At 42.0% G+C, this 71,797-nt stretch overlaps 1 protein-coding gene, 1 long non-coding RNA gene and 1 pseudogene across 4 annotated transcripts; 2 read left to right on the top strand and 1 right to left on the bottom strand.

Moving 5' to 3' along the window:
* The first annotated feature begins 22,929 nt into the window (after positions 1 to 22,929).
* WFDC1 (WAP four-disulfide core domain 1) lies at positions 22,930 to 71,485 on the top strand. Of its 2 annotated transcripts, none has more exons than XM_020989262.2 (6): positions 22,930 to 23,385; positions 45,213 to 45,408; positions 53,974 to 54,057; positions 58,728 to 58,865; positions 68,000 to 68,041; positions 71,129 to 71,485. In XM_020989262.2, exons 1-6 carry the CDS (start codon positions 23,230 to 23,232, stop codon positions 71,185 to 71,187), a joined length of 675 nt encoding a protein of 224 aa, XP_020844921.1. In that variant the 5' UTR covers positions 22,930 to 23,229; the 3' UTR covers positions 71,188 to 71,485. The 2 variants fall into 2 exon arrangements, with proteins under 2 accessions (XP_020844921.1, XP_020844920.1); XM_020989261.2 differs by having other exon boundaries at positions 22,931 to 23,385; positions 58,725 to 58,865.
* On the top strand, positions 35,432 to 35,799 carry LOC110210361 (large ribosomal subunit protein eL30 pseudogene; annotated as a pseudogene).
* Positions 46,594 to 60,872, bottom strand: LOC110210362 (uncharacterized). 2 transcript variants are annotated; one of them, XR_002325087.2, is made up of 4 exons: positions 60,705 to 60,872; positions 57,343 to 57,432; positions 54,546 to 54,713; positions 46,594 to 46,746 (listed from the first exon to the last, which is right to left on the bottom strand). It is a non-coding gene; the product is annotated as an uncharacterized LOC110210362 (long non-coding RNA). The 2 variants fall into 2 exon arrangements; XR_002325086.2 differs by lacking the exon at positions 46,594 to 46,746 and adding an exon at positions 54,051 to 54,140.
* Positions 71,486 to 71,797: the final 312 nt, after the last annotated feature.

Below are 71,797 nucleotides of genomic sequence, written 5' to 3'. Positions count from 1 at the left end.
GAGTTCTAGAGTCAGAGATGTGGATTCAAATCCTGGCTCTGATATTTACTACTCAAGTTTTCCTGACCTTAGTTTCCTTATTTGAAAAATGAGGGAATTGGCTAAAGGAGCTCTGAGGTCCTGTTCATCTATAAATCCTAAATTCTTTCAGGGTCCAACTCAAATACTGTTTCCTCAGTGAAGCCTTCCCAGATCCCCCCACCAGAAGTCATTTCTCCTGTCTCTTTGTCTCTGTGACAGTATCTCTTATGACATTTACAACATTCTACATGACTTGATCGTTATTTGAGAGGATGCATGGTGCAGTGGAGAGGGTATTTGTTCTCTCAGAGCAGGTTAAACATTCCCCTTGTAATCTTGATTTAATTTTAAATTCTCTGAGTAAATTTTTTTTTGGTAGCTATTCCAAAGGTTAAACAACTCTGTTCTTGTGAAAATATCACAAAATCCAAGTTAGTGAGCTTTGGAAATAAGTTCTTGAAAGTAGTTTTTTTTTTCCCCATTCATTTTTGTATTTTGTTTTTGCTGAATTGTAGAATGATTCTAATCTTTCATTTTGCATGATGGCTATCTTCTTTGCTCAGGCTGCATGGCTGCAGCCCAGCAGAGGAGGCTGAAGGCTGATCCTACCTTAGTCTTCTAGTTAGGGTTCATGGTTTACCTTGACAGCATCAATAGGAGCCTTGATACTTTCAGCAGAATGCTCGCATTGTCCCCATGGTATGCCCATGTCCACGCTGGTCCTGCCTCTATTGTACCCCAGGTTCTGATCTGTGTTTTTCAGTTGTGCTAGGGTTGAGGAGTAGGGTGAGGCCAACAGGGTTGTGGTGGCCCCATGTGTAGGACATAGGATTTAAAGTTTGAAGGAGCCTCAGAGAGCATCTCCTCCCTCTTCCATTGATGGATGAGGAAATGGAGGCCAAGACAGGTCATGTGAGTTGCCCAAAGTTCCACAAGTAATGAGCAGCAGAGCTAGATTGGGAATTCAGATCCTGAGCCTAAAAATGACTTCCCCTGGACTAACAGTATTTAGGAAGGAGTGGATAAATAGCTCGCATCCCCTCTCTGAAGAGAGCAGAGCAGCCGGTCTTGTGACTCCCAACTCTTGCTTCCTATCTGGCAGGAATCAAGGCCTCCCCTGGAGAAAGGGTGGCCCAAGATGATGCCAGAGGCCATCTATTCATGTCTCCCTGTGACCCTTCTCTAGGCAGAGCCATACAGGCACATGTAACTACATAGGTGTGCGCACACACACACACACACACACACACACACATACACACATATACACATTCATCTTACATCAGCACGATGCTGAAAATCAGTTCCGTGTCAGAGTAGGGAGGCAGTTCCCCAGTGTGTAAGATGAGCCATAATATTGCCCATCAAATAAGTATAGCTCACCTATTTTGTGAGCACTTCAAGAGGAATAGAACTCATTTACATGTGTAAATCTCAGTGTATTTCTTTAAAAAAAAATCACATTGCTTCATAAATAGTAGATCCCTCCCCCCCATCTACTCTGGCCAGACAACGCCCCAGGGGATACTGAATCTGCACCTTAGTCACTTCCTGGGAAATAGGAATGCTCAAGAGCTTGACATTTGGGGTTGATGCAACAAACCCTGAGTAATGCTTTGCTTCCCGCACTCCCTAACCGCTGAAAGGGTGGGAAGGGTAGAGAGGACTGTGTTAAACTAAGAGAATTGTCCACTAAACCAGGAAGAGTGACCCATTCAGTGGACTTTAAAGGAAATGACTCTGCCCTCTGTTTCTCTTTTCCTCTCTGAAGAACATGTCAACACTCTTTGATCCTCTTCCTGGTGGGGAAGAAAAGGGACTAGCCTTCTCCCAACTTGGCAGGATGGCAGCTGAGAATGTGTGTTGGCTTAGGTGGTCTGAGACTACATCTCAAAGCTCTCATTGCCTCTTCTGCTTTGGGTTTTTTCCTTTAGTGTAGTAGCAATCCTTAGGTGGATGTTTCTAGTCTTGACGCCAACCTTGTGAGTTTAAAAGCTCCTGGGTCCTCAGATGATGCTGGCTGCTTCCATTTGGACAAAACAGCTCTACATGAAGATGAACCTAATTGCTTTCCTGGCTCGCCAGGAAATTTGGACTTGGAGGGATTTGTTTGGACAGCATAGAGCTACGTAAAGCTGAAATGCTGATTCAGCAGTTCCACAAAATGTTTCATGTTCTGGTGTTTTAAATACCAACTCCCAGAAAGAGTATAACAGTGTAACACCCAATGGAAACCAAATGAGGTGGGTACCAGCTTCTCCTGGGTGTCCATGGCTCGGTGACTCCAGTCTGCCATTCAAAAGTCCATACCTCAACTCTCTGTCTCTCTGTCTCTGTCTCTGTCTCTCTGTTTCTGTCTCTCTGTCTCTCTATCTCTCTATTTATCCATCTCTCTCAAGATCCTGTCCTCAGTTTGTAAACTGAAGTAAGCCTCTTCTCCACTTATACCTTATCTGGGTTCAGCATTCTCTCAGCCAATCAGGAGTCACATCCCCTTTTCAGTCTAGTGAAATCTATGAACCTCTTCTCAGAAAATTGTTTTTTAAAAATACATAAAGTAAAATACATAGGATTACAGAGCAAACTAATCATATTGAAATTAAGATATAATTTTTTCCCCCCTTCCATATATGCAAGTCAGGAAAAACTGCCCACCTCTCTTGAGTGGGAATGGATGTTACAACAGGAGAGGCAGAGAGACAGACAGGCAGACAAACAGAGAAAGAGGCAGAAAGATCCAGAGAGAGATAGAGAGACAAAGATGAGATAGAGATAGGTAGATAGACATATAAGTAGCTAGATAGAATGAACATAAACATTCATTATATGCTCAGAATGTGCCAGGCACTGTCCTATGCACTAAGGATACTACTACTACTGCTACTACTGCTCCTATTACCACCACTACTACTACTATGCAACATTAATATAGCACTTACTACTTGCCAGGCACTTTGCTAAGCACTTTGCAATTATTATCTCATTTAATTCTTATAACAACCCTGGGAGGTAGGTCCTAGTATGAGCCCCAGGCTCAGGAGTGGGAGTACGAAGAACCAGAGAGTATGAAGGAAAAAAAGGTCCTAGCCCTCTCTTTAGATGCCAGGCTAGCGAGGACTGAAGCAGGTTTACAGATGCTTGGCGCTAGAGCTGAAAGGACCCCCTCAGTGGCGAGGGAGATGATCAGCAACCTAGCTTCCCTGGGGCGAGAAGCAGCTTTTATGGTTACAATAATCATATCTTGTATAGGAGAAAGTGGCGAGAAAGAGGACACAATCATGAGGCCACATGGCATGAAGTCATGAGAGCTGGGTTCTATTTCTGGATCTGCCACTAACTGGATAACCTTGAACACTTCTTCTAGGGTCTCAGTTTCCCCTTCTATAAAATGCCAGGGTCTCCAGAGTCCCTTGTAGCTCTGATATTATATGCCTTCAGTTTTTTAGGTGGTGGATACTCTAGAACTGTCCATGGGAAGCATCCTCACCCCCCCAACCCCATTTTGGTTTTATTGTTTTGACCAGTTAATGAATTGGTTTCTCCAAACAGGAATGTGGTATGTAAATAAAATATATTTAGTTTCATTCTTAGAATGGAAACAAATGTAATTCAGCTGCCTGTGGTTCTGAGGGTGCTTGCCAGATGTTGACTGGATCCTTCCCTTTCATTCTGATCACTATTCATTCAATGTCTACGTACTGAATGTCTTATTAGGTACAAGTCATTGTTGGGGCTGCAGTTAAGTTGTGCAGTGAAATAGAGTGCTAGGCCTGCTCATCTTCCTGAGGCCAAATCTGGCCTCAGACACTTACTTGCTGTGTGACCCTGGGCAAGTCACTTCACCTGTTTGCCTCAGTTTCCTCATCTGCCAAATGAATTGGAGAAGGGAATGGCAAACCACTCCAGCATCTTTGCCATGAAAACCCCAAATGGGGTCAAGGAGAGTCAGATAGGACTGAAAAACAGCTTCCAAGAAGTCATTGTGCTGTCTGCTTTGGGAGGGAGATGTGTGAGGCATCTTCCCTGTCCTCAAGCAGCTCCAACTCTCATGGGAGTGATAGGATCTATAGATTCAATGGAGAAATCTCTGGGAATCAATTTCCTCATCAGTCAACAGCCCTTGCTGTGTGGAGAATAACAGAGGTTGCCTAGGTTACCTCTAAAATTCCTTTAACTTTAAATCCTAGGATTTCAATTCAATTAAATAAACATTTATTAAGCACCTACTGCATGTCAGACACTATGCTAAGCACTGGATATATGAAACAAGGCTAAAGACAGAGCCTGGAAGGAGTTCACTTTCTCCTGGGGGAGAACATAAAAACCAGCCATGTACAGGAAAAATGGGAAATAATTAACAGAGGGAAGACCCTGGAATTAAGAAGGGTTGGGGAAGACTTCCTATAGGAGGTTGGATTTTAATTGGAACTAGAAGCTGGAGAGGTCAGAGTGCTGGAGAGTGGGATACGGGGGACAGCCAGAGAAAACACTCAGAGCCAAGAGCTGGAGTGTCCTGTTCATGGACTAGCCAGGAGGCCAGTGTCCCTGGATTGAAGAGTACATGTTGGGGAGAAAAGATCCAAGTGTATGCAACAAGGCAGAATGTTCTAAATAACCAGAAGAGGAAAAAAAATTTAAAAAATTTAAAAAAAAAATAGCCAGAAGAGAGTCAATGTGGTGGACACAACCCTCAAATTGGTGTCACAAGGCTTAGGTTCAAATACTGGATCAGGTCAAGGGAAAATCTCCCTGAAATCTCCCTAAGCCTCAGTTTCCTCATCCATAAAATGAACACGACGAGCCCTTCACTGTCCACCTCATGGGGTTGTTATGAAGAAAGTATCTTGCAGACCTTAAGATATAACAGAAATATGCACCTCCATTTTTATGATTTCTAATCATAATAAGGGTGGCTGGAAGACATTCTTAGACCAGTTCAACTTCTTGTGTTTTTCCAAGGAAGCTAAATCCCAGAGAGCTGGGCCAAGCCCCTCTGGGTTAGCCGAAGTGTGTTTTGGCCCTTATAAGGCAGATGAGTTCTTGCCTGCTGAGTTTTCCAGCAATGAGCTCCTTACATTGTGCACTGCTCCAGGCCCTTGCTTTTATCTTCCTTGGAAGGGGAGAATAAGGGGGAGGGGCCTCTTGGGATTTGGGCTGGGAGTTCTAGGAAGCCTTGGGCCTTTGCCAAACAGATGGCTCGACCTGTGAGGGGGAGTGACCTCGGGGAATGACTAGAACTGTCAGGGAAACTCATCTCACTTGGAGCCAATGTGTTTAGGCAGCTGGACCTGTTGGTGAGGTGTCAAGAGACCCAGACAGAGTTTTCATCCTGACTCCGCAATTAGCTACATGTGTGTCCTAGGGCAAGTTGCTGTCTCTTTCTGGGCTATAGTTTCTTTATTTATAAATGGAGATACTTTGGACTAGAGCCATTGATTCTTAACCTTTTCTGTGCCATGAACCCCTTTAACAGTCTGGTGAAACCCATGAACCCCTCAGAATAATGGTTTTAAATGCCTAAAACAAAATACATAGGATTACAAAGGGAACCAATTTTATAGGAATAAAGATGTAATTTTTTCCCCATCCAATTTCACTGACCCCCTGAAATAGGACCCCTAAGGTGTCCGTGGACCCCCAGGTTAATAAGCCCTGGAGCAGGGGTTTTTAAAGCCCCTCCTGGCCTCCACCAAGTATTAATTCTCTAGATGTCAATATTCCAAAAAACTTTTTAATCTCACTTTTGTTTTTCTCTTCCTCTGTTTGTCCCTGCTTCAAGTCCCAGTCTCTCACTCTGCCATGACCAAGTAAGTACATATGTTTTTTCCATCATGGGAAATGCAACCCAAGATAAATCCCAAGGGAGAGGAGAAGGTGGGGGCCACATGATAGATCCAGGGATTTCTGGGAAGAAATATTTGTAAAACTAAAAAAAAAAAGCCCTGTAGAAATGTGAGAGAAAGTGAAATGAAAATGATAATTCATGTTTCTATGGTGCCTCACAATTTACAATGTGCTTTCATCAATACAATCTGAGGAAACAGCTATGTACAGTATAAAGATCCTTGGATTAGGAATCATCTGAATGATTCAAGCTGGAATCTGTTCCCACCTCTGTGACCTAAGACAAATCACTTCCTTTCTCTGGACCTCATTTTCCTTGTCTTAAAATAAAGATGTCTGAGTAGATAATTTTTCAGGTTATATCTATTTCAATATTCTAAAGTGAACTTTGTGAGGGGTTGTTGTTTCTTTCTTTCTTTCTTTCTTTCTTTCTTTCTTTCTTTCTTTCTTTCTTTCTTTCTTTCTTGCTTGCTTGCTTGCTTGTTTGCTCTTTTTGGCCAGACCTATAGTGTCATCACTGATGGACATTTAAAAAAAATTGTAAAGTATTTTTAAAAAAGTTTTCTTAATGTTATTGAAAATCTTTTTTTAAAAATCATTTTCATTTCTTAATATTTCCCTACCCTGACACCCAGCCAATGAGCTATGTCTTGTGTAACAGGGATGATCTCTAGATTTGGAGGTATGCATTGGCCCCTTACCCTGGGGAGTGAGCCCTGACCCCTCACCAAAGAACATGTGCATTGATCTCCTTCTGTGTGGCCATGAGCTACATCTTGAGATGACTCAGAAACTCCTTATTTGTCCCTATGAAGGAGGAAAGGAAGGAAACAGGCATTTGCACATCAATCCTAGGAGGTGGGTGATATGTTACTTCCATTTTACAAATGAGGAAACTGAGACAGGTTAACTGACTTGCCCAGAGTCACATCTAGGAAATATAGGCCACATTTGAAATCAGGTCTTCCTAACTCTAGGCCCAGAGTACGATTGGTGACATAGGCATTTGCTCTGAGTTATAAGAGCTATAGAAAGGCTTTACCCCTCTTTCTCTTTTTAGCTAAGCAGCACAGAGGATACAGCCAGCATCAGACTGGAGTCAGGAATTCGTCTTGCATATTTACCGGCTGTGTGATCTCAGACAAGATATTTAACCTCTCTGAGGCTCAGTTTTCCTCATCTGTAAAATGAGTGGGGTGGACTTAATGACCTATAAGTCCTTCCAGATATAAATCCTTATTCCTTTGACCTTTCCTAATCTCCATTAGTACTAGCAGAAAGGAGAGGGGCTGCCTTTCCTTTTTCATCCCCAGTAACCATGGTGGCTATCAGCCCATGACCATGAGAATATGGGCTTTCCCAGTTAAGCCTGAGTCTGTACCTCAAGTCTCTGACTGCCTCTTTTTGCTTTGCATTTCCTTCCCTAAGCACAGGTCATCAGACATTGGTCCTGCAAAATGGATGTTTTCAGCCCTAGTAGTGACCTTGGAGTTAGAGAAATCAAAAGTTTCTGAGTCGAGCACTGGTTGCCAAGCATTAGGTGATTTTCACCACAGCTTCTAGGAGACTTGGGTAAGTCTAGAAGAGAGAGCGAGGCTGAAGACTTTGTGCAACTCTGCCTCACTTAAATCCAATTCATGCACAGGTCAAGACATCACCTTGTGATGTCATGGATCCTCTTAGAAAATGAAGGTCGGACAACAGGGAGGAAGAGAACACAGAGCCAGGAGCCTTCTTCAGCTCAGCAGCTAAAGCCAAAACCACATCTGGAGATTTGGGCATTCTGAGTTCCTAAGGGAGTACGAATCCATGGTGAACGTGCAATATCTGTTCAGAAGTCTCACAAAATCTTGTTTACATCCTAGGATTATTTAATATGTATGATGGATCATTGTTTATTTTTAAAGTATTTCTTAATGTCTTAAGTTAAGAAGGCTTTTGAGTCTTTTATGTTCTGAGTATTTCTTTTATATAGTGGAAGAAAGAAATAGCTGTGCCACGCCCAAAATCTCTTTTGTACATTTTCTAGAAATAATCTTTTAGTGGAGACCCTAGAAATGAGCCATACTTGGTCTTTGTTTTAGAGATGTTCCCCTGTACCTCTAGTCTACAGTAAGAGTGTAACAAGTCAGAAGACCCAAGAATAGTCTGATTCTCTGATTTGTTGTAAGGTTGCCCCTAGGATGAATCTAGGCTGAGTGTCAGTCCAGAGTAGAAGCCACTTTCGTGGGAGGGTCTCCTTCTGGATAACACTATTAACAAAGCTTCAGAAAGAAAAAAAAGAAAAGAGAAATTCAGCAAAAAGAAACCAATGCATCAACCATAATTGACAGTATATGCAGTATTCCACGCCCATAGTCCCCCTACCTCCATTTTAAATATAATTAACCGGTCATTTGACAGATGAGGAAACCGAGGTTGTGACTTGCCCCGGTTCCAGTGAGTTAGCAGCAGAAGTAAGACTCCAGATTCCCAAGACCTAGTTATCTTGCTACAATGGTCCTTTCCAGTGTCCAAACCACAGCATGGGAGATTTGTGGAAGGTTTCTCCAACCAGCTATTTCTCTAGTGCAGGGGACAGATGCCTGTGTGGATCTCAGAAAAGGCCAAGGAAAACATGATGGGGAGAAGGAAATAAAAGAGGAGGAAAAAGGGAGATAAAGCAGTTGAATAAGATGGGAAGGGGGAAAGAAAAATAGGGAAAAAGAGAGGAATGATGTGACTCTGGGCAAGTCAGTTAACCTGTCTCAGTTTCCTCATTTGTAAAATGGAAGTAACATATCACCCACCTCCTAGGATTGATGTGCAAATGCCTGTTTGCTTCCTTTCCTCCTTCATAGGGACAAATAAGGAGTTTCTGAGTCATCGCAAGATGTAGCTCGTGGCCACACAGAAGGAGATCAATGTGCATGTCCTTTGGTGAGGGGTCAGGGCTCACTCCCCAGGGTAAGGGGCCAATGCATACCTCCAACTGTAGAGATCATCCCTGGGGGCAGGGAGGGATGGAAGAATATAGTGTCACCCTTCTATGATGGAGAGACATTCAATAGACACTCGGCCAGTGGTGGAGTTCATCATTTTCTGAATTTAGATACATGTCACATAATGATTTATTACAGGGCAACGTTTTTGCCAAGTGATGCATTTCTTTCTTAGGTGTTGAATAATAAGGGTCAAGGAGATGAAAAAACAAAGCCCTGATGCCAAATTAAAGTGCTGGTCCAGATCCGTTGCTTGGGAAGGCTGTGCTGCTGTAAGTCCTGAATGTCCTCTGGCTGATGCTCTCTTCCAAATGGCCTCAGCCTTTGACACTGAGGTAGGGAGAAGAAAGAAATTCTGTTCAATGCACTCAGTGCGGGGGCTCCATATACTAGCTCCCCTAATCTCCAACCCCACAGGCCGGGCAGGCTTGGATAACAGTCAGCACTAAGTCCCTCTGTCAGCTTTCTTTCAGATGAAGAATGCTTTTGTTTTCAGAAAGCCTCTACAAACCCTGGAAGTGGAGTCCATGGGGCAGCGCCATTTTCCTATTCACCAGGCTGGAAACTTTGAAGTTAACCTTGACTCCTCTTCCCCCCCCCCCCCCCGCCCTCACCAGCTAGTTGCCGATCCATTGACTGCTCTTTGAAATGCCTCTGGAATCCTTCCCTTTCCCTCTATTCTCACTACCAGCCCTCAAGCCCAGAGTCTCCTCACTCTAAGACTGGTTGATTGAAATAGCTTCCTTATTGGTCTCCTTTCCTCCAGCCTTTCCCCTCTCCAAGTTAAGCTATTTGAGGGAGTATAATGTAGAGGAAAGATCCCAAATCCCTGCTTTGCCGATGACTGGCTAAGAGACCTTAGACAAGTCATCTAACCACCCAGTGCCTCATTCTCAAGGGATTGGATCAAATAACCTTCCAATTCTAAATCATAGGATCATAGATTTTAGATCCTACGACTTGGGTTCAAATCCCAGCTTTACCATTGATTGGCTGCGCAGCCTTGGGCACATCACCTAACCCATCAGTGTCTCGGTTTTCTTATCTGTAAAATGGGAATAATAGTATTTGCTGTAAGTACCTTTTAGATTCTTGTGCTACATGTAATAATACCAAAGTCTATAAAACTATAGGTTAATGGATAGTGGATAGCAGCTTGTTCACCAGCAGTCAGGGCAATGAAACTCGGGAAGCGCCTTCAAGCTTGAAAGAAGGAAGCTGAGGGATCCTAGCATCACAGAGCAGCAGGGTGATAAAGCTGAAGGGAAATGAGAAATATTATTTCCAATGCACACTGATGATGCCATGTTTCCCATCAGTCTTAGTATCTTCAGTGGCTCCAGGTTCAAGTCTAAATTTCAGAGGACTCTGTTGTTTTTCCCTACTTGCTCTGTCTGCCTTGCGTGAGTGAAGTGTAATCTCATTAAAGGTAGAGGTCTTTACTGAGTAAGAGTTACTTTCCTTCCCTGTATATATGCTTGCCCTCTGCAAAGAGAGGCTGTTGGGCTAGGATCAGGGTCGGGGACCCTGCAGCCTTGAGGCCACAAGCGCCTGACTGAATCCAAAACTCACAGAACTGGGAGGGCCAAAGAGCACAGGATGTTGGAGCTGGGAGGGCCCTTAGAGACCACCTACTCCAGTTCTGACAATCTGTGTTCTAAGGTCCTTTCTAGCTCTGACAATCTCAGCACTTTCGTTCCAATTTATCATCTTAGAGAGTTGTCTACAACACTGAGAGGTTAGTGACTTGCCCAGGATCACAGAGCCCTTATGTGTCAAAGGTAAAATTTGAACACTGATCTTTCTTGTTTCTAAACTGGCTCCCTAAAAAACTGGTTCTTCAGACACTCACTAGCTCTGTGACTCTGCCTGAGGCACTTTGAACTCTTCCTGCCTCAGTTTCCTTATCTGGGATCAGTTATTTCAGTTGTGTCTTACTCTTTGTGACCCCATTTGGGATTTTCTTGGCAAAGATACTGGAGTGGTTTGCTACTTCCTTCTCTAGATTGTTTTTAAAAATGAGAAAACTAGGCAAACAGGGTGAAGTGAATTGCCCAGGGTCACACAGCTAGGAAGTCTCTGAGGCCAGATTTGAACTCAGGTCCAGCGCTTTATCCATTGCACCACCTAGCTGTCCTTCTCATCTGTGAAATGGGGATAACCTACCTCACAGGGTTGTCATGAAGATCCAATGAGACAATATAAAGTAAATAATTATGAGCACTGCAAACTTTAGAGCATTTCATAAATGCACTATGTCACATGGCCCCTCCTCAAGAAAGATTTGGATGAATGAATGCACGATAGAGATCTAATGGTAGGAGAATATTAGGGAGGATTTGCATTCCAGAGCGAAACTACAGAATTTAATGTCAGGGAAGACAATCATTTCTTCCCACAAACTGTCCTCTATTATGAATCTGATGCAAGATGGAAGATCTTTCTGGCTTGTACCTTTGACCCCTAAAAAGTTGACTCACTGCCAGCTAGGTGTTATAGCAGATAAAATGTTGGGCCTGGAGTGAGGCAGACTCATCTTTCTGAGTTCGAATCCAGCCTCAGACACTTAAGAGCTGTGTGACCCTGGGCAAGTCATTTAACCCTGCTTGCCTCCCTTTCCTCATCTGTAAAATGACCTGGAGAAGGAAATAGCAAACCACTATAGTATAGTCCCAAGAAAACTCCAAATGAGGTCACAAAGAGTCAGACACAACTGAAATGCCTGAACAATAACCTATTTCTTTGAACAAAAGTATTTGGGTCCACAAGGTTCCTGTAAAATTTGATCCCACAAGGTGAGTACTGCCTCCTTTCTTCAGTATCTATGATTTTGTCGGCATGGGTACTCACTCCACAACCCCTCTGTGCCTCAGCAGATAGTTTCGTGAGTTGTAGCATCTCTAGCCTTCTGGGGATCAGCTTCTCCAAACCTAGTCCAGGTGGGCCATGCACAACAGGTGCACAATCCATCACAATCTGAGGCCTTTTCAACTAGACAGAGTTTGTGGCTTAGCCCAGGGTCATCTCAGGGCCATGATGAGGTATCAGAGGAGGCCTTCAGTCAGGGAAGAAGAAAGCCATGATTGAGAAAACACCTAGCTTGGAGCAATAGAGGCTTGCCTCAGGATGCCGGCATAAAGGATGGGGATGGAAGCAGGGGGCTTCCTCCCCAAGGTGTCCTCTGTCCCATGTGGAAGGTGGGCTTTACTTGGCTTTAACCTGTGGTCTTTTCACCACTGTTGGGACTGTACCCTGGCTGCCACCGCTAGGGTCCAGTTCTTATGCCATCCACCCCTCTCCCAGGGCAACCAGATCACACAAAGTAACCCTCCCACAAAGCTGCTTTTTCCCTGACTGACCCTTCTCCCTACCCACAATAGCACAGGTGGACTTTCTTGGGGGGGAGGGGAGTTGGATGCCATGTTTCTCTGCCCCTGTACCTGGAGTTCAGACTCTCCTCTACACTGCTGCCAGCTGAATTTGTCCCAGGTAGTTACTCCTAGCTACGGCTCTGGAGGATCAACAGAGCTAAGGTTAGCATTTGTCTTTAGTCTCTCTTTTTTCTGTCTTTACCCCCTTTTTTTTTGCCACATTCCCTCCTCCCCCTACATCATATGCTCAATGCCCTTCCTCTGTCCAAATCTGGGGACAAGATGAGATCTGATTATTCCTCAAGCCCAGTTCTAAGCATTTCTCATTCCCCTGGGAACCCTAGACCTTCAGGGGCTCTGGGCTTCCAGTCTAATTCAAGAACTACCTGATATTTTTTTTAGGCAATTGGGGTTAAGTGACATGCCCAGAGTCACACAGCTAGTGTTTGGTCTGAGGTCAGATTTGAACTCAGATCCTCCTGACGTCAGGGCCAGTGCTCTATCTACTGCGCCACCTAGCTGCCCCAAGCAAATTTTTTTTTTTTAGTAACTATCTGATTTTTATTATTCGTATTTTAGTGTGACTCTGTTTTCTCTCCCAGAGGTATTTGTAGCCTAAGCCCAAACTCTCCTTGTGAAAAGAATTTTATTTCCTCAGCCCCATGGTAATGGGATTTCAAATATTAGGGAGCAGGCAAGGGCTTTATTTGGGATAGGAGATAAGCCACCTAGCTGGAAGGGACCTGATTGGTTATCCAATCTGAATCATTCATTTTACATATGCAGAAACAGACCCAAGTGGAAGTGACTTGTCTAAGGTCTCACAGGTGTCAGAGGCAGGCTTAAACCTTAGAGCAGAAAGCATTAGCTTTGGAATCAGAGGACCTGGGTGCAAATTTTGCTTTTACCACTTTTTTGCATAACCTTGCCTTGATTTCCTCGTCTGTGGAAACTATCCCCCATCTAATGAGGCAGGGACAGGGGAAGGGGTTGGACCAGGTCACCTCCTTGATTCCTTCCAGTTTTCAATCTATGATACCATGTCTCTCTCCTCTGAACTACATACAGCTGCCTCTCCAAGACCCAGTAGGTGGGAAGGCCTTGGCTGGAGCAAGTCCCCAAAGTCTTCCTACCATTTATTAAGAAGGAAGCCCATTTCCTTCTCTTTGAACAAAGAGTCTTTGGCAGCTCCCAGCTGTCAGGAGCACAGCGGGCAGGCTTCACAATCAGGTACTCTCAGAGCAGAGGAGATGAAAGAGACCCACCATATTCCCCAGGGGTCTCTCGGTGGAATCCAAGCCTGGCTAATCTTTAGGAAATTGCACTAATGAGCTCAGTCAGAGGGGACCCTGCAGGAGGGCTCCGGCTCTCATCTTAGAAATCACATCGGAGTCCTCACAGCTCGAATGACCCTGAAAAAAAAAAAAGGCCCCATAGCCCCCTTGAAGAAGAAAGCTCTTAGCTTTAGAAGAACAGTGGGCTAAGCTGTACCTCTCAGTGCTGATCCCTTAATTTCCCGAGTCCTCAAAGATTACATGTAATTAAATTGGTTACTGAGCAGAGAATTATAATTTGCAAAGGATCAAAGGAAAATGGCTTGTATTTTTGTAACAAAGACTTTTTTCAAGGGGAGAAACGGAACTTTATTTCCATCAAAAAAAAAATGTAAACTGGCTGGATGTGGTTTGCCAATGTCTGCAGTCTCTGATTCTGGGGATAGTGAGCTTCCTGGATCATTGGCACTCTCCGATTATGGATAACAGAAGAGTTAAAGTCCAACAGGTGCCAGCATTTTGTACAGCATCAATATAGCGATCCCTTAGACCCAGTGGGGCAGGAATCCGACTAAGGAGGGCTGATCCAGCCTCAGTCAGAAATGGAGCTAACCAAAACTTCCAAGTCCATAAGTAGTGGGTCTGGGCCAAGAGTGGCCTCTGCTCCTTCATGGTGGGAAGGCTCAGTCTATACAAACAGCTATAATGATAATAAGAGCTAACATTTATGTCATGTTTTAGGATTTGCAAAGCACTTTACAGCTCCTGTCTTATTTTATGCTCATAACAGCCCCAGATGGAGGTGCTATTATTATCATCCCCATTTTACAGGTGAGAAAAATGAAGTTAAATGGAAGTTAAATGATTTCCCCAGGATCACACAGCTAGTAAGTGTCTGAGGCTGCATTTGAATTCAGGTCCTCAGGTCTTCCTGATTGTAGGACCAGAGCTCTATCTACTATTATTTTAAATATTTATATGGCCAATAGGGTGACTCAGTGGATAGATTGTCTGGCCTGAAGTAAAGAAGACTTAGTTCAAATCTGGCCTCAGACACTTCCTAGCTGTGTGACCCCGGGCAAGTCACTTAACCCTGTTTGCCTCAGTGTCTTATCTGCAAGATGAGCTGGAGAAGGAAATGGCAAACCCATGCCAGTATCTTTGCCAACAAAACCCCAAATTGGGTCACAAAGAGTCAGACACAGCTGAAATTACTGAACAACAATATATGTAAACATATATGCATTACACACATGTATACACATGTATGTATGTGTAGCATATATGTGCTATATAAGAAAATATAGCATATATACTATGTAACCTATATATATATCCATGTATGTATATACAAAATAGATACACACACACACACACACACACACACACACACACACACACACACACACATATATATATATATATACTCCAAAGTCCCACTTGACTTTTCCTGTTTAGGTCCCATCCCTTCTTCTAAATCCTTTGGGAATACTGAGCACTTAAGGGTTTCCTAGAGAGATTAACTACCAGAACCAGAGAGCAGAAGAATGCTCCTTGTTTTTTATTCCCCAAAGAAAACAGCCTGTAGGCATTCTTATGCTTGCGATACTCTCCACAGACCACTAGCCAACTTTCGTATTTGCTGATATTTAGGATGTTAAAAACTCAGGAGGATCAGAGAATTTGAGCTAGAGGGCTCCAGCCCAACCTCCTCATTTTTACAGATGAGGAAAATTAAACTAGGGTTAAGTGACTTGCCCAGGCCATATAGGTAGTAAACCAAGATCCCCTGATGAGATCTAGCGTGTTTCCCACCATGCCACATAGCTGGTCCAGGAAATGAGTTCAAGACTCCTAGAGGGATTTATTGAATGCCTACATCTGTGAAGTACACTATGTTAGGCTCAGGGGGTTACAAGCGTAAACCCACTGCCAAAGGCTCCACCTCCCCCACCCAACCCCTCTAAATTCACACAGGCTAGAACCAGTCCTGGAGTCCTGACCCTAAAGGGTTATTTTCTCTCACTGGTTCATTACCCTCACCTGCACTTATTCCAGGAAAATCTCCAAAATAAAGCTTTGGTTCAGTTCATGTCTAGCTCTCCTCAACTATGGGTAAAACAGGCTTCAGCCCTTCTACATACATTGAAGATAATGAGTGTATGTAATGCAAGAATAAAACAAAAATACAGACTAGAAAAAAACAGAAAATAAAGAAGATTCAAAGGAACCACAAAAGTTCACAAACAGATACAGAAACACATAAAGCATTCAAATAGTCTGTGAGCTCCTTCAGAAGGGAAATGAACTTGGGGTTTTTAAAAAGGCAAACACTGACATTTTATATAGTCTCCGCCTCCCCCCACCAGACTCCAGGAAGGTAAATCTACCTTTGGTGATGCAGAAGAAGCGATGTCCTTCCCATCAGACCTGCTCTGTCCAGAGAACTCACTGGAGTATCTAGGAATGATAGTGTCAGATTAATTAATATTTTATTGTGGTTTATATTAAAAATATAGAAATAATGCCCTTCTTTTCCCCCCTTGAAAAAGCCTTTGGTAGGAAACATGAGATATTTCCCTCTGATCCACAACAAATCATGATTCTTTCCTCAGAATCAAGTTTTCTTCTAAGTCTCGGGTCCCTTTCATTGACCCTTCAGCTTCGGGGATCATATAGGTGATCATCTTTTTTTTCACAGAACACTCTGGAGCAGAAAGTCTCCTTATTCTCAGGGTTCTTGACCTTGGTTGTGACTTGGACCCTGTTGATGGTCTGGTGAAGCCTATGGAAGTCTACTCATAATGATGGCAAAGTAGAACAATACATAAATACATAAAATAAAATGCATGGGAAAACAGTTGTATTGAAATATAGTTTCAATATAATTGAAATTTTAAAAAACTGGTTAATGAGCCCCAGGTGAAGAATCTTTGCAGATGGTTCAGTTCCCAAAATCTTACTTTTCCAATTTGGGATTGCCCTATGAGGCTCTCCCCAAGTCTGTCAATGCCCAGGAAATCTCCCTTCACTGGCTTGTGGGCTAGATTCCAGGCTCATGTTGCCTCAGAATTCAAAATCTCCCCTCCTCTGCACAGGAGACTGGCTTTGTGAGTGTCATTTATGAACCCACCTTGTGGGCCAAGTGAGCACACACATGCCTTCTCCTGCCATGGACATCTACAGGAAGTCTATCAGTGCCCCAGCAAATGCTGTCTCTTAGACCAGAAGTCACTTTAAAGAGCTCTGCTTGCAGGACATTTGCAAACACTTTTAACTCCTTTGTATTCCAACTTAACAAATTTTTGGTTCCTAGGAAGAAAGACCAGGAAGAAGTCCAAAAGAAGTCAAATGGCTTCTAAGTTTGCTTACAAGAACCTCCAACAAGAATCCATTCTCCTGAATCCCATTCAGCCAATCAGCTTGGAGGTAGCCCCAGTCACTGGGAACCACTCAATAATTCCCTATGTCCTCTCAGCAAGGCACCACCTATAAGAAGGGACCCCTCCAAACAAAGGGGTAGGACCTTTAATCAGTCAGCACTCAGTCAACAAGCATTTATGACACATTTACTATGCACCAGGGATCGTATTAAGTAGTGATGTTAGAAAGAAAGGCAAAAACATGGTTCTTGCTCTCCAGAAGTGCTCATTCTGGTGGAGGAAACAATATGCTAGTAGTTTTACATATAAAATATACACAATATAAATGGAAGGAAATTTCTGAGGGAAGGTACTAGTAGTGAAGGAGATGAGGAGAAAGAAGAAGGAGGTGAGAGAGGGACAGAGAAAGAAAGGTCCTTTGCAGAGGTGAGATTTGGGCTGAAACATGTTATCAAGATGATTGGAACCTCACTGAATTAAATCAAGCAAGCAATCTCCCTTTACGTAAGAAAAAGTATGGCCCCTGGCTTCATGGAGTTTATGTTCTAACAATAGTGATAAGATAGTGACATTGACTAAAATACAAAGGAGAGAATGGTAAATCAGTCAATAAACATTGATTAAGTGCCTACTGTGTGCCAGGTGGGCAAGTAGGTTGTACCATAGCAGATAGAGTACTGGGCTTGGAATCAGTAAGACTCCTCTTTGTGAATTCAAATCCAGCTTCAGACACTTACTAGCTGCATGACCCTGGGCAAGTCACTTAACCCTGTTTGCCTCAATTTCCATATCTGTAAAATGAACTGGAGAAGGAAATGGCGAAGCACCGTAGTATCTTTACCAAGAAAACCCCCCACATATGCGAGGCACTGTGCTAAGTGCTGAGGATACAAAGCAAGGTAAAGAACAGTCCCTGCCCTCTAGGAGCTCCCAAACTAATGGATGAGGCAACAGCAAGCCACTACGTATGAACAAACTTTGTACAGGATAAAATGGAAACACCCAACAGAAGGAAGGCCCCAGAAATAAGAGCGATCAGGGACTTACAAATAAGTTTTTTGTAGGTTTATGCTGAGCTAGAGATGCTAGTTACCTACTGCACTCCTCCCCTCTATCTTCTCTCTTTCATCTTGAAGAGAAAGGACTTTAATACTACAGGAAACAATGATTTCTTTGGTACCACTCCCAAGGTAGATGGCATTACCCCCATTTCTCCCCTGCCCTATGCCCTAGTAGACCATTTTCCAGCAAGTTACTAGGATCAAAATATTCATCACCTGTGGCCAACCCAGTGATAAGTGTTTCCACATTTAGCTCATCCTCAAATGGCAGGCCCGTGATCTGTGGCAGGGCTTGCCCGAGCTTACATTCCACTGAACAGACTTCAAGAACCCACAATCACCTCCATGCCATTATTAGGCTTCAGATGAGGATGTTAGTGGAGAAGGGAGCATTATCAGTCTTAGTGCCAATCTCCACCAAAGTCTTCCTTTGATGCTTTAGCCAAATCTTCAAAGGTTCTATGTACCAAAATGGAAATTATAAAGCTGGAAGAGATAGTCCCTGGGTTTATCCTCTTGATACTCAGCTAGGAGCAATTTTCCAGAATAACACTATCCGTCTGTCTATCTGTCTGTCTGTCTGTCTATCCATCTATCCACCTCTCTGTCTGTAATGTCTGTCTATATACTCTATCTTCTGTTTGTCTGTATATGTAATTATCTATCAATTATCTGTATCAACCTTTCTACCTACACACCTGTATCTATATGACTATATCCATATCTATATGGAGAGATATAGGTGTATACATTCATAAAATGTTTTCTGGTTTACAAAGCAATGTGTGAGGTGGGTAGAAAGTATGATTAGACCTGCCCCTCCATTTTATAGGTGAGAAAATAGAGGCCTTGAGAGGTAGAGTGACTTGTTTATGGTCACATAACGAACAGATGTTAAAGATAGGACTGGACACAGATCTTCTTCATCTCTGGGGTTGTTTCTTTATCTGCAAAATGGCATGATGGGATTAGATCAGGGTTCTTAAACTTTCTCATTTCATGGACCCCTTTGGAAAACTGGCAAAGCATATGGATCCTTTCTCAGGATGTTGAGAATTAAATTGAAGGAAATTCTAAATTTCAGTTAGAAGTTAGTGAAAATACAAGAGTGATGCTTTTTTTTTTTCTCATGAACTCCCCGAAATCTATTCCTGCCCCTTGGGGGTCCATGTACCAACAGGTTAGGAACCCATGGACTAGATGATTTCTAAGGTTCCTTTAACTTTGACATTTTATGTTCCAAACCTTCCAGCCCCCAATCCTGTGAATATCCTAGGCTAAAGGAGTGTCAGTGTCTTGCATTTTTTGCCTACGTTGTGCTTATCTCTTCCTATTCTCACTCTGAAAAGACACTTCTCTCTCTGCTTCCAAGCTCAGTTAAGCAACCTGACTCCTCCTGCATTCCAGATTTCCCAGGTTTAGTAACTTGATTCTAATCCCTTGTTTCCTTGCCACTTCCTGTTGGCCACAACGTCTTCACCCAGATCTTGATCTCTGTGTTTCTGACCCTGATCTGGTCAGAGTCAATGTCACTTGGCATTATTGACCATGGGTTAACCCTGCCCTTTCCTCCCTGTCCCCAGGTCCCACCATTTCCCAACTAGAGCAATGTGTCTCTCTGTGATTAAACTAAACAAACATTTAGAGTGGCTACCATGTTGCAATGTGTCTCTCCTGATAAATAGCTGTGATTGAATTAAACAAATATTGAGTGCCTACCATGTTGTAAGATTTTGTACTGGGCAATGCAAAGATCCCAAAAAGAGTTAAAAATGGGATCTTTTCCTTATACTTTATTAGGGAAGATAAATACATATAATCCTCAAAGTAATTGACATTTATGTAGGCTTTAAAGTCTATAAGGCACTTTGTATAAGTTATTTAATCAACATAATAATCTGAAAGAAATATCATAATTATTACCTCCATTCAATAGATAAGGAATAAACGATTTGTCCACGATTATATAGCTAATGAGTGTGAGAAATGAGATACAAACTCAGGTTTCTTTTGATTTCAACTCCAGTGTTCTTTCTACCATGACCCTATGGAATGCAGAAAATTCAATGAACATTTATTAAACATCTGTTGTGCACAGAGCACCTTGCTAGGAGCTAGAAAAGATAGGAACTTTATATAAGATACAGTACGTGCCCTCAAGGAGCTTACTATCTAGTAGAGGGGATAAAACAAAAAAAACCACTTAGCTATGATATACAATATCCCAAAGCTCTTCATTTAGCAGCTCTCTAAAGTGCTTACCATGTGATATTGTGTGTATGTGTATTGATAGACAAGCTTTATACAGACTCAGCTAATGGATTTGCATGTCATAATCCAGACAACAATCATTCTTCATCCATTTGTTTTTTCCTTTATGAATCCTTTATGGATCATTAGGTCAAACTCTTTTCAGAGCTCTTCCAGAAGGCTCTGCAATTCTAGGATTTGAAGGAATCAGCATAATGATATTTGCAAATAGGATCATCTTGAGGACTGAACCATTTATATGCAATACCTCTTCAAGCTGGATTCTGTGTTGGATTTCCTCCATGATAGTGGGGAATAATTTTGTTGAGCATGTCTCCCTGATTTTATGCCTTGACTGATATTAATAACTGGAGGGTCATCAAACAGTGATCTCTGTTACATTTTTCACTGAATCTTGAATAATTCTGTATGGGTGGGAGACACCTTGTTAGAGGAGGAACATGAAGGGGGCATCTGGCTCTATCAAATCGAATGATTTTTTAAAATAATCAACAAATGGTAAGTACAGTGGGATCAGTGGGAGATTGAATTCTCTACATCTTTCATCCAATTGTGTGATGATAAATATGTGCTGCCTTACTGTGTAATACTGATGGCAAACATTTTCCTGTTACTTCTTAATCCTCTCATTGAGGATGCCTTCATGCATGTGCAGATTATTCTCATAAATTTTTTAAAAAGATAAAAAATAAGCATATAGGTTGGTAGTTGTTGATAAATTTTCTTGGCTGTCTTTTTGGGGTATTGTTATATACCATGTAACAGACCTATAAATCTGATTCTAAACAAGTTACATAGCATACAGACTATATGAATATAGTATGAGAGATTCTCCAAACCTTTGGCATTTTCTATTCCTTCATCTACTTTATGAATAGATTCCTCAATGCCCTTAAAACTATGTCACCAGTTTCAGCATGGAACTCCTTGATGTAAATTGGTCTAATCCAGTTGGATTTCTGATCTTTGTTCTCTTTAGCGCCATTTCTGCTTCTTCAATCAGCGTGTCTGGGATTGTGATGCTGGAGTTCAAGTGTGGTGGCTGTGTTATACTTGATGGTGAGAAGAGTTTGCATTAAAAATCTTTGTGATAGTTTCCATTTTTCTTCTGTTTGTTGGGCGTGCTTCCATTTTCATCCTTAAATACCTTTGGGATGCCTGCTTAGTTAGGTCCCTCACTAAACTCTCTTTAAAGTGGTTTCACCCTCCATTGCTTCTTTTTACTTTATGAGATGATGCAGCTTACAATTTTCTGTCATTCTGAATATGGATCTACCCATTAGATTGTGAATTCTTCGAGGGCAGGGACCATCTTTTGTCTTTTTTTTTTTCATCCCTAGCACTTAGCACAATGCCTGGCATATGGTAGGTGCTTAATAAATGTTTATTGAGTGATTAATCATCTCTCTCCATAAGATTTTATGAATTTATATTTTAAACTAGTGTCATCTTTGGCTGCCATATCTTTCTGCTGCTTGATGAATAAGTTAAATATTTCTCGTGTGCTTTTAAAAATTCTTTTGACAATTTAATTATGGCAATTGATCTTTATCTGTTAAATTTGTTTTTGTAGGGATGCCAGCTAAACTTCTGTAATCTAAGTCAATATCCTTTCTTCTGTCCATATCCCATTTTAAAAAAAATCAATAACTTGTTTAAAGAGTTCAGGATAGAGTTGTTTTAATTGCACATCATATATTTTTCTCATTTTTATTCTTCCTTGTAGGTCTGACCTTTACTCTAACAAGTAGGTGGTCTACTATAGAAGAGAACTAATTCAGTTGTCCAGAATTATTAATTTAAATAAGAAGCCAATTCCTGGGGTCCTCACTCATCAGAGGTTTCCTGGTTTCCTGGGATCACTGTATACTGCCACCAACAACTGTTAAGCTGCTTGCCCTGAACTCTCTTTTCAATATTTGCCCTAGGTGCAAAAATTCCCAGTTACAGCTCTCTAGGGGGAGTGAGGGAGCAACTAGGAGGTGCAGTGGATAGAGCACTAGCCCTGGAGTCAGGAAGACTCATCTTTGTGAGGTGGAATCTGGCCTCAGATGCTTCCCTAGCTGTGTGACCATGGACAAGTCACTTAACCCTCTCTGCCTCAGTTTCCTCATCTGTAAAAGTTAGCTGGAGAAAGAAATGGTAAAACCACTCCAGTATCTCTGCTAAGAAAACTCCAAAATGGGATCAGGAAGAGCTGGACACGACTGATCAAGAACGGGGAGAGGGAACGGATGTTCCATGGAGGAGATTACATGTGACTTCGATTTTAGAGACAGGAAGGGACTTCAACAGATGGAAATGGGAGGAGAGATAATGTGAGCAAATGAATAATTATCATATAGATTGCGAGTGAAGCTCGTATAAAAAGTGTTTTGTAGACAGTGCTATAGAAATATGAGTTAATATCATCACGAATAAGGGTGGTTTCTTTCTCTTTTATTGCTTTTCCTTCATTTAAAGGAGTTTTCCAATTGTAAAAAACCAACTTGATTTTATTAGCAACAGCTAAGTTAATACATGTGTTTTTATATTTTGTGGAAATGAACGCTTATGGGTTCGGGACATTTCCCTTCCTTGTTCGAACCCACTGAACAGCACACCTCCCGGGAGGGGACGGAATGTCCATGGGAAGTGCTTATTATCTTGGAAAGCCTGGGAAGGCCGCTTATTAGAGGCTGCCCTGCCCACGTCTGTCTGCAAGCAAGACTTTCCCCCCACCCCCCTCCCCCCGCAGCTGTCGTCTGATCTGACGCTGGAGCTTTGAACGTAGCTCTCTTGCGTGCCAGATGTGGAGGAAGACTAAAAATAATCTCCCAGGCTATCACTGAGGGAGAAACACGTGCTCGGGGTGAGCTCAGGACCCAAGGACCCCAATCCAAGAGGAGCCAAGAAAGTCCCCAGCGTGTGGCCCCAAGCTGAGCCACCAGGCTGCACCCCGCCCACCCCAGTCCGGGGCCGCCTGCCTCCACTCTGAACCCTTCACGACTTGGGCTCTGCTTTTTGCATCGCCTGGAAAGAAAATGGTCCCCAGAAGTTACAGACAAGGAAGGCAACCCCGGGGCTGGGGGATCTTCTTTCCCCGGACTCTGTGCATCTTCTTGCTGCTATCAGAGACGGGATCTGCGAGAGGGTTATGGAAACGGGCGGTGCACCTGAAGTTGGCGGAGAAATCCCAGGTAAGTACCTACCTGGGTGAAGGTGGGCTGGTATCTGGGGGAACCGGCCGTGATATATGAATCCCCAAGCCGTGAAAAGGGAGGATAAGCAGCGGCTGGAGCCAGTTGTAGAGGCTCTGGAAAGTCGATTGTTAAATTTTCAGTGTGAACATTTTACACCTGAGAAATCCGCACGCGAGGAAAACCAGGGCTTGATTTTCCAGACTTAAGAAAGTGATGGAGAAAATGTTGAAAATGCAGATTAAATTGAAAAGTGTGTTTGCCGCCGGGTGTTAAACATTGACCAGCAAAACTCGTGGGGACAAGAACACAGACGGCTTTGCTATATCATATTACACAAAAGCACGTTAGAGAGAGACCAAAGAAAAGACTGTGAGATCCAGTCGGGATGGTTGTTAGCAAACAAACCATGAGTCTTCCTGGAGGAGGTAGCATTTGAGATGGGCTTTAGCGGCATTGCCTGGAGTCTGAAGAGCTGGATTCAAATCACAACCGCTACTTAGGCCTGTGTGTTTGAGTAATCTCTTTGAACCTCAGTTTTCTCCTCTATAAAATGAGGGAATTGGACTAAATGGCCTAAAAAATAATGGCTGGAACTTCAATAAGCAAAGGGAAGGAAGGGAATAGGGAATGATGTGAGCCAAAGCCTTTGTGGGGAAGGGTGGCTTCTGGGGGTAGGGAATAGTCCAGATTGGTGGGTGCAGAGATTTTATAGAAGGAAGTAATATTAGATGAAGCTGGAAGGGTAGGGTAGAAGCGACATTATGGAAACTCAGTGGAGGAGATGGAGATTGACTCAGTAAGCAATTGTCATTCAGTCATTTTCAGAAAATCCCATTTGGGGTTTTCTTGGCAGAGATACTCTAATGGTTTGCCATTTCCTTCTTCAACTCAGTTTTACAGATGAGGAAACTGAGGCAAAGAGGGTTAAGTGAATCACCCAGGGTCATACAGCTAGGAAGTGTCTGAGGCTAGATTTAAACTCAGGACCGTGAGTCTTCCTGAGTGCAGTACTATCCACTCTACCACCTAGCTGCCCCTGGAAAGCAACAGGGAGCCACTGAAGATTTTGTGAGCTGAAAGTTGATATAAACTGATATACGTATAGACATATGTATGTGTGTGTGTTATATATACACATGCACGCATATATATATGTCTGCATGTGTAATTTATACATATGTGTATATGTGTGTACATATATACATACTATATATACACACATACATATATATGTGTATGAAAGGTTTTGGCAGCAGTGTCATATGAAGGCTACCCATGGAAAAAGGAAGGAATTGAATATGTGAAAGGAAAAGTGTCTTTTTTATTTTATAACTACTAAAAAGTCCCAAAATACATAGGTTTATCAGGACTAAAGTGTATTGAAACTGAGTGTTTTGTCTTACCCCAAAAAATCAACTAACATTTCTGAGTTCTACAATGTGGAAAGCATTCTTCCAGGTGCTGTGGGGTTATAGAGATGCATCAGATGTCTCTAAATGCCCTAGAGGAGCTTCTAATTTTAGAAAGGAGATGAGCCCTAGACACAGAAAAAGACTACCAGTACAAGACAGTGGGCGTTCTGTGCCAAATGAGGGGGTTAGAAAGCAAATTAAGAGAAGAGAAAGACTATTGTGGTCAGGGAGTGGCACCTGCTTTGACCTTGAAGGATGGGCAGTGATTATGGGGAGAAGAGAGAGCATCCCTTGAAAATGGCAAGGTAAGAAGGAAGAACGTTGGGAAGGCAATGAGGAGGCCAGTCTGGGGGAGTGGACAGCCTGTTCTCCAATCTGAGTCTCCTCTGTGCCCTTTCCTCTTTCTCTCCTGACAAGAAGATTTATTTCTGCAATTTATATAAAGAATTCAAAGGCTTTTCTCAGATATCATCTGATCATATCCCCAATGGAACACATTTTATTATACCCATTGGAAGGAGATGGCAACATCCAAAAGAAAGGAGATAACATTCAGAAATGTTGACCAATGTAAAACTGGTGACCCAAATTAATTGAGAGATAAGCTAGAAAAACATGAAGTTGGGAGCTCAGAGACCTCAATTCTTGCTCCAGCTCTGCCATTGATGAGCTCGGCAACTTGGGGCTGGTCACTTCTCTCTTCTGGACCTCAGCTGCCTCATGTGCAAAATAGTTGATCTCTGAATTCCCTTCCAACTCGAAATCTTTGATCAAAAGTTACACGAGGTACCAATCTTTATAGGTAGAGAGAATTTCCAAAGCTATCATAGGCTGGTAGGTGGTACAGTGCAGAGCCTGGAGTCAGGAAGACTTCAGTTCAGATCTGACCTTAGATACTTCCTAGCTACATATAATAATAAAAATTGTTTGCTTGCTTCCAAAGTGGGAGATCCCTCCACTGATAGGTCAAGAATAATAATAATGCAGAGAGTAGAGCTGTGGGTAATGAATACTTTTTTTTCCCCTGGAGACCTTTGATTTCATCAGTTTAGGAAGCTCCTGGCACTTTCTCTGCAATATAGAGTTGTTGAGAATTTTCTGGGGCACTGACATTACAGGTCTTGTCCAGGGTCGTATAGCCAGTATGTGTCAGACATAGAGCTTGAACCCAGGTCTTTCTGACCCTGATGGCCAGATCTCTAGCGAATTCTATGCTAACTGACTGTAGATAATATGTCATAGGAACATGGATTTAGAACTGGAAGAGACCTTAGAGGTCAGCTATTTGGATTTTTCACTTACATGGATGAGGAGACTGAGGCCCAGGGGGTTAAGCGATTTACCCAAGGTCATACAGGTAGAATTTGAACCCAGGTTCTTTAGCCCCAAATCCAGCACTATTCCCATAACTAAGGGACTGACTCGTTAGCCTTTGCAAAGTAGTCATGTTCAGTGACACAGACCTGACCTACTTTACCCCATGCCAATCTTCTATCCCATTGGCTTAGCCTTACTATGCTTTGCCTGGGATCCATGCAGAGGGAGGAAGGAAGGAAGGAAGGAAGGAAGGAAGGAAGGAAGGAAGGAAGGAAGGAAGGAAGGAAGGAAGGAAGGAAGGAAGGAAGGAAGGAAGGAAGGAAGGAAGGAAGGAAGAAGGAAGGAAGGAAGGAAGGAAGAGGAAGGAAGGAAGGAAGGGAGAAAGAAAGAGAGGGAGAAAGGAAGGAAAGAAGAAAGAGAGGAAGAAAGGAAGGAAAGAAGAAAGAAAGAAAGAAAGAAAGAAAGAAAGAAAGAAAGAAAGAAAGGGAGAAAGGGAGAAAGAGAGGAAGAAAGGAAGGAAAGAAGAAAGAAAGAAAGGAAGAAAGAAAGAAAGAAAGAAAGAAAGAAAGAAAGAAAGAAAGAAAGAAAGGAAGGAAAGAAGAAAGAAAGGAAAGAAGGAAGGAAAGAAAGAAAAAGGAAGGAAGGAGAAAGGAAGAAAAGAAGAAGAAAGGAAGGAAAGGAGAAATAAAGAGGGAGAGAGGAAGACAAAGAAGGACAGAGGAAGGGAGGAAGAAAGAAAGAAAGAAAGAGAAGGGGAGAGAGAGGGAGGGAAAGAAAAGGGAGAGAGCCAGAGGGATTGTGCTCTGGATTCACCAGAGCAGCCTCCTAGGGGATGATGTAATCGCAGTTGCAGGATTCCTGAGAGTGACTGTTCCCTCCCTAGTCCTTGTGGCCTCGTGAGTTTGCGTTTCCTCTTCAAAGCTTCTGTGCGAACTTGGCAGCGGCCCCCAAAGTTCCACTGCCTTGTCGGGAGGCTGTGATGCCCAATAGGAAATCTTGCTAGGCTTTAGGGAATCTGGCAAGGCCATCTACATTCCAGTGCCAGTTAATTTCCTGAAAGTCTCTGAGTTTGTACTTTCATAATGCTCAGGTCCTGGCCCAGCCCAGGACCACAAAGCGGGACCCTACCAGGGGACAGGAAGAAAAGCTCTGGCTTTGTCCCTGCCCCCTCCATGAGCTCCAGAATGCTGGCATCTTCAGATTTGGCCTCTTCTGATTGCAATGTAAACCAAATACTTGAGGGTGTCTTGGAATAAAGCAGGAAGCTGTGTGTTTGTAAATGGTCGGATCACTTTCTGCAGGGAGGCAAATGCTTACTATTTCCAATGCATCCCAAGGCTTCTCATGGCTCTTCAGGTGGTGTGTGTCTCTGTCACGGAGGCATGGTTTTGAAGATGCTTCCATTTCTTCAGGTGCCTTCACTGGAGTGGAGTGGGTAGAGATTTCTAGGCCTAAGCTCAGTGTATCTTGCATAGTGTACTAGGTAACATCAGGCAAACCCTATATGAAAACTTAGGAGGGAAAGAGAAGCAGCGTGTAAAAAATTAGGAGTCCTGCTTCTGTCTCTGTGTCTCTGCCTCATTTTGATCTCTTTCCCTTTCTCTCCTTGAGCTCAGTTTCCTCATCTGTAAAATGAGAAGCTTCTCTCATATTTCAGTGGAACCAGAACTGGGAAGGACCTAAGAGATTGCCAAGACTGATAATGACCTAAGACTCTATAACTGTCTCTTGGTACCATCTTTGTTAGAACAAAGGGGAACATGGACAATCTAGGGGAATATGTTCAGTTTAAAGAAGTCTAGGTGGCACAGTGGATAAAGACCCGAGTTCAAATCCAGCTTCAGATACTGACTAGCTGTGTGACCTTGGGCAAGTCACTTAACCCTCTTCGCCTCAGTTTTCTCATGTGTAAAATGAGCTGCAGAAGAAAATGGCAAACCTCTCTAGTCTCTTTGCTAAGAAAACCTCCAACAGGGTCACAAAGAGTCAGGTATGACTGAAAAACAACAGCTACCTAATTTGATTATAAGCAGGGCCTAAATCAAAACTAAAATCCTGTCCCTTAATGTGATATGTTCACTCAGAACAATGAACATGGAATCACCGGATCTTATGAAAAGAACCACTGGAGCTGGAGTCTGAAGGTCTGGGTTCAAATCCCAGTTCTGGTACTTACCAGCTGGGCAAATCGCTTAACTCCAGGCTTCTGACATGTAAAATGAATGGCTTGGACCAGAATACCTCTAAGAAGCTTTCCAAAGGGTAGCTATGGGGGCAGCTAGGTGGCGCAGTGGATAGAGCACCAGCCCTGGATTCGGAAGGATCTGAGTTCAAATGTGGCCTCAGACACATAACACTTACTAGCTGTGTGACCCTGGGCAAGTCACTTAACCCCATTGCCTAGCCAAAAAACCAAAACCCACCCAAAACAAAGGGTAGCTATGTGGTGTAGTGGTTAAGACCTAGACCAGAAGCCTTGAGTTCAAATCCTTCTTGGATACTTACTAACTGTGTGATCATGGGCAAATCACTCAACGTCACTGACTGTTTCCTCATCTTAAAGCGGAGATAATAATAGCACCCTCCTCACAGGGTTATCGTGAACATCAAATGAATTCATGAATGTCCAATGTTTGGTAAACATTAAAGCCATATACAAATACTGGATATTATTGTCATAATAAAAATAATTATAATCTAATTAAATAGTATTATAAAAATTAAATAAATATGTTAAATAAAAATATTATATATGACCCCATGTTAGCTATTATTGTTATAATAACAATAATTATAGTATATTTTAAATAATATCATACATAAGCTCTTTATAAATACTGTTATTGTTGTAAGTAATAATTACAATATATTTTTTAAAATAAATAGGCCCTACATAAATATCAGCTATTGTTATAATAACAATAATTATAATATAAATAATATATGATATAATTATAAATACAAATGATAATATTGCTCTGTACCTATGATCCTACTCCACAGAGTTGCGAGGAATAGTTAAAATAACATATATAAAGCTCCTTGTTAAAGTAATTAATAGACAAAAGTCAAACGATTGGCAGCTCATTCCCTTAAAACATGGTATGGTAGAAGTCAACATGGCGCTGAATTCAAAGCACTGGGTTTTGGAGTCATGAGACCTGGGTTCAAATCCCAGTTCTGTTACTTAATAGTTCTGTGAATGGGTAAATCACTTAACTGCTCTGTGACACAGTCTCCGTATCTGTAAAATAAAGAACTTTGGGTTCGATGACCTCTAAGATCCCTTCCCATGCAGAATCCTGTTATCTGTGTAATGCATATGTTGAGTCTTACTACAATGCTGTCTCCTATGCTCATACCATTAAGTCAAGAATAAGTATTTATTAAGCACTTACTATTTGCCCAGGCACTGTGCTAAGTGCTGTAGAAAGATGCCGATATTAAAAGGAAGCTGAAAAGGGCGTTAAGAGAAAGTGTGAAGGGTCGGGAGTTCAGCCTGGATTAAAATGAAGACATGGCTGGCCTGGCCATCCTCCTTACCATGGAGGTTCTGGGAGGAACAGCCAATCAGAGAAAGGGGCTGCTGGGGCAAAAGGTACTTCTAGTGTGAAGAAGTTTCTGTAGGGGGAATCTGGAGAGTTGGGAGTGTAGCCCGACATGAATACTTGAGAATGAGAGCAGTCACACAATCATAGCCTAATAGAGCTACATGGGATCTTATGTCAGCTAGTTCAGCCTCTTCATTTTGCAAATAAGGAAACTGAGGGAGTCCCAGAGAAGGGAAATGATTTACCCAAGGTCACTTGGCTATTTAGGTGGGAAGCTGGGCTAGAACCCTGATTCCCAGTCTCTCCTGGTTTTTGGTTCACAGTAGTGAGTAAAGAATTTCTCCCTGTGTGGGCTCCAACCCAGAGCAGCCCCATGGTAAATCCTGGTCTTTGGAAAATAGCACAGTAGTGACTGTCTGTGAATTTGTCCTGACCCATGAGACTTTTGTTCTATGAAGAAGTGTATTCAGGCGTTTGACGCCTGAATTCCTGAGGAACAGTAAATAATGTTTGAAGGAAAACTGGCATGCTTTCTCAATCAAGAAAGATTGTTGTGGGCTGTGTTTTTATTAGATGGGTCATTAAGTCTGTCATAGTCTTCCAAAGAAGGTCAAAGGCCTCCAACGGGGGAGGTAAAGAGGGTGGGGAGGGCAGAGCGTCATTTCCTGTGGTTTCGTCCAAATATGCCCTCCTTATCAGCCTGAGAGTTAAGTAACTGAATTAGGCCTTCCCTGGCTGAACTCTTCCTCCTACAAAGAGCTCACTTTGGCCATCTCCTCCGAGTTTGAGATTGGTCCTTCCCCAAGCTCGGAGGCCTCCAACCAATGAAAAACATCCAGACGGTTACAAACCCTGATTGAAACTGAGTCCAGAGTTTAAGGCTAGGAAATCCAGGTCAAGGACAAGTAGTGCTTATATCAACAAGGCATTTTGAAAATAAACTTGCAAGGCAAATCCTTCTAGGGAATGTGAATTGAAGATTCAGAGGCGGTGTGAGCTGGCAATAGGAACCCTGGATTTGGAAGTCTGAGGACCTTGGCCCTATTAGATGTGTGATGTTGGACAAATCACTTCCTAATCTGTGCCACAGGCTCCTCCTTTGTAAGGATTGGATTAGATTAGGGATGCTTAATGCAAGAGTCCATGAGCTTTTTTTTTTCTTTTAAATATTTTGATAGCCATATTTCAATATAACTGATTTTCTTTGTAATCCTATGTATTTTTGGTTATGTATTTAAAAACACGATTCTGAGATTGGGTCTATAGACTTTACTGGGCTACCACAGGGCTCCAGGACAGGAAACAGTTAAGACCCCCTGGACTAAATGATCTCTAAGATCTCTTTGAGTTCTATTAGTCAATCACTAAGCATTTATTAAGCACTCACTGTATGCCAAGCACTCTGCTAGGTGCTGTCAATACAAAGAAAAAAGAAAAACAGTCCCTGCCTTCAGGGAGCTTACATTCTATCTGAGGGGATGACTTGCAGATGTCTAGTACTAATAACATCTGGTGTGTCCAAGATGCTGAGGCACCAGATCTATTCCCTTTAGTCCCCTCTCTGGTCTGGACCCACACACAGACCTTTTTGAAAGGTCCAGTGATTCATTGGCTCTTCCTGCTCAGAAGCCAATGAGAGGATGTTTCTGTATCTCAAATTCTTCTACACCTCAGGTTCAGCCTTTTGGGAGCCCAGACTCTAATGAGAAGGGTAGGCTCTGTCTTCTCACACTCTCATTATGCTCATCACACTTGGTGCCCTGGGGAGGACTAACTTAGAGCTTAGATTTGAGCTCCTGTCTGGAGTCTCCCCAAAAGGAGAGTAGAAAGACACTCACACATATAGTAAACGTATTTCCTATGCACTAAAGGAATGCTGAAAGATGCTAAAGACTTCATTATTACAAGGATAAGACTTGAACACAACACCTAACTGCTGTTAAAATCTGCCAGGAGGCAGAGTCATAAACGTCAGAACATGAGGCACTTTGTAAAACCACTCTATGTTTCCCATTTCACCTCGGCTCTGTGCTGTCTCCCTCAACTTTTACATCCTTTAGCCATCAGCCCAGGTATTGAAATCCTCCCTGTACTCGTGGCACCTTTTCTGATGCTGGGATATCCCCTCTCATATTAGAATTTCCCCAGCTCCTAGTCATCTCCCCTAGAAGGATCCAAGACCTCTGAACCTTTCATTCTCATAAGTTGTCCTTCAAGCCCAGACGTATCCAAATTGGAATCCATTCTCATTCCCCCGAAGTCAAAATCAAAAGGGGCAGCCCCAAACCCAGGCCCAGGCTCACCTGGGCAAGACATGTTTGAGCCGGAATGTGCCTGAGAAGCGTGACATTTCTGCTGGAATGGAGAGGGGCTAGCCCTGTCCACACTTACAATCTAATGGCAGGAAACGACACACAAAAGGAAGTTGAAAGAGGGTGACGGCTTGGAAGAGGTACCCAGCGAGGGTGCCTGATGGCGAGGTCAAAGAAAGAAGCTCAAAATGAGTGAAGCAGGGTGGAAAATGAGGAAATGCTGGCAAATAGCAGAAATCAGGATTTGAATTCAAGTGCAAGGCCCTTTCAGCTATGCCACATTGCCTTAGATAATCTCTAAGGTGTCTTCTAGCCCTGATAATCCATTTGCTCTAAGGCCTCTGAGCCAAATTATTGATCCTGCATCCCTTTTCTCCTGGATTTTCTGGAGTTCTTAGGAGAGAGGAGACTGTGGCAAACAGTAGAGTCCCTACGTTCTCTTTCGATGGACTTTTCCCCTCAGCAGCCCCTCATCTCAAATCTTGAGGTTCAAAAAAGGAAGAGTATAATACTCATAAAAAAAGATGTTGGTAACAGTTGGGTTCAGGCTAGAACTGGGTCCTTAAGTAATACCCCAATGAATACCTAGAGAATAAAACTTATTATTTCTTAGCCCTAGCATGAAGAATTGTGGCTCCTTTGGGGAAGAAAGCACAACAGCAATAAATCCACACACAGAGTGAGACATTTCAGAGTGACGTCTTCTCAGATTTTCATGAAGATGATGCTTACGCACCCTGAGAATGTTCTGGATGAAAATTCAGGGAGGGAACAGGCAGCATTTTGCAAATGATAGACTGAGAGGTGGGGGGCAAAGATGTTAAACACGTGGCCACAACACTCCTGAGTTTGGCTTAACCAGATTAAAATGTAATTGGGAAATATTTAATAAAATAAATGAAAATACAATAAAACATAGATTATATATATATATCATGTATAAATATTATATATGACATATAAATATTGTATAAAACATAGAACATATATTACATATTTAAAACTAAGTCACTGAGCTGTCCGTCAATAACATTATATTACTCTCATGTTACCACAATTTATGTAGTCATCCCCAATCTTTGGGCATCTGCTTTGTTTCCAGTTCTTTGCTTCCACAAAAAACATAGCTGTAAATATTTTCATGTTCTTTTTGTCAGTGACCTCCTTCAGTTCTGTGCCTAGCAGTGGAACCTCTGAATCAAAGGGTAGGGCCATTTTAGTCACTTTATTTGCATAATTCCAAATGGATTTTTAACTACTTCAAGCTTCTCTTTAAAACAAAGGTCCATCTGTTCAAGAGCAGTATTCTTCCAGTGGTGCTGGGTGGCTTCAAGCCCTATCATAGCAGAGTCTCTGAAAAATTTAAGTTGAGGGTTACCGAAAGGGCAACGGAGAGGCCTGTGGTGGATGTGTGCAGGCTGTAACATGGGACAAACGAACGATGACTTGCCCAGGAGGAGAAACAAGAAAGGATGTCTTCATAGGTAAATATCATTGGATAAACAGTAGTAAGGGAATAAGAAATAACCAGCTTTTCCCTAACACGCTCTGGTTGGCATTCAAAGCTCTTCACAAGCTAACCCCTTCCTGCCTTTCCAGTCTTTTATGCTACTCCCTTTCATGCACTCTACAAGCCAGCTACCCTGGCCTCTTTGGCTATATCCCATCTCCACTGGCTATCTGCCATGCTTGACATGCTCTTCTTCCTCATCTCTGCCTCCTACACTCCTGATTTCCTTCAAGACTCAGCTCTGATTTCACCTTCTGTTGGAGACTTTTCCTGATTCCCCTCCCCCCCCAGCTTCTAAGGCTTACTGTTCTACGTGCGTAGTTATTTGTATATCATCTCTTCCATTAGAGTGTTAACTCCTTGAGGGCAGGCACTGATTTTTACCCTTCTTTGGATCATAAGCACTTAGTTCAATGCCTGGCATATGATAGGTGCTTAATAAATGCTCATCTCCTTCCCTTGTTCCTTTCTCTTTGTACTTCACCAAATCGTGGAACATCTGAGTTACAGCAAACTTTGGAAGCTTTCCACCCCACCCTGTACCTTACGAAGAATCCTCTCTACAACAGTCCCAGAAAGTTGTCATTTGGCTTGTATTTGAGGACCTCAAGTGAGGGGAACCTCCTACCTCCCATGAGAGCCTCTTTCCTTTTGAGCTGTCTTTCTTTGCTCTGTAGATTTTCCGAACATTGCATTTATTATTAACATTGCACCTACTATGTGCCAGTAACTATGCTAAACACTAGAGATGCAAGGAAGGGAAAAGACAGAGCCTTCTTTCAGGGAGTTCATAGTCTAATGGAGGAAACCACATGCAAACAATTATGTACAGACAGGCTGAACTAGAGATATTCTCAGGGAGAAGACACTACCATTAAGGGAGTTAAGGAAAGGTTTCTTGTAGAAGGTACAAGAAGAGATAATGTGATTTTTGAAAGAAGCAAAAATCGGTGGAGGAAGGACTTGGCTATGTTGGGCAGATCCCTGCAGTGAGCTTCTGGGAAGATATGCATGAGAGTTGAACAGGGGGAAGAAGAGGAGGAGGGAGGAGGGAGGAAGGAAGGGAATAAGAATCTATATAGTACCAGTTATGTGCCGGGCACTGTGCTAAGCAGTTTATCAATAAAGCCTCGCTACAACCTTACAACAACCCTATGAAGTAGGTACTATTATCCTCATTCTACAGTTGAGGGAAACTGAGGCAAACACAGGTTAAGTGATTTACCCAGGATCATAAAGCTAGTAAGTGTCTGAGGCTGGATTTGAACACAGAGCTTTTTCACTCCACGCACAATGCTCTAGCCACTGCACTACCTAGATGCCTAGAGGATAGGCAGGCATGGTTGGGTTATAAACTGGAGGGGACCTTATCCAATAGATGAGGTCATAGAAGTCCTAGAATGTAATCATAAAGTAGAAAGGAGATATTAGTTTTTCTATAATCTCACAACAATGTGGAAATAAATTCCTTTTTCTACTTTAAAGGATTCTAGAAGATTGGCCTTTGGATAAAGCCAATTGACACGATACAGGAAATATGTTATACCCCTTGGTCATATATAAAAAAGAAGCAAATCATTTAGCCTTTGAAGAGTCTTGGCTTGGGGGCTTTGTAGAGGAGATCCCTATATGGGCAGAGGAGAGGACTTTCTCTCCTCTCCTTCCCTTCCTGCACCCCACATCAACCATGTCACCAGAACTACTTGACCCATAGTGAATAATGCATCTAACTTGGAGCAGAGAAACACACCTGAGGACAAATATAGATACAGAGAGAGAGTCACTCAAGGTAGGATGTGGATTCAAAGAGTGTGACCCCTTGCAGCAGAGAACAGAAACAGGTATGCATTTAAGAAAGTAATGGAGCTTTCTCACTTCCTGGCCATCTTGGTGGCACGGCAGATCTCTGGCTGAGGGTCCTCCTGCACCTCAGGCAAGAAGATGGTAGCCACAAAGAAGACAAAAAAGTTGCTGGAGTCCATCAACTTGAGGCTCCAGCTGGTCATGAAAAGTAGCAAATACATGCTAGACTACAAATAGATCCTGAAAATGATCAGACCAGGCAAAGCCAAATTGGTCATCTTAGCGAACAACTGCCCAGCCTTGAGGAAATCAGAGATTGAATATTACGCTATGTTGGCCAAAACTGGCATACATCACTACAGTGGCAATAACATTGAATTGGGTATAGCATGTGGGAAGTACTACAGAGGATGTACACTGGCTTACCATTGATCCAGGTGATTCTGACATCATTAGGAGCATGCCAGAACAGACCAGTGAAAAGTAAACTATACAAAAGTATTCTTTAATAAGTTGTCCATAACTTGTTTTAAAAAAAAAAGAAAGGAATGGACCCTGGAAGCCTAGCTGTGTGGCCCATCCAATAGAGCTGTTGTACCCAAGGGGAGCTATGTGAAAGCTCTGGAAATAGACCATGCTCTCCAGTCATGAATTGTTTGGGCTGTATGTGCTCCTTACATATCTGCTTCACTTCTTTAAGTTTGTGCCCACTCTTCCCACAAACATAATGTATATTTGTGGAAAGTATGCCCCATATTATGGAGAGGGCATTTTTTTTTTTACTATATCCCTTGAGTAAATGCCTTTGCTAAGAATTAATTGATCCTACCAGGTAACTGTTAATGGGAAAAGCACCAGTGGGGGCTCACAAGCTATAGGAATAGGAGTAGTCACCTGCAAGGTTATTCCTAGGACCTGAGATAGTAGCCACTCTGGAGATTCAACCCTGAGTGCAGGTTGGGGGGAATGTTCCAAAAGGGGTGTTACAGCTACATATAAAAATTAAGTCAGTTAAGAGCACAGTTTCCAAATCATACATAAGAATGGAAAGCATTGAATTAGGAGTCAGATGACTTGGGTGATGCTCAGTTCTATCCAATTTAAAATCTAATAAGCCTTTGCATTTATAAAATCACTGAGTAATTATATTCAATTACCCGTGGGAATTTATGGCATCCTCTCCATAAGTTCCCAGAAGTGAAAGTGTCTGGGAGTTATATAGATCTTAGGAAGCTGTCCCATCAAGCAAAGAGCTTAAGCCATCCTGATCCATCAAAAGAGGAAGTTGGAGGAGATAATCACTGAGTTCCCTTTCAGACCGAGAACCTAGGATCCCATAAGAATTTTGTGGTAGCTGTTATTATAGGGTGCAATGTGCCCTCAACTTTATACCTGAGGATGGCTTGTTCTCTCCACATACTCTTAGGACCTTTTCCAGTTGCTTCGTTTTTGGATTGAGGAAGGAAGGAAAGAAAGAAGGAAGAAAGGGAGAAAGGAAGGGAAGACTAGAGAAAGAGAGGGAAGGAGGAAGGAGGAGAGGAAGAAAGGGGGGAAGAAAGGAAGGAAAGGAAGGAAGGGAGGGAGGGAGGAAGAAAGGGAAGGAGGAAGGGAGGAAGAAAGAGAGGGAGGGAAGGAAGAAGGAAGGGAGGATGGGAGGGAGGAAGGAAGGAAGGGAGAAAGGGAGGAGGGAGAGAGGAAGGAAGGAAGGAAGAAAGGGAGGGAGGGAAGAAACAAGCATTTATTAAGTACCTATTATGTTCCAGGCCCCGTGTAAGCATTTTACAAATATTATCTCATTTGATCCTCACAACAACCCTGGGTGGGACGTGCCATTATTATCTTTGTTATATAGTTGAAGAACTGAGTCAGACAAAGGTTAAGTGCCTTGCCCAGGGCCACATAACTGCTAAGTGTCTGAGGACAGATTTGAACTCCAAGCTTCCTGACTCCAGGCCCAGTGCTCTATGAATGAAGATCCATCCCAGTTCTGACATTCTGAATTTTAAGGGCCCTTCCTTCTATGTTCTAAGATTCTTTCCAATTCTGACATTCTATGTTCTAAAGCCTCTTCAAGCTTTAAAATTCTGAGTTCTAAGAGTCCTTTCACCTGCAATAAATAATCTGTGATTTTAGTCTTCAAGAAGCAAAAAATCCATTCATTCATTTGAAGACAGTGAATAACAAAAAAACAAAAAACAAAAAACAACACGGACAGAGGAGTCAGACCTGAGCCCAAGTCTTGCCTTCACTGATTATGAGTTGTGTGATCTGAAGAAAGTCCTTTAACCTTTCTTGGCCTCAGTTTTCTCACGTGTACAATGAAGATGATAAGCCCTGTCCTGCCCCACCTCAGAAGACTGTTGTGAGGACGACATGACAGCATATGTCGTGAAGCCGCTTGAAACCACTGAAGGCTCAAATGTGATTATTCTTTAGATCAATGGACGTTCTCTCTTAGAATTTGCTTATTCCCCTGCCTCAGAACTTTTTTGACTGCCTCTTAGACCCTCCACTGCAGGAAAGGCAAGGCTGGGTCTTCTCTGAACTTTGTAGCTCTGCTCCATCCGCCATGCCTTGTAAAATGCTCTACGTATCATTTGTTGTTGCTGTCATTGAGTCATTTCTGTCTTGTCCCACTCTTCCTGACCCCGTTTGGGCTTTTCTTGACAAAGATACTGGGGTGGTTTGCCATTTCCTTCTCCAGTTCCTTTTACAAATGAGGAAACTGAGGCAAACAGAGTGAAATGACTTGCCCAGGGTCACACAACTAGTATGCACAAGTCCATAAAGTTCAGGCACTTTATGCACTGAGCCACCTAACTGTCCCGCACATCATAGCCACTTAATAAATTTTTGTTGAATCATTTACAGAATATATGCATATCCATTTTTCAAAATTACTTTTTTTCTGAATTTTGCAAACACTAAAACAGGCACTTCCAGTTACACAGTAGAAGAAAAAAAGAGGGTTGTTCATGGCAAATAACCATTCTTAGAGTTAATTAACAATGACCCCACCCTTTCTTAAAAAACTGTACCTCTGAGGACATGAAATAGCAAGACATGCCTCCGTGGACTGCGGTAGCTCTTGCTCATTCGTAACCATCTGTTGCTATAGTGAATAACTGGTGGAGATTTCTAAGATGCTAACCTCATCTGTGCCATAAAGTCAGAGAAGACACGCTGGATCTTTCCCTAAAGGACGAGGGAACTTCCCAAATGGATAATATTCACAGACTCATTTTTTCTGTTCTTGCACAGAAAACCATCTCCCAGCATTTTAGCAAATTAAAAACCCTTTAGCTTCTAATCTTAATTTACTTGGAACTTTTAAGTGATAAAGTTTAATAAAAACACACTGAGTGGAAAAGTTAGCTTCTCACTCCTAGATACATATAGGTAATGCACTCTTTAATCGTCTCCAAAGCAGGGAGCTTAGCCTGTCAGATTAACATGCAAATAATATTGTGATCAGCTTGTTTCATTAATTCTGTAGGAAATGAGCTATCAGGGAAAGGAATCGAGTTGTTTCTCCTGTTCACATCTTCGAAATTATTGCCTGCAACTTAGCAATTAGGCAGTAAATGACTGGTTCTTTAAGCAGTAGAAAGTGCGATAGATAAAGTGCTAGGCCTGGAGTCAAGAAGACTCATTATCACAAGCTCAAATATGGCCTCAGACTAGCTGGGTGACCTTGGGCACTTCACTCTATTTGCCTTAGTTTCCTCATCTGTAAAATGAGTGGAGAAGGAAATGGCAAACCACCCCAGTATCTTTGCCAAGAAAATCCCAAATGGGGTCATGAAGGGTCAGACATGACTGTAACAACCTCTGAACCCAAAATCTCATCCCTGCTTTATCACTGGTTAGCCAATGACCTTGAACACATCACTTCAGTTTAATTCATCAAAATGGGCCCAGGAAAGCAATGGATGTGGGACTCATATCCTGGATCTTCCCCTCATTGCCTGTGTGATTATGGGCAAGATATAGAATCCCTAGAATACTAGAATTTCAGAATTGAGAAGGACCTCAATCCAACTTGAACCTTGATAAATAATAACTAACATTCATATAGCACCTTACATGAATTATTCTAATTGAGCTTCACAATGTCCCTGGGTGGCAAAGTGCAATTATTTATTATTCCCACTTTATAGGGCAGAAACAAGGAAGTTAAGTGACTTTCTCAGGGTTCCCCATCTTGTTAGTATCTCAGGAAGGCTTTAAAATTAGGTCTTCTTGATGCCAAGCTGAATTCTCTGTCTGTGGGGTACCACCAAGCTGTCTGTAAGAATCTCACTCAATGTATCAATAATCCTCTGCTCGATGACCTCCAATGAGGAGGAATCCACTGCCTCGTGAGGCATCCCATTCCATCTTGGAAGAGTTTTCTGATTGTTAGAAATCTTTTCCCTCCTATGGAGCCTATGCTGACCTCAATAATTTCCTGCAAAATCTTGGTTTTGGACCAGATAGAAATTCCCTTTCAGCTTTATGAGCCTGTTTCTAGTCATTGACAAAATCACAGTTGCCCAAACCTTCAGCTGGGAACTGAAGTCATCTGCAGGGGAGTGAGAACGATTGGCCAACTTTGTTAGTCATACTACCTCTTAGACACTCCTTGTTTTTCAAGGTGAAACGGAGGGGGTCAATTAATACTCTCTTGGATAGTCAAATAAGCCCCCTTTAAAATGCAGAGAGCAGTCCTTTGCCACAGATTGGCTGGGGATCCCTCCCTGCATCAGATGCCTGGCTGGTGAGACTCCCATCCTGCACCTAGAATCAGGAAGATGAAGACCTGTGTTTGGTGCTGACCAGAATTATGTGACTGGGAAAATCACTTAACTTCTCTGTAAAATAGGGCTCCTAATAGATGTAGTACAACCTTTGGGGTGCTTGAGATGATGGGTGTGGGATGTTTTGCAAAAACATAAAGCACTATACCAAAATCTTTGGCAGCGAGGTGGCACAGTAGGTAGAGCTCTGTACACAGAGTCACAGGACCTGAATTTGAATCCTGCCTCAAACACTTACTAGCTGCGTTACCCTGGGCAAGTCATTTAATGTCCCCAGGCTTCAGTTTTATCATCTGTAAAGTGGGAACAATAATAGCACCTACCTTTCAGGGTTATTGTGAGGATTAAATGAGATAACATATGACGTGCTTTGCAAACTTTAAATTGTTGTATAAATACTAGTTACTACTATTATTATATTATGTATTATTATACATGATAGAATGTCAGTTAAGAGTATACTAGCACCTGTACCTACAGAAGAGAAGGATCAGGTATTTAGAGGAGAAAGAACTTTCAAATTCATCTAGCCCAGCTCTTTCATTTTGCAAAGGGAGAAAGGTGAAATGACTTACCCACAGTCATATAGCTAGTAAGTGTCAGGATTTGAATTCAGCTCCTCTGGTTCCATATCCAGCCTTCTTCCCATTATATCATGCCCAGGGGTTAGAGGGATGGGAAGGAAATATTTGGAAGAAAAGGAAATATCCAAAAACCCAAGATAATGGAGACCGCAAGGGCTATCTGGTTCAACCTCCATGATTTTAAGTTTAAGGAAACTGAGGCTCCAGGAGTTTAAATGACTTGCCCAAAGTCACTATAGGTAGTAAGTATCAGAGGCAGAATTTGAATTCAGATCCTCTGACTCCGATCCTGGTGCTCTTTCTGCTGTGCCACAACTTTCCCCTAGGTGGGGGTGCAAGAACATTGAATTTGGAGTCAAACGACCTGAGTTTGAATCCTGATTCTTTTGCTTGCTACCTAGATAACCTTGGATAATTCATTGCTCTGCTTGGAATCTCAGTTTCTCCATTTACAAAATAAGGAATCAGGTCCCTTTCAACTCCTAAATCTTAGCATCCTAGATTATACCAGATGAACTTTTCCCTGGGATATTTAAGTTTCTCCAGGAAACAAAAGTTAAAATTTTATTTAATTTAAAATTTATTTAGTTTGAAAGTTTAACATAAGTTTCAGGAAAAAAAGATTTTTTTTCTTCTTGCTTAATTTCCTGGGTGTTTTCCCCTCAGGTCTTCCTGTTGCTACCTGGATCTCTCAAGTTTATGTTGGTGGGGGTTCTGAGATGATGGGAAGCAGGATTATGAGATTTAGAGCTTAAAGGGACCCTAGAGATGAGAGGGTTCACATCTAGACCGAAAGGTCATGGGCTTAAAGCTAAAAGGAACATCAAAGGTCATTTACTCCCACTCCCTCATTTTAAAATAGGGAAACTGAGGTCCAGAGAGGTCAAATAATTTACACAAGTAACAACAGCCAGAACTCAAACTTAGGTCTTCTGATTTTATGTCTAGTGCTTTTTCCATTACGCTATCCTGGACCTCAGTTTCCCTGTCTACAAAATGGGGGTGGGAGGAGTAGAAGTGACTTTCTCTAGGTCACACATTTCCAGAGGTAGGGTTCAAACCTAGGTTTATTCTGCAAAACAAAGCTGCCGCTTGGAGGTCCTACACTCAAATTCTCGCTCTCCTCCTTATTACTTATGGCTTCTTGGATAAAGCAGTTGACCTTTTCAGCCGTCAGTTTCTTAATCTATTAAATGAGGGGCCTGAACAAAAGGTCCCTTCCGACCCCAAATGTGTTCATATTGCCCCCGGTTTTTCAAAGTTGGACTTCACAGGATAAAAAACCCTCAGCCCTGTTAAGTTTCTCTCTCAGTTCCTCCAGTATCTTAGCCAGTCAGTCATAGGCTACAAATGGCCAGAAGGTGGAAGAGTCTGTATTTTCAGATGGCACAGCCACCAAAGGAACCAGACCCTTCCAGATGTGGAGATAGACACCAGCCAAGAGCTGTTCGCTTGGCTGGTGGGGTTACCTGATATCCTCACATTTCTGTGGTGGAAAGCTTTTACTGCAGTGCCAATCCCCATCAGAGGAACCAGATCCTCCAGGACCATTCATTAGATTGTGAGCCCCTGGAGGGCAGGGACTACCTTTTGCCTCTTTTTGTATCCCCAGAGTTTAGTATAGTGCCTGGTGCTTAATAAATGTTTATTGAATGACTACTACTCAGGAACAAAACTAGCTAGAATAAAGCTTAGGTAGGTAAGTGAAGGGAACAGTTTCAGAGTTCTCTTTCTTGCGACAAGATAGGAACAGGCACTTTTTCTTGGTTTTGGTGACTGGGGTTCAGAAATTCTCTGAAAGAATTTTGCTTGCTATTAATAACTGCTAAACCAGATGAGCTCAGACAAGCATTGTGCTGGCTTCCTCAGAGAGGAGTGAAGGTTTGAGAGCAAACTTGGAGTCAGAGCAGGTCTTAGCTCCCTAAAGGCTCCCCAGGGAGGAAGCCAGACCCCATTCACAGCATCTCCTTCTGTCATCTTGGAGTGGATTCCAGGGTCAGAGGATAGTCAGAGGACACAGACACCTCATCCTGTCCTTTAGATAGTGGAACAAAGCTAGATCTGCTGACTTCTCAGGCCATTACCGGAGATGAGAGTGAAAGCCCCAGAGGAGAGAAGAGGGGAGAGATTTTTACTGAAAGAAAATAGGTCACAATTCATTACTTTAGAAAGGAACAAGGCACTTAACTGCCTGGACTCAGAGTTCTCCTAGGATCAGAATAGATCAAGGGTTCATATCCTTTTTTTTTGTATGTCCAGGACATCCTTCCCAATCTGATGCAGCCAATAGACCCTGTCTCAAAATAATATTTTCAAAGCCATAAAATAAAATGCATGAGATTACAAAGGAAACCAATTTTATTAAAATATAGTTATCAAAATATATATAATTTTTAAAAAACTTAATTCACGGACTCCAGTTGTAGAACCTATAAACTGGAGGGTCTCCAAAGGTCTCAACCAGTCCTGCTATCTTATGACTCTGTAATGAATTTGTTTGAAAAAAAGACAACTTCTTTTTTTGGGGGGGGGTTAGGCAATGGGGGTTAAGTGACCTTGCCGAGGGTCACACAGCTAGTAAGTGTTATGTGTCTGAGGCTGGATTTGAACTCAGGTTCTCCTGAATGCAGGGCTGGTGCTCTATCCATTGTACCACCTAGCTGCTCCGAAAAAAATTTTTTTAAAAATAAAGGAGAGAGCAGCTAGGTGGCACAGTAGATAGAGCACCAGCCTTGGAGTCAGGAGGAGTTGAGTTCAAATTCAGCCTCAGACATTTCCTAGCTGTGTGACCCTGGGCAAGTCACTTAACCCTGATTGCCTCAATAAACAAATGAACAAAGAAACAAGTAAATAAAGAAATGAATGAATGAATAACTAAATAAGTAAACAAATAAAGCAATGTTTCAGTCCAGGGCTATGGCCGTATTGGAGCATTTAAGACATTTCCCTGCTTGAGGTTACCCAGATCACTAATTCCTTATATGCTCTACCACTATTTTCATTTAAGTTTCTTACCTGGGGCTCTGTTTTTGTCATAGGATCCTAGATTAAGAGCAGAGGTTCTTGATTTGAAGGGTCTGTGAACTGGTAAAAGTGGTTTCCTTTGTAATCCTATGTATTTTATTTTGAGCATTAAAAGCTTTATTCTTAGAAGGGGTCCATCGGCTTCACCAGACTACCAAAAGTATCCATGACACAAAAAAGGTTAAGAACCCCTGATTTAGAGCCAGAAGAGGGACAGTTTCCATTGAAACTCCAGTGAGGGAGTTTCCATTGATCCTTTCCAAATCTTCCCTAATGGCAAAGATAAATTGAGTTGTTGTTTTTTTTTAATCAATGCACAAACCTTCATTGAATAACTACTGTCTACAACAGTGGTGTCAGGCTCAAATGGAAATTGGGGTGCGTATGGCCCTGTGGTTGATACCTCTGGTCCACAAGGTCCTTGTGTTTAGCATGAGGGATACAAAGAGGGATTTGATGCAGATCCTCTCCTCAAGGAGTTTATGTTTTTAAAAGGGAGAAAGACATATATTCGTACAGAAAAGTCACCTAGCCTTTCTAGGCTTTGGTTTCCCTATCTGTCAATGAAGAAATTACACAAGATGATCTCCTTTCTTTAAACTCTAAATCACAAGAACATTGGTACTATGATACAAATAGACTGATGAGTTAATAAGCACATGAGCATAGACCTAAGTGTGAATGAGAAGTCCAGGCAAAGTGCTTATTTACGTAATGAGGAAGTGATCACATTCATCTTAGGAAGACTCAGGACTTTATTAAGAAAGCGACATCTGCCTTGAGTATTGAGAAGAAAAAGAGGGACCTTCAGAAACAGAGAAATCATTATAAGCAGGAGAGTATGAGCAAAAAAAAAACACAAGATAAGGCAGGATGGATACCAGAGACTAAAAACAGTAATAATGAGAGCTAGCACTTATATAACATCTTAAGGTTTGCAAGGTATTATTCCATGTTTTTTGATCTTCACAACATCCTAATGAAATAGGTGCTGTTAATATCCCCATTTTACAGATGAGGAAATTGAGGCTGAGTGGTTAAAAGTGACTTGCCCAGGGTCACATAACTAGTATCTGAGGCAGGCTTTGAATTCATCTCTGGGATTCCAAGTCCAGAATGGCTATAATATAAAGTACATGAAAGGAAGTCATATGAGAGAAAGCCAGAAAGGTAAGTTGAAACCATATTCTAGAAAGTCTTGGATGCCAAGATCAGGAATTCAGACTTTTATGATTTAGGAAGATTTCTGAAGTGGTACTGGCATGAAGGATAGATTATAAAAAGGAGAGATTGGAGGCAGGAAGACCAGTTTGGAAAACATCATCGTAAACTAGGGGAAGAGGGGAAGGAATGAGAGCCTAAACTGAGATAGTTGCGGTAGAGTGGTTCATACCATCATAAATGATAGTATGAAAAGGTATAAACTATTTCTGAATACACATTTCATTCCATTTTACTCAAAATGAATGTCTCTCTCACTTGTTCTCTCTCTTTCTTTGGGGGGGAATCAAGGATTATGAATACCCTCTCCATTCTCATGGTGGCCACCATCCCCGGAATGAGCGCTGTCCACCACCCCCCCAAACATTACCCAAAGGGGCTTGTGAAGTGACCAGCTGCCGCTCAGATTCGGTGTGTGAAAGACACAAACGTTGCTGCTTCAATGGGTGCACCTATGCCTGTCTGGAATCAGTGCAGCCTCCACCAGGTAAGGGTCAGAGCTAGGGTCAAGGGGAGCTCCTTGATGAGCAGTTCAGCTCCATAATGGGGGTGGGAATGGGGAATGGGGCAAGGAGAGAAACCCTTTAATATATCTTTTTATAGATGTGGTATTTTTAATGCCCGAAAAATCCACCCTCCATGATGCACCTGGCAGTGAATGAATAAATGAGTGAATGAATGAATGAATAAGTGAATGAATGAATGAATGAATGAATGAATGAATGAGTGAATGAAGCCAAATCCCACATGTTGCAATGGTAGCTCAAATAAATTGGGAAATAAATTGTATTTGGGAGGTAAACTTTTCAAACCCAGGGGTGAGGATTTGATCGCATTTTTGTGAACCTTGCCTAGGTCGTTAAACTGTCTTGTCCTATATCTGCCATGATCCCAGCAGTGTCACTCAGCATCACATACCTTCCTTCCTTCCTTCCTTCCTTCCTTCCTTCCTTCTTTCCTTCCTCTTTCTTTCTTTTTCTTTCTTTCTTTCTTTCTTTCTTCTTTCTTCTTTCTTTCTTTCTTCCTTCCTTCTTCCTTCCTTCCTCTTTCTTTCTTTCTTTCTTTTCTCTTTCTTTCTTTCTTTCTTCCTTCCTTCTCCTTCCTTCCTTCTCCTTCCTCTTTCTTTCTTTCTTTTTCTTTCTTTCTTTTCTTTCTTTCTTTCTTCTTCTTTCTTCTTTCTTTCCTTCCTTCTTCCCTTCCTTCCTTCCTTCCTTCCTTCCTCTCTTCTTCTCTTTCTTTCTTTCTTTCTTTCTTTCTTCTTCTTTCTTTCTTTCTTTCTTTCTTTCTTTCTTTCTTCCTCCCTTCATTCCTCCCTTCCTTTCTTTTTCCTTCCTTCCTTCCTTCCTTCCTTCCTTCCTTCCTTCCTTCCTTCCTTCCTTCCTTCCTTCCTTTTTTTCTCTTCTTTCTCTCTTCCTTCCTTCTTTCCATGAAAGGTACAGGAGGCAGCTAGGTGGCACCATAGTACACAGAGTGCTGGGCCTGGAGTTAGGAAGACCTGAGTTCAAATTTGACCTCAGATACTTCCCAGCTGTGTGACCCTGTTTGCCTCAGTTGCTTCATCTGTAAAATTAACCGGAGAAGGCAATGGCAGACGATGACAGTATCTTTACCAAGAAAACCTCAAATGGGGTCATGAAAAGTCAGATATGACTAAAAATGACTGTATAACATGTTAAAAAGAAAGAATTTAATACATTCTGTTGGTGGTATGTTGATGTGGCAAGAACACTGGATTTTGAGTCAGGAGATCTGAATTTCAATCTTGGACACTCTCTGTGTGACTCTGGTGAGTCACTTCCTCCTCTCTGGGCCTCAGTTTCTCCATCTGTAAAATGAAAAGGTTGGACTGGATGACCATTAAGATCCCAGATAGTTCTAAATCCCATGATCCCAAATGAATGCTCTCTGTGGGTTGAACTGGATTTTTTCTGTTCTTCATGTCCACCATGAAAGCAGTTTGCCCGCAGTCAGCTTCTAGTCCCCTCCCTGGGGTGTGATCTCAGGCACCACCCCCCAAATATCTCTCACCTTCTAAACTCTCTCTCCACTGAGTGGTGCCTGGGAATTCTGAGATTCTTCGAGAGCGTAAGGGCAGACAAAAGGGGACGTGGGAATGTCACACCTTCTTTAAACTGCTGTTAGCTATTGAGATGCCTTAGTGTGGTTACGTGTCAGGACCATTCCTGAGAGTATAATGGAGCATGATGGACAGTAAATATGTTGATGCTGGATCCTAAAGAGGGTAAGGGAGGACCTCTTGGCAAGGAGGTGCTGGCTAGCATTGACATAGTTATTTAAGATTTGTAAAGTAGTTTACATATTGTGTCTCATTTGATCCTCACAACATTCTTGGGAGGCAGGAGGTATTATACCCATTTTACAGAATGGGGATAGGGGTGGAAGTACTGGAAAGCAAAGGTTCTTTACTCCCCAGTTCTGCAGGGCTGACCTACTTGCTAAGAGCCCTTTAAGGTGAATAATACCCTGCCTTTGTGGAATGCTCATCACGGTGCTGCTGACAGCATTCCATAAGCCCTATTTATTTTCCCCTCTAAAAAGGATATTGAGAAACTATTTCCCCTTGAGAAGTTGCATTTAGGAGAATCATTACCAGACTCCATAGTAAGTGGTGACAGAATTAGAAATAGGAGCTGATGTTCAGACTAACTTCAAAGTCATGGGGAAGGACACAGGACCGATTTAGTTCATATTCCTGACTTTGTGCCTTCCCATGCCCACTTCATTCCTCTTGAGGTGAGCAACCCCTCTTCCTCCCTTTGTTTCTTCCTTTGCTCCTTCCCTCCTTTCCTTCCTCTTTCTTCCCTCTCTTCCTTCTTTCCTCCATCCCCTTTCTCTTCTTTTCTTTTTCTTTCTTTTTTCCTTCCCTCCTTCCTTCCTTCCTCCCTTCCTTCCTTCCTTCCTTCCTCCCTCCCTCCTTCCTTCCTTCCTTCCTTCCTTCCTTCCTTCCTTCCTTCCTTCCTTCCTCCCTCCCTCTCTCTCTCTCTTTCTTTTTCTCTTTCTTTCTTTCTTTCTTTCTTTCTTTCTTTCTTTCTTTCTTTCTTTCTCTCCTCTCTCTCTCTCTCTCTCTTCTCTCTCTCTCCCTCTCTCTCTCTCTCTTTCTTTCTTTCTTTCTTCCTTCCTTTCTTTCCTTCTTTTCTTCTTTCTTTCTGTCTCCTTCCTTCTCCCTGTCTCACCTACGCCAATCCCACTACTGCTTGACACAAAACCTTTGACCTCTATTTTCAACCCAGTCTCCTTCTCCCCTCTATAGGCAGCTTAGTGTCCTTGCAAGCTCACCATATTGGTGCTAGGCTTAATAAGAGCTTTAGCATTTAGTTTCTGTTTTTTCCTAGAATATTAGTTTATATTATTTTTTAAAGAATTGGAAGGGTCCTTAGAGATCATCCAATTTGACCTCCTACTTGTACAGTGGAGGAAGCTTGGGTCCTAAAAGGAAAATTGAACTGTCCAGGTCACATAGCTAAGAAATGGTGGAGCCAGATACTAGAACTTGGCTCTCCTGATGCAGCTCAGAACTCCTGAGCTCATAAGATCAACCATAGGTGGCCTCTTTCCAGGAAGCATAAAGTATTATCTGCAGAAAGATAGAGAGGAAGAAGAAAAATGGCAGGGAGATGGAGGGATAGAGTGGATAGCAACTTGATAGAGGTAAGAATGGAATTGGGAGTTTAGACCAGAACTTTGCCACTCACTAGCCCTATGACAATATGGGCCTCAGTTTTACCATCTAAATGAAAGGGTTAGACTGGATCAAAAGTTCTTGACCTGGGGTTTACAGACCTCCCCCAAGAGATATGTGGGTAGATTTCAGGGGATCTGGTAAGTTGTGTGTGAAAAAATTATATCTTTATTTTAATTAACCTTTAACTGAAATTTAGTATTTCTTCCATTTAAATGTACGTCTTAAAACATTATTCTAAGAAGTGGCCAAAGACTTTCCCCAGACTGCCAAAAGACAGGGTCCGTCATGGAGAAAAAGATTTGAGCTAGGTGATCTCTAAGGGCCCTCAAGGTCTAACATGATATCATTAAGCTTTCAATTTTGCTTTCAGCATCTCTGCGTTGCCTTTGCAACCTGACCTTGATTCTTCTAACCTGTCAGTGACAAGGAACTTCCTTTGTAGGCCCCACAAGTGCTAGATAGCCCTATCAGGCAGAGGGGGAGAGCTTACCCTAGGTAATGTGGTATAGGAAGAAAGAAGGAAAGAAGGAAGGAGGAAGGAAGGAAAGAGAGAAAGAGGAAGAAAGGAAGGAAGGAGGAAAGAAGGAAGGAAAGGAAGGAAAGGAAGGAAGGAAAAAAGGAAGGAAAGAAGGAAGGAAGAAAGGAAGGAAGGAAGGAAGGAAGGAAAAAAGGAAGGAAGGAAGGAAATAAGCATTTATTAAGTGCCTACTGTGTGCCAAATATTATCTCATTTGATCTCACAACAACCCTGGGAGGTAGGTGTTGCTACCATCCCCATTACAATTTAGGAAATTGAGGCAAACAGAAGTTTAGCAATTTGCCTAAGATCAGACAGCTAGTAAGTGTCTGAGGCTGGATTTTAACTCAGGTCTTCTTGACTCCAGGCCCAGAACTCTATATACTGCTGCCACCTAACTGCCTCATAGTAGAATGATTATTGGACTTGGAGGCAAGGGCTTAAATCTTGCCTCTGATCTTTACCAGCTGTGGGCCAGTCACGGTCTCTAAAAGCCTCAGTTTCCTCATGCATAAAATGGATATAATAACAACCTACCTCCTAGGTGGTTGAGACAAGGTGAAGTATAGTGAGAGCTATATAAATGTCATCTTTTATTAGGCAATAGGGATTGAACTTGTGATTTTATTGGTAAAGGAAACTTCCAGGTAAAGAAGCTACCTCAGCCTATTCAGGGTGGCATCTTCTCTGCAGCCTGTCATCTTAGAAGTTTGCCGAGAGTACTGAGAGGTTGAGTGAATTGGCTAGGGTCATGCAGCCAGTATGGCTGGCTTCTGGGCTGCCTCCTTATCCACTGCACCATACTGCCTCTCTAACTATCATCATCATCTTCTTCATCATCTTCACCATCATCATCATCACTGTCATCATTACTGGCTTATTCTAGAATGAATTAATGTTGAGTGAAGCTCTGTCTAGACCTACAAAGGGCCAAGGTAGGACTAGAGCTTCCCACTGCTGCAAATGAGTGCCTTGGGCCCCCCATGGCCATGTAAGGTGGGCATTTTCCTTTTATGCCTTTGTTTTTGTGTCTGTTTTTTCCTAGAATATTAGTTTATATTATGTTTTAAAGAATTGGAAGGTCCTTAAAGATCATCCAATTTGACCTTCTCTTTGTACAATGGAGGAAGTTTGGGTCTTAAAAAAAAAATTGAACTGTCCACACAGCTAAGAAATGGCAGAGCCAGATGCTAGAACCTGGCTCTCCTGATTCCCATCCAGCCTCCTTTTCACTACATCATTTTCCCACATGAGCAGCAAAGCCTGTAAGCCAAGACTGCAGCAAGCAGGTGTTCTCGGCTTCATAAGATGGCAGGCTGTTTGGACGTGATTCCCTTATTTCCTTCTCCCATTGCCAATTTTTTGTCCAGTCCCCTGCCTACTAGGATACACTAATTCTCTAAGTAATTTTGTTAAAATCTATTGAGAAATTCTTATGATGTCTACAGAGTAGCAGACACATCCTCACTGTGTGACTCTGGGCAAGTCACTTAACCCTGTTTTGCCTCAGTTTCCTCATCTGTTAAAAGGAGGCTATAATAGTCCCTTATCTCACAGGGTTGTTTTGAGGGTCAAATGAGATATGTGCAAAGTCCTCTGCAAAACCTAAAGAAGTATGTAAATACGAGCTATTTTTATTGTTCATGCTCAAAGAGATGTCAAATTTATTTCTGTACATCACAAGTATCCCCTACATAGAATTCTTCTCCATTCATTGCCTTTATTCTTTTCTGCCTAGTGTATGGTATAGAGAGGCAAAACAAAGAAACAAAAACACTTTAAGTTAGAAGACCTAGATTCTAGTCACAGCCCTCCTTCTTGCTAACTGTGTGATCATGGGCTAGTCTTTTCACCCTCCCCCTGAGACTCAGTTTCCTTATCTGTAAAAGGGACATAATTTACACTGGCTGTGCCTATTCCTCATGGAACTATCCTGAATCCTCTTTTCTTCTTCTATATTATCTCTCTTGGTGATCATATCAGCTCCCACTGGTTTGTATCATCTCTACAAGGATGACTCCTAGGTCTATACAGCCAACCCTCACCTCTCTGTCCTGACCTCCAGTCCACACCACCTGTTACCTCTTGGACATCTTGAACTAGATGTCCCCAGGCATCTCAAACTCAATATGTCCTAAAGAGAATGTTTATTTTTCCCCGTTTCCTTCTTCCCAACTTTCCAATTGTTGTCAAGGGCAGGGGTCCACTGGAGCCAGCTCTAAACAGCTTGTAAGAGCCAATTGTGAAATTTTCAGCAAGAGCTTTTATGCCTCACAAATCAGCACTCATGATAAATCAAGGCTTGGGTTATTGTTTTGTGATCAGCTAGACTTGAGAAAGTGTTAGCCATGCGTATTAAACTTAAAGGTGTATGTGCATGCATTTTATACTTTTTTCTCCCAGAAGCCTAGTCGTTCGTCATTGTCCAGCACATCCTTGTGTTGCTCTATGAACATTACCCTGGGTTCAGGGGTAGTGTAGTGGAAGGCTTGGGGAAGGTATCCTCACCAGAGTGGAGGCTTGGGGACCAGGGTGGATTTTCAGTTACCTCAAGTTCCACCTCGAGGCATGGCCGTGCTTCTAGGAAGACTTCCGTGGTTATTGCCAACAACAATGATGACAATGATGATTGATAATTAGCATTGACATAGCACTTTAAAGTTGGCAGAGTGCTTTATTTCCATTATCTCATTTGAAGCTCATGACATCCGAGCCTGGGGTACCGCTCTCCCACATTCATCCAGGCTCTCAGTGTTGCTGTTCCCCTTGGCTCCTCACTTGCACTCACTCCACATATCCAGTCTGTTGTCCAACCTTGTTGTTTCTCCCTTCATGACATCTCTTATCTATGACATCTTCTCTACACTCACACAACCACAACCTTAGGGCAGTCCCCCATCTCCTCTCACCTGGCTGGTTGCAGTGGCTTTCTAACTGGCCTCCCAACCTCATCTCTCCCCAACACCAATCAATCCTCCTCTCTGTTTCCAAAGTAATGTTTCTAAGCGGTCTGATAAAGTCATACCTTCCTCCTCAATCAACTCCAACGCCTCCCTATCACCTCCAGAATCAAATATAAAGTCTTTGGGTCAGCATTTAAAGTCCCTCGGCTTGGCTACTTCCAGCCTTGTCTTTCTTCTTATGCCTTCCTCTCCTGCAAGCTCCCTCCCTTTTAGGTATGCTGGCCAAGTGGCTGTTCCTCGAACAAGACACTTCATGCCTCAGGGACTGGATAAACATGGATACGGTTCATAGGATGACTGGGGGATATACATTAGGATACTACCAACACTCATGTGTAAGTCCCGAGTAAACGAAGCTTGTTGGAATGGATTGCTCAATAAGTGTTTGACCATGGAAGTCTTCCTGGAAGTGGTGGTAGAATCAGCTCTGCACACTGGCATCACCCCCATTGACATTTTTGCTTCATAGGTCACTTCCTTGCACTCAAAAACTAAGAATGTTTCTACCTGAGACAGATAGACTTTGTGCCATAAGGTCTGGGAGAAAATCTTTAGGAGGAAGAGCACTGGAAGAAACATTTACTATGGGGAGAGCACCGTATTGGGTAAATTCTTACTAAAGTGTTAGTGACTTCCTCGTTAGACCTCAGATCTATGTACCTTTTAAAAGAGGAGTGAGAAAGGGCAATGCTTAACCCAAAGGAGAGCCGTAGAATTTTAAAGCTGGAAAGGCCCTTAGAGACCATCTAGTTTTCTCTTTCCCTCCTGATCCCTTTGAACAGGCAAATTCTTTCCTCCTCTAGGTCTTACTGTGCTCCTCTGCCAAATAAGACCTGGGATATTTAGGGTGTCCCTAGCATTACTGCACTAAGACTTTTGGGACACCTTACTTAATCTCTGAAGTTTTTTCTAGCTCTCATGACCTAAGATATGAGGCAGTAGGCTAGAGGTGCCACGGGCACTAATTTGTATCAGAAAGGACTCGAGGAGGATCAGACATTGGCAAAATTAGGAACTGGGCAAAGTTCTATCCCCTACACTCCTTTCTGGGATGTTCAGTGCCTTGGGAAGTAGGTGGTGCAGTGAATAGAGAGTTGGACTTTGAGTGAGTTAAGACCTGAATTCAAATCCTGCTTTAAAAGCTGATTATATAGGTCTCTGGGTAAGACAGAACTTCTCTCTTAGCTTCACTTTTCTTGTCTGTAAAATAGAGAAAATAACACCTACCTCACAGGTTTGCTGTGAGAACCAAATGAGTGTGTGTATGTATACACACATATACACATACACACATGCATATATAAACAGCACATGTGCATCACACACATGCACTGTGATACAGGCATATGTGTACATGTGCACGACATGTGACATGTACTACATATAAAATGCATACATGTACATGCTGTACTGCGTGCACATGCATATATGCTTGTGTGTACATATATGTGCATGCTTATATGTATATACACGCAGAATATCACTAGAAGTATCGTATTTACATATACACGTACATATACGTTGCCATGTATATGGCTGACCTGTGACTTGTCCAAGGCGTTCATTCGAATCCCCAGCCCTGCATTCTAGGTCTCAGTGGGCAAACGTGCTCTTTGGTGGGAGTGTGCCTTCCCACGGGCCCTTGAGTCCCTTCGCCTGGGCCCAGCCCCTATGCCCCAAAGGCCCTGTTTGCCTTCCAGCCGAAGGTCCTTCCCGCTTTCCAAGTTTTTCTACCTCTTGTGAGTAGACTTAGGGGTTATGAGGAGTGCTCCTGGAAATGACCGTAGGGCGCAGCCAGCAAAGAAGCATTCTTTATTGGAATTGCCATGACATGACAAGTGCCTAACATGTGACCGTGTGTTTTATTAGTTCTAGACTGGCTGGTGCAGCCCAAACCCCGCTGGCTAGGAGGCAACGGCTGGCTGCTTGATGGACCGGAAGAGGTTTTACAAGGTACCATGGTGGTCTTCCGTGGTGTAACCGACCAGTTCTGTCTTTAGCTTACATGTCATTGATCAGATGTAGAGATTCTGGACCTGCTGAGTGAAAACTTCAGAATGGACCTGGTAACCCTTGGGAAGCCATTGTAAAGTCATCTCCAGCAAGGAAGGAAGGAAAGAAGGGAGGGAGGAAGATACATTTATGAAGCACCTACTATGTGTTAAGCACTTTGTGAATATTATTGAGTTTGATCCTCACAACAACCCTGGGAAGTGGGTGCTTTCATTATCCTAATTTACCGATGGGGAAACTGAGGTAGGCAGGGGTTAAATGACTTGTCTAGGATCACAGGGCTTGTAAGTGTCTGAGGCTGAATTTGAACTCAGGTCTTCCTGACTGCAGGCCCAGCACTCTACCACTGAGTCATCTAGTTACCTCAGTAAACAAAAAGAAAACTGTTCTCTGGTGGGGGCTTGCAGATATACTTGGGTGCTACTTACACCGAACCAGTAAGGAATCTTCAAATCATGCTTTGTGAGGATGCATCGAAGGGATGCTTAGCCTGGGGAAGGGACCATTTGGAGGAGGGAATATGACAGCTGTCTTCAAGTCGAAAAAAGTTTATTCTGCTTGATTCCAGAGGGCAGAAATAGTCACAATGGATGGAGCTGTGGAGAGGCAGATTTCAACTGAATACATGTCAATCAGTCAGTCAACAAACATTTATTAAGTGCTAGGTGGTATAGTGGATAGAATGCTGGGCTTGGAGTCAGAAAGACTCATCTTTCTGAGTTCAAATCCAGTCTCAGACACTTATTAGCTGTGTGACCCTGGGCAAGTCACTTAACCTTGTCTGCCTCAGTTTCCTCATCTGTAAAAAATGAAATGGAGAAGGAAATGGCAAACCACTCCAGTATCTCTGCCGAGAAAACCCAAAATGGCGGCATTAAGAGTTGGACATGGCTGAAAAAGTGACTAAACAAGGACTAAATGGGGCAGACCCTGGGCTAAACATTAGGAATACTAATACAAGCACAAAGAAAGACAGTCCCTGCCCTCAAGGAGCTTACATTCTAATGTTGAAGAAGATACACAAAAGGAATCTGAGGTGGGGGATGGGCTGGGACCTGGTGTGTGATATGATGGAGAAGTCCAAATGACTACAGCATGGTGGGAAATGAAGGCACAGCCGGCATGGGCACCTCCCTTAAATGGAGCTGTCTTACAGCGTAGTGGATGTTCTGACATTAGATTTGAAATGGGAAAGGACCTCAGACATCCTCTGATCTAACCCTCTTCATTTTTTGCATGAGGAAACTGAGGTTTGGACTTGAAATGATTAGCCCAAATTTGCCCAACTAATAATTGGTGGAGCTGGGATTTGAACACAGGTCCAGAGAACTTTCAACTGCATCGTGCTGGGCCTAGGAACATGGAACGGGGCTGCCGCATTAGTCAGTGAGTTCCCTGTTGCTGCATGTATTCAAGCAGGGACTGGAGAGCCACCTGATAGGGATATTGCTAGATCACCCCGGGTGGTTGTAACAGGGGGTGATGATGACTAAATGAGCTCTACAATTCGTTGATGCACTTAAGGCTTTGGTATCAAGAAATGTAGTTTTAGGAGATAATACTTTCATCTAGCCCATGGCACTTACTTGTTATAAATGAGCAATACCCTCTCAGGGTAAAGGTTGAAATGCCAGACAACTGGCATAGGATTCAGTGGCTTTATTTACTCACCTGGAGCAATTCCCTCACCCCTCTACTTGGTGTTTTTCCTAAGGTCCTAGTTAGTATTGATGTTTTTGAGTTGTTTTACAGCTGTGTTCAACTCTTCATGACGCCATTTGGAGGTTTCTTGGCAAAGACACTGGAGTGGTTTGCTATTTCCTTCTCCGGCTCATTTTCCAGATGAAGGAACTGAGGCAAACCTGTCCAGGGTCACAGAGCTAGGAAGTGTCTGAGGCCAGATTTGAACATAGGAAGATGAATCTTCCAGACTTCAGGCCCAGCACTCTATCCACTGCACCACCTAGCTGCTAGTAGGTCTTAATAAGTGCTATTATTATCCCCATTTTGCATTTGATGAAGCTGAGGCAAACAGAGGTTAGATGACTTGTCCAGGGTCACACAGGCCAGGTCTGAACTTAGATCTTCCTGCCTCTAGACCCACTGCACCACCTGTCTGCCTTTGGGGAATGGGATGCTCCCGTTCCAGCACAATTGGACCCATGGTCAAACTGTTCTGTGTGCCCCTCCAACTCTGCTAAACTGAATTGAAATTTGGTGTCAAAATTCCTAGTTCCGGCTCTAGTCCTAGTTTCCTAAGCCTACGCTGGACGCTGGTTTTTCTGATTTACTTGACCCGAATGTTAGAAATTGACAGTTGCTGGAATTTGCCTTGGAATACTTTCTGCAGTCAAAGCCATCCCTAGTGAGGTGGGTGAGGTGGGCTGCTTGTCCTTCCTCTTACCCATCCTGGTGGCTGGTAACTGGGCTGAGAGAGGGAGGCAGCCAGTGGGGAGAAAGAAATTGTTCAAGAGGCTGGTCCCTATGAGGCTGCCTTCACCCAGACACAGCAGAGAGAGTGAGGGAAAGAAGAGGGCCAGGGAAGGGAGGATAGGAATCTGACGCCCCCTCGTGTGCACTTCTGGTACACTTACATCAAGATCTGTTAAGCACAGTAGATATAGCACACACACAAACAACACACACACACACACACACACACACACACACACCCCTTGCTCTTAAGGTGACAGACATTTCTCTCTGGTGTCTGTTTTAACTTGGGATTTTTCTTCGTAGATGATGAGTATTCAGAGGAAGAAGTCTGTCTTCATTTCCCTCAGTTTCATCATCTGCACAATGGGTGCATTGCACCATCTCTAAGATTGCTTCCAACCCTGACTATGTTTTCAGGTCCTTTTCCTTCTCTGACAGGTCCTTGGCATTCTATGATTTTGACAATTCTCTCTCATATTCCCCCTTTCTCCTCCATCAATAGGGGGTTAGTATCCTCTGATAGAACCTGGAGTCAAGAAGACCCAAATTCAAATTTGACTTACGACAAGCTTCTGTTTGCCTCAGTTTCCTCACCTGTAAAATAAGGATAATAATCACACCCACCTCCCAGGGTTGTTGTGAGGACCGAATGAGATAATAACTGTAAAGAGCTCAGCACAGTGCCTGGCTCGTAGTAATTGCTGTATAAATGGTAGCCGTTATTAGCTATTTTGGGTGTTACTCATCCTCCATTCTTGAAGAGGACCCAGCAGGAGGTGATGTCCTGACCTGCACATGCACTGGCAGCTGGGCGAAGTCATCAGCCTCGCTCTCTCCTCCACTGAGTTCGGATTCCAGGGCCTCCTCAGAAGCCATTCTCTGCAAAGTAGATGATGAATTCATTGCCTTAAAGGCGTAAATGGATGATAATGGCTCGAAGGGGGAAAATTCTTGGGGAAAGAGAGCCGGAGAGACCCGCATTGTACTAGGGATCAAAATCTTACACCAGAGGACTGAGGCTCTAATGGTGGGATTTCAGGCCTCAGCAGTTCAGTTAGTCAGCAAGCATTTATTAAGCGCCAATTATGTACCAGGCACTGTGCTAAGCAGTAGGGATACAAAGAAAGACAAAAAACAGCCCCTTTCCTGGAGAAGCTCACAATCTAACAGGGGAGATAATAAGAAAACAACTGTGTACAAACAAGACATAGATAAGATAATTAAAGACAATTAGAGGGAAGACACTAGCCCAATAGGGAATGTCTTCTTGCCGATGGCAGAATTTCAGCTAAGACTTGAAGGAAGCCAGGAGGCAGATGAGAAATGTCTTCAAGTATTTGAAAAGATAGCATAGTGGATAGAGCGTTGGCTTCAGAGTCAGAAAGATCTGGGTTCAAATGCTGCTTCTGGCAGAGACTGTGTGACCCTGGGCAAGTCACTCAACCCCTTGGCATCCCCAGACAACAGAGTCTATAAATTGCAGAGAAGGTGCCAGTCTGCATGGTCAAAGGGAGTTGGGTGTTCCCTACAGACATTAATTAAATCATAGATCCAATCCCTATCCTCTTATGGGAAAAAAGGAATAGACTTATTCTAAGCTGACCCAAGAACACTGGGTTGAAATTGAAAGGAGGCATTAACCTTCTTTGTAAAGAAAAACTTCCTAACATTTAGTGCTGTCTAAAAGTGAAACATTGTTAACCTTGGTAGATAATGAGTTCCCCATCACTGGAGGTATTGAAGGTGTTCCCTTACTGGGAATGTTGCAGTGGGAATTCTTGCTTAGGCATGGGTTGGACTACAAATCATGGGTCCTTAGCTTGAGGTCAGTGAACTTGGGTGAGTTTTAAAAACATATTTTGAGAACTGTATTTCAGCAGAATTGGCTTTCCTGGTAATCCCTTGTATTTTATTTTACACATTTAAACACCATGATTTCGAGATGGGGTCTGCAGGCTTCACCATGGGGTCCAGGACACAAGAAATGATTAAGAGCCTCTGGTCTGGATGACCCTGAGTGCCCTTCCGATTTTGTGTCCCGTCCGTGGGGACGGCTGAATGACCGGCTGAGTGGCGTGAAGCCAGCCTCTGCGGAGAGGAGCGAGACAGTTGACCTCACCCGAGTCTTGCCCTGGACAATAAACCGGGGCTTCTCTCTGTGTCTCTTCCAGCAGAGGCCTGCAGCACCACAGAGGACGGGGCGGAACCTCTCCACTGCCCCACGGGCTACGAATGTCACATCATAAGCCCCGGCAGCTCTGCGGAGGGCATCCCCAACAGGGGGCAGTGCATCAAGCAGCGGAAGGCTTCCGGTCAGTTCCTCCACGGTGGCGTCTGCCATAGAAGGGGCATCGAGCTCAGCACAGAGGAGGCAGAGCTGGCCGCGCTCCTGCCCTAAAGGAGCCTCCGGTCTGACGGGGGAGGAGGCAGGTGCAGGCTACACTCAGATAGCCAGCCTTTGAAGTAGAATGTTATAGCGCAAAAGAAAGATCCAGACGACCCTGGGAGGGCTGGGGCAGGCTTCGTGGATGGGAAAGCTGATGCTGGGCCTTTAAGAAAAGAAGGGACTGGGACACAGGAGGACAGAGGGATGGAGGAAGGAGGCTATTCCAGGTATGAGGATGGCTTGGGAGAGGCACGGAGTTGGGTGAGAAAGAAGAACGAGTGATGGGGGATGGAGAGGACATTCCACCTGGCCTGTTTAATTTCCTCACAATAATTCCAAAGATCTTTTATTTGACAATTACTAGTTCCTAAGGCAGGTCAGAAAACACTGATATATTCCACTCTCACCTTTTTCTAATTCCACTATTCATTAGCCCAAACCCTCCTTCCCTCCCTCCCTCCCTCCCTCCCTCCTCCCTTATTTTCTTCCTTCCTTTCTTCTTTCCTTCCTTCCTTCTTTCCTTCCTTCCTCTCTTTCTTTCCTTTGGAGGTAATTGAGGTTAAGTGACTTGTCCAGAGTCACACAGCTAGTAAGTGTCTGAGTCCAAATTTGAACTCAGGTCTTCCTGACTCCAGGGCTGGTGCTCTATGAACTACACCACCTAGCTGGTCCCTACCTTTGCTTCTTGTAAATTCTTTCCATCCTTCACAGCTCTACTGAACTCACAGGATCAAAGGATTTAGGGTTCTACCTTCCCTGTGAAGAGTTCCCTAACCCTTCTATTCTGCCCCACATTCCTGAACTCCTCTAGACTTTAGTGAAAGATCAAGTACCTGTTCTCTAACTGCTTGACGTATTTATCCAGGCCCTATCCCATCAGCCATCTCTCAGACTGTAAGCTCTCTGAGGGCAGGACCAGAATCAAGTAATATGGGAGCCTTTCCAGATGAATGATACTTTTCTATTACTTGCATTTCCTAATACAAGTCATTCAACCTTCTTATTATTAACAATTAATTTGATTAATTATTAATAATCATTAACAATATTAATAATAATTAATAATAGCTCCTTAAGGGTTCAAAAGTGTTTTACATTTGATCCTCACAACAACACTGAATGTTATTGTTATCCCTATTTTACAGATGAGGAAACTAAGTCTGAGAGCAATTTAATGATGTTTTCAGGGTCACACAGCTAGTATGTGTCTAAGGAAGGATTTAAATCCTGGACTTCCTGATTCCAAGTCACACACTCTCTCCCCCTGTGCCATCATAGCTCCATTGAAAGGTCATGTGTGATACCTCAGAAATCAGGAATCTTTAAAAATTGTATGAAAGTCCATTGAAATCATATTCAGATATTCTGATCTTTAAAAACTTAAGTCTTGCTTAGGTTTCCTTGGTTCTATGGAACAATCAACCAGTAAACAAGCATTAACTGAGTGCTTACTGTGTACTCTAGCTGGGTGTTAGATGCTTTTTTAAAAAACATATAATAAATTTTACACTTAACTTTCAAAACTGTCTTGCTTGTCTGTACATCCTTCTTAATTTCCTTCTATTCTTTTCTGTGCATTTAAAAAGATGTTTCCATGACCCTCCTTTTTTTAAAATCACTATCGCTAACCCCTTTCTGTCTCAACTTCCTTCTCTCCAGCTAAAAACCAACAGAAAGAAAAGGAAAAAAGAAACACACTTGTAACAGACAAACATAATCAGGCCACATAGTAGCCATGTCCAAAAATATAGAACTCTTTATGTACCTTTTGTCCATCACCCCTCTGTCAGGGGATGGACAGCATGCTTCATCACTGGTCCTCAGCAGCCATGGCTGGTCATTGCATTGATCAGAGTTCTTAAGTCTTTCAAAGTTGTTTTTTCTTTAGAATGTTGCTGTCACTGTATAAACAATTCTCCTGGTTCTGACCACTTCCCTATACCAGTTCATACTACCCAGGACTCTCTGAAACCACCTCTTTCATCATTTCTTATGGCGCAATAATATTCAGTTACATTAATTGGCTACAATTTGTCCAGCCACTCCCCAGTTGTCTAAGAGATAAGCTAAGATGCCCCCTTAGATTCTTCATCTTTTCTTTTTCTTTCCCCTTACAATCCCTCCCTTAGGATCAGGAAGTTTGTTTTGTTTGTGACTGCTCCCTCCTTGGTATTATTCTCCCCCTTGACCCTTTCCCCACCCCTGCCTGTTTTCTGTTGAGACTGATATATTTCTACATTAAACTGTTTGTGTGAATGTGTATGTGTACGTTCAACTCTCTTTTGTCCATTTCATCTGATGGTCACTTTCCCACTCCTTCCTCTATGTTTCTATATTTTTCTTCTCATATGCCCCAATTATGGCAAATTACAAAGTCCACTCCCATCTTCCTTCTTTTCATACTAATGCATTCCTTCCCCTTGCCCCTGCCCCATCCTCTTTTCCCTCTCCAAACCTTCAGACCAGAATCAGGACTTTTGTTTTTCTTGTTTAACTCACTCAATGCCCTTTAAAGACTACATTATCCAGGCTACTAGGTGGCTCAGTTGGTAGAGCACCGGCCCTGAAGTCAGGAAGACCTGAGCTCAAATCTGGTCTCACACCAGACTTTGACACTTACCAGCTATGTGACCCTGGGAAAATCACTTAACCCCAATTGTCTAAAAAAATAAATAAAAACATTTTAAAAAATACATTATCATACAACCCCATTCCTGTTGCTCAAATTAAAAAACAAAATACCTTTCTAGGTTTCTCTGCACTCATACTTGTATTTCAAAGTTCCTCTTCAGCTCTGGTCTTTTAGTCATAAATGTTTGAAAGTCCTCTGTTCCATTAAAAGTCCATTTTCCCTTACTTCCCCCCCCCCCCAATAGGATTAGACTCAGTTTTACAGGGCAAATTAATCTTGGCTGTAAGTCTGTCTTTTGCTTTTTGGAAGACTGAATTACAAGATCTTCTCTGTTTTGTAGAAGTTGCCAGGTCTTGAGTAATTCTAACTGTGGTTCCTTGGTACTTGAATTGCTTATTTCAGGATACATGCAGCATTTTTTTTTTTAATGTGAGACCTCTGGATTTTGGCTATGATATTCCTGAGACTTTTTCCTGAAACCTGTCCTGGTTCCTGGTTCTTGGTTCCTAACCAGAAGTGATCAGGGGTCTTTAGCTTCACTTTGTACTTCAGTTCCAATGGATCTGAGCAATTTTCATTTTTTATTTTATTTTTTGCGGCAATTAGGGTTAAGTGACTTGCCCAGGGTCACACAGCTAGTAAGTGTCAAGTGTTTGGTCTGACGTCAAATTTGAACTCAGGTCCTCCTGACTTCAGGGCTGGTGCTCTAACTGCGCCACCTAGCTGCCCCCATTTTTTATTTTCTTGATATATAGTATCCAGACTTATAAAAAAAATGGTTTCCAGGAAGTCCACTAATTCTTAAATTCTCTCTCCTTGACTAGCTTTTCAGGTCAATTATTTTTTATATCAGATCTTATTTTTTTTTTCTATTTTTAAATTTTGATCTATTTTTGAGGGGTGGCTTTATCATGGAGTCAATGATTTCTTTTTGGTCTACTCTAATTTTCAGGGAGTCCATTTCTTGGTTCCCACTTATCATTTCCTCTTCTAAACTATGGATTCTCCTTCCATTTCTTTCCTCCAGAACTTTTATTTTATTTTTTATTCATTGCTTCCGTTCATGTAGTTACTTGTGTAATCCTTGTAGAAAATCCATTTCCCCCTCTTTGTGTCCATTTCCTTTTGTTGATGACTCCTCTCATGTTGGAGAACCTCTAATTTATAGTAATTTTTTAAATACCGCCTAATGTTGTCTTTGATTTACTCATCCCTTCAGCTTTAGTTCCTGAATTGGGGTCTTGTGTAGGGATCAGATGGTTGGCCCTGCTCGGTCTCATGCTGCTTCTTGCACCGACCCCTCTTAATCCTCCTGGGGTTGGGCCCTCTTAGATCTCTGAAGTTCAGAATGCTGGATCCTTGGGGCTTTTTCTGGTGTGTTTGCTGATGGTCTGAGGGCGTTGCTTGATGGCCCTTCTAGCTGTAGATTAACAATAATTAATTTAGAAATGTCTCTCTTATCAGCCACCATTCATTTCTTGTCCAATGAGATATAAGAAATTATACTGGCTATAATAACATTTTCTCATGGTGTTCATTGCTTGCCGTGTCCAGTGCACTCTGGCTCTCTCTTAAAGGAAATATTTGTGATATTGCCCAGTGTGTCTTAGAGGATTCTTATTCAGGTCCAGGTCAGACTTGTTGGCTCCATGGTTCCTCTCAGCTCAGAGATTCTGCAATATGTACATTTGAGAATCTAGCCCAGTTTACAAGCTTCTACTTTCATTTGTTAGTTCTAAATCCTTGTTTCCAAAATGAGCTAGAGAAGGAAATGGCAAACCACTCTAGTATCTTTGCCAAGAAAACCCCAAATGGGATCACCAAGAGTTGGACATGACTGAAATGACTGCACAACAACAACAATAAATAGATCACCTTTATAATATTTGTTTATATTTTATTTTAACAATTGTATATAATATAAAGCACAATATAAATTATAGATTATATATACTGATATATAATATGTAATTACATATAACAAATGAAATGTTTTATAAATAAAAACAAACATAAAATAATATATATTTTACAAATAAATAAAAACAATTATATAAAATATATTTTTATAAATAAATAAAAACAAATTTTTAAATAAAAACTCTTTAGGATGTCAGTAATTTTTAAGTGTGTAAAGGGATCCTGAGACCAAAAAGCTTGAGAACTACTGGACTGGATCAATCTAGTTTGACTCCATAGCAATGACAATTATATACAACAAACATTGCTTAACTAAATACTGTATACAGGGAGTATCACTTCAGATTCCAGCTTTAAATGTAGTGTCCTTTGAAGTACACTGCATGAAATCAATAGTAAAAATGAGTCATACTCTTTTGAAAACTTGTTGACTTATGAATTCACGTAACAGAGCAAAACAAACAGGAACTCCAGTGACAAAATTTAAACTTTAATTAGTGCTAGTATAATTTTACACCTGAAGTGATCCATAAGAGGCTCATTGACATAGTCTCCACTTTTAATCTGCTTACATTTGTATTTCCTGTTTCTATGACAACTGGATTCATATGAAAGTTAGCGTGACGGTGGCAAGGAAAGTGAGCTGGCTTCAAATTCTGGATTTGTTATTTAATCCATGGGCATTGGGCAAGTCACTGGTTAGGTTGAAAAGGTACTAGACTTAGGGAGATAATCACTAGCTGTGAGACCATAGGCAAACCACTTCACTCTATAAACCTCAGTCTCCCCATCTATAAACTGGAGGCAAGAATTCGTATCGTTCATGGGAAAGCACTTGGTAAAATGTGAAGTGCTGTAGAAATGTGAATAATTATTGATGATGACAATGTTGATGTTAAGCTGGACAATTTCTAAATTTCCTTCTGGCTCTAAACCCTAGGATCCTGTGTTTCAATATAATCTATTATTTTAACGTGACATAATACATTACACTGAATTTTATTGTATTATCAAATTAAATTATTAATATAATTTATAATTTGAAAAGATGCCTACCCAGTAGCATGTTTAAAACTGTCCTCATTTCTGAGAGATCTTCTTGGGTTTTTTTCCTTTATTTTGGTTTAGAAATTTTTTTTATTGTTATGAGCTTGACAAACATGAATGTTTCCATATACAAAGAAAATCAGAGAAAGAGGATTACATAAGGAACGGAGAATCTAAGAACTTAAAGTATGTACTGAATTTAACATTGTAGTACTAGCATTCCCTGATTGTCTGTGACCTCTTCCAAACTTCTTTCTGCTCTCTTTTCTGAATTTTTAAGTTATTTCACTAATGTTCTTCACTCTTTCCTTTGTTCTCTTTGTGTGCATAGGACATGCATGTTGCCCATGTAGGTTATGTGTATGTATACATGCTTTGTCTAATTGAGGCTCACAGGAAGGCATGAATCTCAGGAATCTTGCCAGATTTGGCCCTCAAATCATAGTTTACCAAACCTGCCCTAATACATGGTTAATTTTTGTCAAAGTTCCATGTGCTACTGAAAAATGTATATATTTCTTTCCCAAAAAATGTGTATTCTTTTGCCTAGAGGTAAATAAGTGGCACAGTAGATAGAGCGGTAGACCTAGAATCAGGAAGACCTGAGTTCAAATCCAGCCTCAAACAGTTACTAGTTTTGTGATCCCAGGTAAGCCATTTAATCTTTGTCTGCCTCATTTTCCTCAACTGTAAAATGCAAAATAATAACACCTAACTCCCAGGGTTGTTATGAGAATCAAATGAGATAATATTTTTAAAGTGCTTGTCACAGTGCCTAATACTTAGTAGGTGCTTAATAAATATTTATTCCTTTCCCTTCGTTCTTCTTCTTCTCCAGTTTTATCATATCTAACTTTTCTAAAACTCTTTCATATCCTTAGCATAGTTCTTTTTTATCTTTTTGTTAGAATTGTCTAGATCTGAAAGGGGTACATAGAGGTCCCAAACTATTATAGTTTCGCTGTTTCTCACTATAATTCGATTAGCTTTCTTTGTGCTACGTATATGTGTTTGTATTTGTGTATAGCATATATATCTACACACATACAGAATATATTTGTGATATATATATATATATATATATATATAATTGATATTATTCCATTATCTGTGGTGCCTTAAAGCATAGTATAGTTTCCCTCTTTTAAGCACGTCTAGTTTTACTGTTGCCTCAATTGAGACCATTATTGCTGCTCCTGTGTGTTTGTTTTTGAACTCAGATGAAGTAACTCAGATGAAGTTCTTCTACTTCAACAGAATGTTGAAATGCTCATTTTAATCTTATATTTCAATTGTGTTTTCTTGAACAATTTATGGCTGGATTCTACTTTCTGATTCAACATCCTTTTGATAAATGAGTTCATCCCATGCACATTGATTACTAATTAGGTTTTTTCCACAATTATATCTTCATTTACTTTTTCTTCTCTTTTCTCCCTTTTTACAAAGAAGAAGATGACAAATGAAATGTTATCAGCATTAGTTATCTATAAGTGAAGTGGCCTTATTTCATTCCTCTCTTTCTCTTCACTTCACCCAGAATCATCCATTCTTATACTTGTTTCCTCTCCCCCTATGGAATCTTAGTACTTCATAATCATTTAGCCCATTTCAGTTGGTCAAATGTATTTACTTGTTTGTGTTTCTCTTGTCTCCAATATTTTCATTTCAGTGTTTATATTGTACCTAGCTCTGATCTTTTTACAAGAAATAATTGAAAGTCCTCTATTCTATTAATCATCCATTTCCCCCTGTATAATTGTACTCAGTTTTCCAGCATGTTACTCTTGGTTGTAAGCCTTTTTCTCTCTCCTTTTAGAATATCATATGACAAGGTTTTTTTTTTTCTTCCATAGTAGTAGCAGTGTAGTCTTATGTGATCGTGACTGTGGTTCCTTGGTATTTGAACACTTTCTTTCTGGCTTGTCTACAGTATTTCTTATTCTCCAACTTGAAAGCTCTGGATTTGGGCTATCCTGTTCCTGGGTGTTTTCAGTTTAGGATTTCTTTCAGAAGGTGATTGGTGAATTCTTTCTATTTCGTTTTCTTTCAGGGCATGACTGGTAAATTCTTTCTATTCACTCTGTCCATGTTGCCCTTTAATAGATCTGGCAATTTATTTTGTGACTCTTTTGAAATATAGCATCATGGTTTTTTTTTATTCTTTTGGTTATGTTTTCAGAGAATACAATGATTTCTTAAATTATCTTTCTCTGACTTTTTGATAGATCAGTTGTTTTTAATAGTAGATACCTTGTGTGTTCTAATTTTTCTGCCTTTTGACTTCCTTCTAATTTTTTTATTGTCTCATGAAATCATTGAGTTCTGTTTGCTCCGTTCTATTTTTCAGGGAATCTACTACTTGGATAAGTTTTCCCACCTTCTATTCTAAACCATTTTATTCTCTTTCCAATTTTTTCCTCAAGCACTCTAATTACACTTTTTCTTTTGTTTTGTTTCTTCTAATCACTCTTAAAGTCTTTGGGGGTAAGCCATTCATTTCTCTGAGGCTGTGCCAGCAGCTTCTTTCAGAGTGAGTCTTCTTCTTGGTTCACGTCTCAGACTTCTCTTAATCCATAGTATTTCTATAGTGCATTCAAAATTTTACTTTACTTCCTCCTATTTCCAGCCTCTGGTCCTAGATTGAGACTCCAGGCTCTGCCCCATCCTGAGGTATTGGAGGTGGTGGTCCTGTTGTCCCCCTTAATCTGGCTGCTGGTGCCAATCTAGCTCAGGATTTGGTGGCTGAGACAATGCAACACCCTCAGCCACGATCCCAGGCTTCTGCCTTTATCTCCTCTTGATCAAAGGCAGCTGCTTGCTTTGGTCTGTCTCTGTCTGCTTATCCTTGTACAACCCATCGTTTGGAGTGTGCTTCATCCCTTGCTGTGGCCCCAATGAACTACGATATGAAGTCAGAGATCGTATTGATCTCAGGCTTCCTGGAAGGTCTCCTGGAGCTTTTGCCTGGTCCTTGAACTTTCCCTGTCTCAAGCTTATACCTCCGAGTGCTCCAAAGCATACTCTGCTTAGCCTCAACTCCCTGTACAGTGATCTACTACTCTTCCCACCAACACAACTGTTCCAAGAGGCTGGTGTCAGGACACCGCTGGCTTAAGATCCTGTTTGTGGGAGATTGTCCTAGCTTCATGCCTCATCCCCAGACCTCTTCCTCCCCCAGTGCATCTGGCCTCAGGCCCTGTTTCCCAGCCCCCATGCTGGCTCCCCACCCCACCCCCACCCCCATTGCCTCTCCCTTTCCCCGCAGGCTTTTGGCGGTGTTTGTGTGTATTCCGAGACTGAATGGGAGAGTTCGTTGGTGTTTCTCCCCGTTCTCCTTTGTCATTATTCCGTCTAATGCTCTTTTAGATCTTTGCTGGGGTGTTGATGGGGAAGCTAGGCTTCTTTAAGACCTTTCAAGTTACCATCCTAACCAGAAGTCTTTCTTGTTGATTTTGCAGATGGACAAAGCCTAAAACAGAAATCTTACAAGGAAGTTGTGGGTAAGATAAGAGTGTGTTCTTCTTTTGTTTACTATTCCTGTGTTGTGAGCACATGAGAGAAGGCAGAGTGCCCTCTTTTTTTGGCTAAAGAATGAAGTGACAATTGCCAAAGTGAAAAAAAAAAAGGCTTGAAGTCAAACAGATCCGTGTTTGAGTCCCAGCTCTGTCTCTTACTATCTCTGGTCCTTTGGCCAGTTATTGAATTTCTCTGACCTTTTTTTTTTAATTTATAAAGTGGCGATAGTACCTACAAAACCTCCCTCACTAGACTGTTTTAAGAATCAGCTAGTACAATGTGCGTCACCAACCCGCTACAAAAGTCCTCCTCTGATATCCCTTTATGACATGGGAGTGACCCTGGGCTCTGGAAGGCAATACCAGCTAGACATAACCTTAGAAGGTCCTACGAGGCTGGGAGGGATTGAATTACTGCCCAGAGAATGGCACTATGTCTGTCACCTGGAGACCATGTTTGTGTCTTTCTGTGTATCCCTACTGCTTAGCACAGTGCCTGGAATACAGTAGGGGTTTAATATATGTTCTTATCAACCGACTGACTCTTCTCATGATCCCTCTCATCTTCCTCTCTTTCACCATCCTTGCCCCTCTTCCCTTTCCCTCTCATGGAGGAAAGAAGACTTTTGAAATGTGAAAATTTGCCTGCTGATCTATGTTTGGAAGATGCTCATATATGCAGTTTTCTTAAGATTAATGGAAGGCCTGTGTGAATTGGTACTGCTAGAATGAAATGAAAACACTTAACTTTTTAAAAAAATCTGTGATTAAATTAAATCCTATAGTGTTAATTGAGTGTGAAAAGGAGCAGGAATCTTAAAGGTAATTTAGTCCACTTTCCTTGATATATAGAGATCACTTAGCTCTGGTCACATAGCTAATGAGTAAGCAGAACCGAGATGAAAATACAAGTCTCCTGCCACTCAGTCCATTGCTATTGGCGTCATACCACAGCACCTTTCGATTTATATTTGCATCTTCTGGTAATTCTTCATTCATTTCTCCTTCCTCCCTTCCTTCCTTCCTTCCTTCCTTCCTTCCTTCCTTCCTTCCTTCCTTCCTTTCTTCCTTCCTCCTTCCTTCCTTCTTCCCAGCCTCCATTCCTTCCTTCCTTTCTTCCTTCCTTCTTTCCCACCCTGTTCCTTCTTTCCTTCCTCTACCCTTCCTTAAACTTCTTTCCTTCCCTCCTTCCTTTCTTCTTTCCTTCCTTCCTTCCATTCATTCAGCCACTATCTGTGTGGTTCCAACTGTGCTTGAGGGATTGTGCTGGGAACTATGCAGTATACATAGTTGTTCAAGACACAGTCCCTGCCCTCACAGAACTTAGAGTCTAGCATGTATTTAAATGCTTCAGTGTGGGCACCCCTTACCCCAGTGCAGATCAGAATCTCTCCATGTCTTCCTAATGTGAGTGATTCTCATCCACACCTTTCCATAAGTCCTCCTTGGATAACTGATCCAAGGCACTGAAAGGCCTTGCTATGGTTCCTTTAATATTTCAAGGCTACCAGCATGGCATTTGGGCTATCGATCTGCTAATTATTGATTGGCCCCATATAGTCATCCTACCTCCTTTCCCAGACATCCCTGTCTTTCAGGATGCCTTTTCTACCAAGTACAGTGGAAAGTGTTAGATGTGAAGTCTTAAGACATGGTTTCAAATTTTCCCCTGCTACTTGGTGTCAGCATGCTTTGGGAAAGTCACTTAACTATGCTGGGCCTCAGTTTCTTCCTCTGTAAAATGAAGGCATGGACTAGATGAGCTTTCAGGTAATTTTTAGCTCTGAATCTATGACGCCATAGTCCTAGGGACAGGTTCCCTCCTACTTACATGTACCACCTTCCTTTCTCTTGGCCATCATTATTGTCTGTCATTGGGATTCCTCTGGGATCATGGTGCTCCATGATTCCCAACCACAGTGCATCAGTTAAAGAACGTAGATATTAGGAATGGGCTCTGGCAGCTTAGAGTAGCTGTCTCATTGAAACAGTCTAATAGGGAAAATATATACTAAGAGCAGCACATGAATACAAGGCAGAATGTGATGCGTCTACATAAGCACCACAAACTATAGGAATGCATGGAAGTAAGGGAGAAGGAGGAAGTCAGTAAAGGAAGGCTTCTTAGAGCTAGGCCTCAAAGGATTTTGATAGGCAGAGAATTGGGAGGATATTGGATGGATATTCCATAGATGAGAATGGCAAGTCAGGGAAGAATAAGGAATGTTTGGGGAATGGCAATTAGTTTAGAAAGGCTGGGTTGTATAGAGTGTAGAACGCAATAGATAACAAAGAAGGCAAATTGAGGCCAGGGCTCTGAGGGCACTGAAGGTCAAGAAAAGGAGTTATTGTAGTAATAGTAATAACATTAGCTCCCATTCTGTAGTATTTTATGGTTTACAAAAAGAACTTTCTCACAACCACCCCTTGAGGTTAGTAATAATAATTATCTGCTCTTTGTATGGCATTTTAAAGCTTACAAAATGTTTCACATACATTTTATTATTGAATCTCACAACCGCCCTATGAGGTGTAGGTAGAAGAGATATTATTCTGTTTCTAGAATGTGGAAATTGAGGTTTGAAGATCTTTAAAAATGACTTATTCTTGGTTACATAGCTACTAAATATCAGAAGTGATCTTTGAACCCAGGTCTTCCTACAATTTATCCACTACTCATCTGTTAAATGTGGATAGTAGCACCTAAATCATGAGTTGTTGTGTGGATCAAAGGGGTTAACATATGCAAAGTGCTTTGTAAATCTTTAAATATTATGTAAATGTTAGTTATTATTATTATTATTGTTGTTATTAGTATACCCAGGTGCCCACTTTTCAGATGACAAACCTGAGGCACAAAGACCATGAAGTGATTTGCATAGGATTATACAACTAATATCAGAACTGATTCAAAACGAAATCTTTCAAATATAAAACCAGTGCTCTTTCCACTATATTGTTTTGTAGCGAGTGGGGAGATACTGGAGGCTTTGTTTGTTTTGAGGGGAGGCTGAAGGGAGAGAGGGGAGAGTTGATGCAATTATTTTGATACAACTATGGTTTATTTTATAGGAAGTAATTCAAATTATGTGGTCGGCTATGAGAAAGAACAACAGAAGCGTTTGCATTAATCCAACAGACAAGTTGAAAATGAGTGAACAAATGAAAAGTTATGCAAACTTGGCCCCAAAGAAGAGATGTGAGAATGCAACGCCCTCCTTGCTCTGTAGAAGTGGGGGACTATGAGCATGGAGCACTTCATGCCATGTTGAACTTGATTCATTCATTGGCTAGTTTTGCTGAATTTTTTCCCCACTTTTTGATTCTTTATTCTAAGGAATGGCTGTATAAGGGAGACAGGAAAGGCATATTGGGGAATGTAGATGATATAAAAACAAAGATATCAATAAAATTGTTTTAAAATCTAAAGGTGTGAATTTTAGTACCAAGAAGACATTTTCATCGTGGGGCAGTTTTGACCAATGAGAGAGAACCTGAGATCTTTGTTGTTGAATAGAGGAATAGCAGAGGAGTCTGTCATCATTTTAGAGATTCCTAAATGAGCAGGTGCCTTTCATACAGGTAAACCTGATGGAGGTTTCTGGAAAACACAGGATTTGGAACAAGAGGCCTTGGTTTGAATCCTTGGGCAAGTTCAATTATCATTCTGAATCTCAATCTCTTCTTTTCATAAAAAGGAGAGGTTAAATTAGAGTACCTTCTTTGGTTCTTCCAACTCTG

This window comes from Phascolarctos cinereus, unplaced genomic scaffold (genome assembly GCF_003287225.1).
Source record: "Phascolarctos cinereus isolate Bilbo 61053 unplaced genomic scaffold, phaCin_HiC Scaffold_2;HRSCAF=192, whole genome shotgun sequence".
NCBI classification, from domain to species: Eukaryota; Metazoa; Chordata; class Mammalia; order Diprotodontia; family Phascolarctidae; genus Phascolarctos; species Phascolarctos cinereus.
Note: the sequence above shows the minus strand (reverse complement) of the source record. Positions and strands in the feature narration are given on the sequence as shown.

Excerpts from the sequence above, each read along its gene's own strand:
- WFDC1 (XM_020989261.2), top strand. The coding sequence starts at position 23,230 with ATGGTCCCCAGAAGTTACAGACAAGGAAGGCAACCCCGGGGCTGGGGG. Across the intron at positions 45,409-53,973 it reads ATCAGTGCAGCCTCCACCAG|TTCTAGACTGGCTGGTGCAG; the intron begins GTAAGGGTCAGA and ends GTGTTTTATTAG. Across the intron at positions 58,866-67,999 it reads CAAGCAGCGGAAGGCTTCCG|ATGGACAAAGCCTAAAACAG; the intron begins GTCAGTTCCTCC and ends TTGATTTTGCAG.